The 67,426-nt window shown below is 51.0% G+C and overlaps 5 protein-coding genes and 1 long non-coding RNA gene across 11 annotated transcripts in view; 3 read left to right on the top strand and 3 right to left on the bottom strand.

Annotated features, from left to right (window-relative positions):
• LOC115898674 overlaps window positions 1-9,154 on the top strand; it is a 32,358-nt gene extending 23,204 nt beyond the window's left edge. Inside the window, exons 3-4 of one of the 2 annotated variants that reach the window (XR_004058353.1) lie at window positions 7,536-7,678; window positions 7,868-9,154. This is a non-coding gene — a long non-coding RNA (uncharacterized LOC115898674). Of the gene's footprint in view, window positions 1-7,535 lie in introns of both variants that reach the window. The other variant, XR_004058352.1, reaches the window with a different exon arrangement.
• NLGN3 (neuroligin 3) overlaps window positions 1-16,863 on the bottom strand; it is a 27,307-nt gene extending 10,444 nt beyond the window's left edge. The window contains exons 1-5 of one of the 4 annotated variants that reach the window (XM_010368605.2): window positions 16,602-16,863; window positions 13,410-14,066; window positions 12,712-12,771; window positions 8,056-8,115; window positions 6,226-6,375 (exon numbers count right to left, since the gene is read on the bottom strand). In XM_010368605.2, coding sequence (XP_010366907.1) covers window positions 6,226-6,375; window positions 8,056-8,115; window positions 12,712-12,771; window positions 13,410-13,866 — 727 coding nt within the window. In that variant the 5' untranslated portion in view covers window positions 13,867-14,066; window positions 16,602-16,863. Of the gene's footprint in view, window positions 1-6,225; window positions 6,376-8,055; window positions 8,116-12,711; window positions 12,772-13,409; window positions 14,175-16,601 lie in introns of those variants that run through there. The other 3 variants (XM_010368606.2, XM_030933921.1, XM_010368607.1) reach the window with 3 other exon arrangements.
• Window positions 16,864-19,120: 2,257 nt separating this feature from the next.
• On the bottom strand, window positions 19,121-43,262 carry MED12 (mediator complex subunit 12). The gene is made up of 45 exons (XM_030933548.1): window positions 42,737-43,262; window positions 42,113-42,217; window positions 41,714-41,905; window positions 41,421-41,577; window positions 40,423-40,604; window positions 40,138-40,248; window positions 39,759-40,013; window positions 39,229-39,375; window positions 38,968-39,067; window positions 38,700-38,836; window positions 38,351-38,482; window positions 37,857-37,983; window positions 37,214-37,443; window positions 36,761-36,841; window positions 36,459-36,629; window positions 36,109-36,253; window positions 35,891-35,941; window positions 35,442-35,560; window positions 35,112-35,255; window positions 34,503-34,666; window positions 34,168-34,299; window positions 33,512-33,739; window positions 33,192-33,336; window positions 32,914-33,034; window positions 32,417-32,518; window positions 32,203-32,316; window positions 31,776-31,951; window positions 31,417-31,596; window positions 30,015-30,086; window positions 29,430-29,563; window positions 29,102-29,263; window positions 28,653-28,764; window positions 28,397-28,486; window positions 27,443-27,552; window positions 27,061-27,196; window positions 26,663-26,824; window positions 24,902-25,276; window positions 24,528-24,678; window positions 24,174-24,370; window positions 23,926-24,003; window positions 23,618-23,835; window positions 20,743-20,974; window positions 20,217-20,357; window positions 19,607-19,688; window positions 19,121-19,396 (listed from the first exon to the last, which is right to left on the bottom strand). Exons 1-45 carry the CDS (start codon window positions 42,833-42,835, stop codon window positions 19,353-19,355), a joined length of 6,543 nt encoding a protein of 2,180 aa, XP_030789408.1. The 5' UTR covers window positions 42,836-43,262; the 3' UTR covers window positions 19,121-19,352.
• Window positions 43,263-49,810: 6,548 nt separating this feature from the next.
• On the top strand, window positions 49,811-53,996 carry IL2RG (interleukin 2 receptor subunit gamma). The gene is made up of 8 exons (XM_010356472.2): window positions 49,811-50,012; window positions 50,382-50,535; window positions 50,744-50,928; window positions 51,140-51,279; window positions 52,009-52,171; window positions 52,705-52,801; window positions 53,054-53,123; window positions 53,479-53,996. Exons 1-8 carry the CDS (start codon window positions 49,898-49,900, stop codon window positions 53,662-53,664), a joined length of 1,110 nt encoding a protein of 369 aa, XP_010354774.1. The 5' UTR covers window positions 49,811-49,897; the 3' UTR covers window positions 53,665-53,996.
• Window positions 53,997-54,481: 485 nt separating this feature from the next.
• C7HXorf65 (chromosome 7 CXorf65 homolog) lies at window positions 54,482-57,528 on the top strand. The gene is made up of 6 exons (XM_010356471.2): window positions 54,482-54,863; window positions 54,969-55,055; window positions 55,258-55,395; window positions 56,569-56,637; window positions 57,002-57,108; window positions 57,293-57,528. The coding sequence occupies exons 1-6, from the start codon at window positions 54,839-54,841 to the stop codon at window positions 57,416-57,418; spliced, it is 552 nt and encodes a 183-aa protein (XP_010354773.1). The 5' UTR covers window positions 54,482-54,838; the 3' UTR covers window positions 57,419-57,528.
• A 343-nt stretch (window positions 57,529-57,871) lies between these two features.
• On the bottom strand, window positions 57,872-65,559 carry FOXO4 (forkhead box O4). Of its 2 annotated transcripts, XR_004058279.1 has the most exons (4): window positions 64,436-65,343; window positions 60,014-60,715; window positions 59,659-59,865; window positions 57,872-59,322 (listed from the first exon to the last, which is right to left on the bottom strand). XR_004058279.1 is itself a non-coding variant. In XM_030933547.1 (3 exons), exons 1-3 carry the CDS (start codon window positions 64,886-64,888, stop codon window positions 59,315-59,317), a joined length of 1,518 nt encoding a protein of 505 aa, XP_030789407.1. In that variant the 5' UTR covers window positions 64,889-65,559; the 3' UTR covers window positions 57,872-59,314. The 2 variants fall into 2 exon arrangements, 1 of the variants encoding a protein (XP_030789407.1); XM_030933547.1 differs by having other exon boundaries at window positions 59,659-60,715; window positions 64,436-65,559.
• Window positions 65,560-67,426: the final 1,867 nt, after the last annotated feature.

Raw genomic sequence — 67,426 nt, 5'->3', positions numbered from 1 at the left:
ACTAAAAATACAAAATTAGCCAGGCACGCCTGTGGCACATGACTGTAATCCCAGCTACTAGGGAGGCTGAGGCAGAAGAATCGCTTGAACCTGGGAGGCGGAGGTTGCAGGGAGCTGAGATCGTGCCATTGCATTCCAACCTGGGCAACAAGAATGAAACTCCATCTTAAAAAAAAAAAAAGGAGAAAGAAAAAGAAATACTATCTCCAACAGGCTCAGGAAGGTGACAGCAAACCTGACCAACCACAAGCACACAAAATCTGGCATTCTGGGAGAGGTCACTCACTGCTAGTTCCCAGTAACTCAACCATCCACAGAAACCGTGTGAGAATGAAGGGTGAAATACCCAACTCCATAAACTGTCAGAATAAATCGGAGCCAGTCTCCCTGGGCCCAGGTTTATACTGTAGTTCACAGTAAACTGCTCGTCAACAGAATATGGGGGAATCTGGCAGATTGTAACAAAACCAGATATTTGTGTCACTCAAGACTTGATGTTTACTGGGTTTCGGTTTGCCTGGAGGGTACCTGAGCAAGCACGTAGGATTCAATTCTGGAACCTGGAGTAAAAAACGTGGCAAGTTCCTGCTTGCTCAGCCTCAGGGATATCCACATCCTATATCCTGCTGGAGTCCCTTTCTTTGTTGGCCTCAAGCCCAGTGGGGCCTCCTCAAATAATAGCTACCCCTCTGCCTTGGAGAGGATTCATGGATTAGCCTGTGACATTCTCAACATGCACGAATCACCCAAGATATCTAGAAAAGCACCTTAGAGGCCGGGCATGATGGCTCATGCCTGTAATCCCAGCATTTTGGGAGGCTGAGGCAGATGGATCACCTGAGGTCAGGAGTTCAACACCAGCCTGGCCAACATGGTGAAACCCCGTCTCTACTAAAAATACAAAAATTAGCCGGGCGTGGTGGCAGGTGCCTGTAATCCCAGCTACTTGGGAGGCTAAGGCAGGAGAATTGCTTTAACCCGGGAGGCGGAGGTTGCAGTGAGCCAAGATCGCGCCATTGTACTCCAGCCTGAGCGACAGAGCGAGACTCTATCTCAAGAAGAAAAAAAAAAAGAAAGAAAGAAAGAAAGAAAAAGAAAAGAGAAGAAAAAAGAAAAGCACCTTAGAGTGATCCGCCTGATGAGTTCAGTGCTCAGGAAAGCTGATGAGAAGGAGAGTGAATGAATGCCTGTGACTGGGGTCCAAAACGAGCCACCTGTTCTGGGATGCTTTGGGCAACAAAACAACAAAGGCTGCACTACACAGGAAAATTCCCAAGCATCAGGGACAAACCCATGTTCTACATCTGGTGTCAAGAGACAAAAACATCTTATATGTACCCAGGATCCAATACGGGCTTATTGATTATATTTGTGTTCCAAAACAGGAACTGAAGGGTATGTAGGAAGTGGTGAGGAACTTCTGAGCAAATCTCAGTGTAGGACGACTCCTTCTGAGTTTTCAGTAATATTTGATCATCAACTGCTTAAGCCCAAAGAAGAATGTTCCTGCCCCCCAGATGTGCTGTTCTGGTTATCCAAATGACAGGGGGCTGTCAAGTGCGAGTTCTTAACCTGATTTTTGTGGATGAACTTAAGAGGGATCTGTAAAATTGTTTTTTCTTTATTTCTTTCTTTTTCTTTTGAGATGGAGTCTCACTCTGTTGCCCAGGCTGGAGTGCAGTGGCATGATCTTGGCTCATTGCAACTTCCGCCTCCCAGGTTCAAGCGATTCTCCTGCCTCAGCCTCTTGAGTAGCTGGGACTACAGGCGCATGCCACCATGCCCAGCTCATTTTTGTATTTTTAGTAAAGACAGGGTTTCACCATGTTGACCAGGCTGGTCTTGAACTCCTGACCGCAGGTGATCCACCCACCTCATCCTTCCAAAGTGTTGGGATTACAGGCATGAGCCACCGCCCCCGGCCCTGTAAAATTGTTTTCTTAAGCATGTGCGTGTCTGTGTGTGTGTGTGCACGCATGTGTGCATCGTTCCAGGGAAGAGTCCAGAGCTTTCATCAGAATCTCAAAAGGGTCCAAGATCCCCTAAAAGGTTAAGAACTTCTGGTGTAGAAGCTTAAGGATTAGAGCAGCTGAAGGACTCTGAAGTAATCAGCAAATCAGGATATCATACAGAATGCTCACCAGCGACAGCCTTCTGTGCGGCACACAGTTCCCAACTGACGCTGGAGAGTTCACATCCTACGTGAAATGCCGAGCCTCTCTCCAAATCCTAAGTCTCTCCTTCTGTCTCCTCTCTGCTTCCTTTCCCTGACTCTCTCTTGTCCTCTCCTTTTCTTCCTTGCTTTCTCCTGTCTCTCGCCCTCTTTTCCGTGCTCTCTTTCTTCATTCCTAGCTGCTCTGAAGCATATTTTTAATATTCTTTGTATTTTCCAGTAAACCTTATAGAATGGAGCATTGTGTTTATACTTTTTTAAGCAGCTGAGTTGAGTATTTCCTGTCACTCTAAGAAAAGAAAGTAGCAAAATTACTTTTGGCTTTGAACTACCGTGTACATGTGTCTGTATATCTGTTTGTGATTACATTTGCACGTTCATTCCTCTCTAGAAACTGTGGAGCCCAGCTGGGCGCGGTGGCTCACGCCTGTAATCCCAGCACTTTGGGAGGCCAAGGCAAGTGGATCACTTGAGGTCAGGAGTTCCAGACCAGCCTGGCCAACATAGTGAGACCTTGTCTCAACTAAAAATACAAAAATTAGGCCGGGCACGGTGGCTCAAGCCTGTAATCCCAGCACTTTGGGAGGCCGAGACGGGCGGATCACGAGGTCAGGAGATCGAGACCATCCTGGCTAACACGGTGAAACCCCGTCTCTACTAAAAAATACAAAAAAAACTAGCCAGGTGAGGTGGCGGGCGCCTGTAGTCCCAGCTACTCGGGAGGCTGAGGCAGAAGAATGGCATAAACCCGGGAGGCAGAGCTTGCAGTGAGCTGAGATCCGGCCACTGTACTCCAGCCTGGGCAACAGAGCGAGACTCTGTCTCAAAAAAAAAAAAAATACAAAAATTAGCTGGGTGTGTTGGTGCACACCTGTAATCCATAATCCCAAATTGCTCAGGAGGCTGAGGTGGGAGGATCTCTTGAGCCTGGGAGGTCAAGGCTTCAGTGAGCCATGATTGCACCACTGCACTCCAGCCTGGGTGACAGAGTGAGACTCTGTCTCAAAAAAAATAATTAATTAATTAATTAATTAAAAAAAGAAAGTGTGCGGCCCTAGTGTGCGGGTTTCCAGCCACCTTCATGGTACCATGAGATCCAACAGGACAGAACAGCTTACAAGAGCCTCACCATGGTGTCTGAGGTAATGCAGAAAGACAGAGGGGCAGGGGCAGAACCATGACATCCCAACATCCCAAGCCTACCAGACCCTGAGGAGACCAGCGTGAATGGCCTGCATGCTCCCTATTCAGTGTCCCAGGTGCCAATGAAGGGGACACAGACTTTGCTTTTTTCAAGGAATACCATTTCTGCAGTTTGAACCCCAAAAAGGTACCTTCCTATCTCACATAGTATTAATTGTAAGCCAAGAGAAGATTGCCATTCTGTGCATACAACTGCACCCAGAAGTGAAATGCAGCCCCGGGGCCTCTGGGATTGGAACTGACAAAGCATTATAGTCAAGAGAAAATTAAAAGCCAGGCGTGGTGGCTCACGCCTGTAATCCCAGCACTTTGGGAGGCTGAGGCGGGCAGATCACCTAAGGTCAGGAGTTTGAGACCAGCCTGACCAACATGGTGAAACCCTGTCTCTACTAAAAATACAAAAATTAGCCGGGCATGGTGGTAGGTGCCTGTAATCCCAGGTACTCAGAAGGCTGAGGTAGGAGAATCACTCGAACCCAGGAGGTGGAGGTTGCAGTGAGCCAAGATAGTGCCATTGAACTCCAGCCTGGGTGACAGAGCAAGACTCTGTCTCAAAAAAAAAAAAAAAAAAAAAAAGAAAAAGCAAATTAAAATAAGGCTGGCCGGGCTCGGTGGCTCAAGCCTGTAATCCCAGCACTTTGGGAGGCCGAGACGGGTGGATCATGAGGTCAGGAGATCGAAACCATCCTGGCTAACACGGTGAAACCCCGTCTCTACTAAAAAATACAAAAAACTATCCGAGCGAGGTGGCGGGCGCCTGTAGTCCCAGCTACTCGGGAGGCTGAGGCAGGAGAATGGTGTAAACCCGGGAGGCGGAGCTTGCAGTGAGCTGAGATCCGGCCACTGCACTCCAGCCTGGGTGACAGAGCGAGACTCTCAAAAAAAAAAAAAAAAAAAAAAATTAAAATAAGGCCCTTGAGGTGGGAGGATGATCACTTGAGCTCAGGAGTTCAAAACTGGCCTGGGCAAGAGTGAGACCCTGTCTCAAAAATTAAATAAAAATGAAATGAAATAAAATAAAATACAGTCATGTCCCCTAACTAGCCATGGAATAAGCCATGCCTAACTGCTGGTTTAGCACCCATATGCCTACAGACCTGACCAAGAGCCTATACTCCCGCTGAAACTCTTCCTCCAGGAAGAAGTTGGCTTCTTCATGCCACTACAGGGATGCGGGGCTTGGGGAAGCATGAGCAGGGCCCTGTGTGCTTAGTCACCCTCTCTGAGGCACTCATTTACCTCAAGACCTTCACCATAGATAGGCATGGGTGGTCACCAAGGAAGGTACAGGGTCCAGGGGCAGCCTAAATGACTGACACAAGCTTGTGCACAGCAGAGAATGCGGGGGTGGGGAAGTGTATGGGTGCATATGAGGAGGCATTTGGGCAATGAGCGCGTATGAATGGGAGTATGTGTGTGATGGGTGGGATTGTGCAGGGGACATGCACAGAGAGAGTACAAGGAGTGTGTATGTGTGCATATACGGGGTAAGGAAGTGTGGGGGGACTTGGGGGGATGCGGTTGGGCGTGGGTAGAGGTGTGTGTGCATGTATGGATACAGGTGCAGCCCCATGTACACGGATGTGTATGTATTTGTGGGGTGGGGTGAGGGGAGAAGTGCATGGGTGTGTGCTGGGTGTACATATGCAGGCTGTGTATGGAAGAGTGTGCGCATTTATATGCATGCATGTGCGATGTGTGTGTGGGGGGGAGTGTGTGTGTAGGGGAGTGTATGTGTAGGGGAATGACATAAGGGCAGTATGTGGGATGTATGTAGATGTGGATATGGTGTGTCTGTAGTATCTGTGTATGTGTAGGGTGGGACAGTGTGGACAAACGGGTAAGAGTATATGTATGTAGGGAAGGGGAATGTTGGTTTGTGTTTCTGAGGAGATAGGGACAGGTGTGTGTGGTAGTAGGTGGGTGTGTAAAGTGGATGTGGAAGTGGGGTGTGCAGGGGGATACGGGTGTGTACAGGTATGTGTGCGGGGTGGGTGAAAGGAATATTTATATACGTTTAAGGTGTATATGTGTGGAGTTTGGGTGTGGACGTGGATGTGCAGGGTGTAGGTTTTTGTGTGGGCTGTAAATATGGGGGTAAAGTGTGAGTGTGGGTGTGTATGCGTCATGGGTATGGGTGTAGATGTGGCTACAGAGACATGGGGAGAAGTACATGAGCATGTGTGTGTGCATATGCAGAGGGTGAGAGCCATCTGCGGGGTGCAGATGTGGAGTACACAGACCGTGTGGGTATGTGGATATGTGTTCTGGAGAGACTATGTGAATGGAGTTACCTGGAGTGCTGGGAGAATGTGTTTATATGTGAGGGGCCTGGAGATGTGAATGTGGGGCTAGGTGTGTGTACTTTGTGGGGGTGAGTGAGAAATCACCGTCTACCTGCAGGTGCATGGCGGGGTGGATGTGTAAACACGTGAAGGTAAATAGGTGTGTGGCCATGGAGTGGACTGGAAGGAATATCTGTGCATGTGTGGGGTGTTTAGGGATGTGGGGCGGGTGGGTAGAGGTGAAGACAGGACAGTGGAAAATTGAAGCATCCTACAAAACCCAGCCAAGTGAAAGTCTGGAAGCAGAGACCTGGCTTGGGACCTGAAAGAAGGTATGAAGTTTGAATTGAATTTCCAGTGGCATCTAAACCTTCCAAGAAAGGGCCTGGGGATATGGGGAAGCCCCTAGCATTTGGGTAGGGGCCAGAGGATAACACCATTTTGACTGTGGTTATTAGCACCAGCTAGAGAAGCAAGGCTATCTGTTTTTAAATTCTCTAGCACTCTTTCCTCCCCTCCTTGAGAAGCCAGTCTTCCTTCCAGGCAGCAGACAGGGAACCATACCTAGCACTCCAACCCGATAGTTGAGGGTGATGACGATGACATTGCCATAACTGGCGAGGACGCTGCCATCAATCATGTTGCCTGTCCCTTCCATGTAAGAGCCTCCATGGATGTAGACCATGACGGGTTTAGCACCACTGTCCCGGATGTCTGCAAGGAGAAGGGGTGAGACACAGGCTGGGTGGGATGCCCTTCTTCCCCAACCCCCGCCAGCCCGGGGGGTGGGTGCGGGCAGCAAAGCTATCCCAGGTGCCAGGACACCACTGCCATCCCTGAGGGCAGGACTCATGAGGCTGCTCAACCTGGAGCTCAAGCATCAGCCTGAGATGGTGGGACTTCAGTGATGTTTTTGAAGGCTCTGGTTTCAAGTGTCTCCCAGCTGAAGGCAGCCAGGCATGTGATATAGCCAGGCCTCAGTGGGCCATGGCTGGGCCCTTGGGGGCGGGGGGCCGCAGAAAGGGGAAGGGCTGGTCCTTTAGCCACATCAGGTGAGTCGCTGCCCTGGGCACCCAGGAGTCCTGGGACCTGACATGGCTTTAGAGAGCAGGAGCTGGGGAGCCCTGAAGCCCCCAAGACTAGACCAGTTACATGGAAAAACGGCCATTGGCAGCAGCTGGCCCCCCAGTGCAGACAGAGACAAGAGGTGTGGGAATAAGGGGTGGCACAGGGAGAGAACAAGGAAGGATGTGGGGAAAGGGGAGTGAATGGCAGAGATAGGGTGGGGGGAACCTTGTTGACATGGTTTCTTAGCCATGTGCCCATTTCCCCATTCTCCCCGGGCAGACTTAACCAGAAGCATTGGGGATGGGGCAGAACTAAGAATGACAGAGCCTGCTCCCAGTCAGCACCAAGATGAAGATGGAGCCTCCCCAGAGGCCATTCAACAAGGGACCATCAAGCAGCTGCTCCCAAGCCCAGGCAGCACGGCATCAGGGCTGGGGCAGTCAAGAGAAGGCTCCAGGCCTGATCACCTCTGCTGTAGCCTGTCAGTCTGTGAACTGGACCAATACTTTCTGCCATGCCAGCACAGCCCTACCCATCACCACTGGGCCCCCCTGAGATGCCTGGCCCCTTTGGGGCAGAGGGGCGGGGCCAGGGCATGGAGGAGGAAGGGATGCTCTCTGCTGCAGAGCAAACAGAACTTGTTTCTCCAAGGAGGAAGGCTGGTCCGATCATTGCCCAAGGATCTTATGCCATTTATTGATGGCTGTGGTGTCCTGGCCTTAGCCTGGCATTTTAGCCCACTCTTTCTGGCCTTGTCTTGTACCTACTGCAGCCCCTGGCCCTGAGACCATCTCTCTCTTTTCTAGGATAAGGCTGGGGAGGTTCTGGTGCTGCTTTTCCAGCCCCTTTGGTTGTCACTGCCTCACTCCCCAGTTCGCCGTCCTGCGGGGTCCCTTTCCCAGAAGCCAGGCTCCCTGTGAGACACAGGGGTCTCTTCACTGAAACACAGGTAATCTCCTTGATGTTCCGTTGCCTTTGTCCTCTCCCCACCCTCAGTGGTCCTGCTTTCTCTCCACTCTCCCTGCTGCTCAGTAGGGGCAGGTGCCTCTGAACCACAGAAGATGGGGAAGGGGCGGGAGACCCAGGCAAGGAGGATGTCCTCCCCATGGCTCTGCTTGTGGTCCCCTGCTCCTGCCAGCCATGTCCATCACCCCGGAACTCCCAGTGGCCAACGGGGCCAAAGACAGATGAACAGCCCAACGGCCTTGTACAGGAACAGAAACACACCAATGGACAGACAGACAGACAGACGGGGCTTCTCCCCATTGAGAAGGGGAGGGGCTCTGTGCCATGCACCAGCCGCCGCGCCCTGCAGCCCCCAAATACCTTCATCTTCATCCCCGTCATTATCCGCTAAGTCCTCGCCCTGTTTCTTAGCGCCGGATCCTGGGGACCAGACACGGGGAGACACAACAGCACAGAACAGAGAACAAAACAGAGAGAGAATTCAAAAACAGCATGACTGCAGTGTGGCCCAGCAAGCCAGCTCCGGGCCTGGGCCCAGGACAGGCAGGAGGGATGGCAAGAACTGAGGGAATGGGTGGGCTGAGGCCCAGACCTTCACCAGGATGATGGTGTTGCAGGTCCCTGCTGTGCTGGCCTCTCTGCACTGCCCTGCCCCGCCTCCCTGTCCCCAACAGCCCATCTCAACCAACTACCTTTCCAGTGAGGAAGGAGGTAGCAGCAAGTGGGCCAGGGCACAGAGCCAGAGACCCACTCAGGAGAAGGATTCATTCTGGGTGGAAGGGGCTGCTCGTGTGTACACAGGCAGGTTGAGCTGGAGAGCAGGGTCAGGTACCAAGGGTGAGGGGCGACATTGCCAGCAAGGGTGGAGGTTGTGGATATGAGGTACTTAGGGCAGAGATGTGTACAGGGACCCCAGGCCTGAGCTCCTGGGGCCCAGTGGGCAGGTTCAAGCTGGGCCTCAGCTGACCCTGATCCCCACAGGAGAAAATGGGAGATGAAGCTTTCCCTCTGGTCTTCCTTGTTGGAGCCCCTGCTCTGGTTAATGGCAAATGGGGTTCCTGCCCACAGGAACCAGTGTTGAGAGCAGCAAGCATTGCTCTGAGATGTAGAGAGAGCCAGAGAGGGAGAGAGGGAGAGAAGAAAGGGGAAGAGGAGAAAGGGATGGTGAGAGAGAGAGAAAAAAAAATAGAAGAGAAACAAAGAGATAGGAATAATGGTCACAGCTCCAACCATGTACTGAATATTTACCATGTGCCAGACACTCTACTTCTGCCATATTGTTTGATCCTTACACCCCAATGAGATAGGTCCTATCCTTATTCCTGTTTCACTGATGGGGAAACTGAGGTTCAGAGGGGTAAAGTGACTTGCTCAAGATCACACAGCTAGGAAGTGCTAGAGGTGCGATTCGCACCCAGGTCTGCTTGACTCCAAAGCCCATGGTCTTTCCACTGCATCATGCCACCTTTCTGGGGTGGGGGAAAGGGGAGGGGAGGGAAGAAATAGATGAGAAAAGCAGTGGGGCATGGAGGGGAGGGGAGAGAAGGGGAAAGGAGGGTAGAGAAAAAAGAAGAGACTAGAGGTGAGAAGGGAAACATTTAGGATCTGGGGCTAAGCTGGCACAAATTCTCCTTCCTGTTCTAAGGAGGCTAGAAGTGCATCCTGGTGATGGCCAAGGAGGGAGAGGACCGGCTGTCTGGATGCTGGTCAGTGTGTGGAAACAGAGGGGGCTGTGCTGCCACCCCAGGGCTTGCTCTCTTGCATCTATGACATCAGATACCCTCAGCCTGGAAGGAGCAAAGAGCCCTCTTTCCCAGCCGGTCTGGACTCTGATGACTAGATTTCCTTACAGCCATTCATCAAAACAGGAACTGCCCTCATCCTACAAAATGGCTTTTCAACTAGGACAAGAGTACAGCTCTAGGGGAGAAATTGCCTCTGGCTCCCTGAACTTCCGGTGGCACCTACCGTCTTAATACATTAGCTCAACACCTGCCAGTGCTGTCCTCAGAAACCTAATGGGACATGGGTATCATCCCTCACACTGTGGACAGCCTACCAAACAGAAAGAAGTCACTTATCCCCAGACACGAATTCCTTCCAACTTGATGGGGTGGGGTGTTGGGGAGATGGGGCAGGTCTTCCCCAGGAAACACTTCATTTCCCATCATCCCTGACTTAGAAGATATATCCCTTGTGAACCCCTCTGAGAGTGTCCCTGGGTTGCTGCATTGTCCCAGCCTTCTTCACACAGATGCCTCTGCTCCTTCAGCCTGGCACTTGCTGGGCAGCTCCTAGCTGCCATGCCTCTTACCCAGGCCAGCCTGACTGCCGACCCCCATTCCCAGACCCTGTGCCGCTGAGGGATCCCAGCCAGGCCGGCCCCCAGACCTCTGCACACCACAACCCTAAGGACCTCTGGGGATGGGTCTCCCTCAAGAGGCGGGATTTGTCACTCTTCCAAATGGCCACCAGGTCCTGGGTAGGGAACTAATTTGAACAGCGAAATGACCAAATGCCTTCCCTTGCACTGTCTGGAACCCACTTCCTGATTGGCCCATGGGACTTAGGGAAACCAGCTGAGTTTTTTTTTTTTTTTTTTTTTTTTTTTTTTGTAGATAGAGTTTCACCCTTGTTGCCCAGGCTGGAGTTCAATGGCACCACCTCAGCTCACTGCAACCTCCACCTCCCGGGTTCAAGTGATTCTCCTGCCCCAGCCTCCCGAGGAGCTGGGACTACAGGTGCGTGCCACCATGCACCTGTATTTTTAGTAGGGATGGGGTTTCACCATATTGGCCAGGCTGGTCTTGAATTCCTGAACTCAAGTGATCCACCCACCTTGGCCTCCCAAAGTGCTAGAATTATAGGCATAAGCCACTGTGCCCGGCCAAACCAGCTGAGTTTTAATACAAGGCTAAGAGCTTCTTCAGAGCAGTGATTAGGCCTTTAGTCATTTCTAGATCTTTCCTCTACCTCACATCCCTCCACATCCCAACAATACCTAGCACATGGCCTTGCCCACAGTCAACAATCACAATCGGTAAATGTGCATGTTTGAGCTGGGGCTTCCAGTCTGCTCTCTGGCCACACTCTCAGGGCTGGACTGGACAGCCCAAGGCTCTTACTGGGAGATCACTCTTCCTAAGAAATGGTTAATGTGAATGCCATCTTCTCTCCTGCGGGTTTCTTTTCTTTTCTTTTTCTTTTTTTTTTTTTTTTTGAGACGGAGTTTTGCTCTGTCGCCCAGGCTGGAGTGCAGTGGCACGATCTTGGCTCACTGCAAGCTCCGCCTCCTGGGTTCACACCATTCTCCTGCCTCAACTTCCCAAGTAGCTGGGACTACAGGTGCCCACCACCACGCCTGGCTAATTTTTTGTATTTTTAGTAGAGATGGGGTTTCGCCGTATTAGCCAGGATGGTCTTGATCTCCTGACCCCGTGATCCGCCCACCTCAGCCTCCCAAAGTGCTGAGATTACAGGCGTGAGCCACCGTGCCCAGCCACTCCTGCAGGTTTAAGAGACCTTCTTCCTGAATTCATTTATAGGCTAATGGAATGCTAAGGCCAGAACTGTCCCCTACCAACCTCAGATGTGGAAACAGAGGTTCTTGAAGGAAAAGACTTGCCTAAGGTCTCGCTGTGAGTTGGCAGCAGAGCTGGGACTCAGGCCTTGTGCTTCCCAGACCTGTACTCTTTCTGCAGCACCATGATGCTTCTGAATTACACGAAAAACATCAATTGCCTATAGTGTGTGAGGTCCTGGGTGGGATATGGGGCTGTGGTGAAATACTATCCCTAGAGCAGCGGGTCTTACTCCATGCTCAGGTGTGCATTAGAAGCACTCAGGGCTCATGTTCAACATATAGATTCCCAGGCTCTGCCCCCAGAAATTCTTATTCAGTAAGGAGCACCCCATCCCAGGAATCCTGACAACCCCATTCTGAGAAACTCTGCCCTAGGACATCAAAGGAAAACAAACTCCCAGCTTGTCAGAGGGTTGTAGGGATCAAGCTGTGATTTTTCCACCTGTTCCTTAGGCTGTTACTGTTCCAATTCTCCCCAGCCCAGCCACATCTCACCATTTTTTTGAGTTGGGGAGATGGGAATGAGCAGATGGGAGTTGCTTCCGTGTGCTACAGTGGAAAGAACATGTCCTGAGGGTCAAGAGACCCAGGTTTTGGTCCCAGCTCTGCCACAGACCAGCGACGGGGGCCTTGAGCAGCAACAAGTCACTCCCCTGGGCCTGTTTCCTCATCTGTAAAATTGGGATACTGATTCCTGCCTTAGATGTTTCCAGAGATATAGGGAGGATTCTACAAGGTAAATGCCAAGGCACTTTACAGAAAACATAAAGTGATATTCCAACAGGAAGAATTATTATACAGGGGGAGAAACTCCTCTCAGCATGAGGGTAAATTTAAAATTCAGGATCTTGTGCCTCCTTTCAAGTCCATAGTTCCCAGAGACCCCCAAGTTCTGCCACCAGAGCAGCGTGGGTCTATCAGCTACACTCTGGCCAGAGGTGGTGGGGTGGGAGGCAGAGGTGTGTATGGCAGGAGTTATTAAACCTGTGTACACGTGTTTGGTCTAAGCTTCAGGGTGGGACAATTGAGTCTAGACTTTCAATCCAGGAGAAAGAACACAGAAGGGATGGTCTTCTGGCTCCACTCACTAGGAAAAGGGTGGAGCCTCTGGCTCCATCTTGGCTTCCTAGAGTTTCTCCTGAGGTGTCACCAAGAGAGCCACTGGCTCTGCCTTTGGCACACACTTTAGGGTGGAATTTGGGGCTGGGAATATTGGAAGAAATAGGGTTGCTGCTTCTGCTCTGAGGCTGCCTTAGGCCACCAAATCCTCCCTGCAAGGCAGCCAGGGCCCTCGGATGAGGTGGCGCTTATGCCTGCTCACCGCCCCCTGAGCCTGGACTACTTGGAGGAAGGCTGGGTCCTGGGGGCAAGGGCAGGTGGGCAGGCAGCCCTCCCTCTCTCTCTCTCTCCCTCCCCGCCGGCTCGCTACCTACCTCCTTTCCTACAAATTTTCTTGTTGGGCTTTCGGGCGCATTCCTTGGAAATCCGCTTTACTGTAAAATGAATAAAAAACTAAAAAATAACAGGAGGCCTCTGCCCAGGGGCATGCACCCCCCACCCCCCAGGCCCCAAGAGCTGAGCTGCTCTGCAGGCGGCACATGGCAGAGAGCCTGTCCCACCATCTCCTTGTTTCTGTCACTTACCTTAGTGTGACCCCCGCGGGAGGAGGCATCAGCTAGTGAAAGAGGAGGCACCTAAGCATTGCCCACCAGGCTTGCCCCCCGCCCCCCACACACCCAGCGTCCTTGGCCACACACACCTACCACCTTTCGAAGCAGGTGGAATGGCAACAGGGGGGCCTGGTGGAGCCAGCATCCTCCCGCGGGCAGCTGCCAGTCGTGACCCATACTCCCCCAGGGGACCCCCATCCAGCACTGGACCTAGACCCATCAGAGCTCTCAGGCCGGGCCAGGCCTCTCCTGGCAACAGTGTCACTCACACATGGGAGCTCGGACAATGCTGGGAGAGGGAAGAACAGGGAGGGGGGTGGGAGGCCAAGCAGAGTGATGGTTAGAAGCATTTTCACAGACAGACAGACGCATGCTGCAGGGCACACAACCACATGCAAGCCACAAACACAACAGGGCAGGCGGGAGGCAGGGAGGGCACAGTGCCTGGCCGCAGCACTCACCATCCTCCGTCGGCACATAGACGTTCAGGTAGAGACAGTCTTCGTTGGGCTCCTGGATGTAAGTAGCGACGATATCCAAGTTGGCAGTGAACCAGACTGGCAGCATGACTTCGGGCACAGCTGTGTGGATGTTCTGGGGGCACACTGGGGGAAAGTGTGTGGCGTTCCGGATGCCCGACCAGGATGGGGGTGGTTCAGGGGGCAGGAAACGTTTCTCGCCGATCGGGGGAGCTGCGTAGGGCACCCCCAGGTATTGGTCCACAGGCCCCAGGATCTCACTGGGCAGTGGTACCCGGGCACCCCTTAGCTTCCCAAAGTGAGTGTTGACTGTGGGTGCTGGGGCCTGGGTACTGGCCCTCAGCGCCAAACTGAGGAACCACAGGGTGAGGCACAGGCTCCTGCCAACCGTGGGCTTGGGGCTCAGGGACAGCGAGGGCGGGCCAAGCCGCAGCCACATGTTCCGGGCAGGGGGACTGGCAGGAGAGGCAGACTCCAGGGTCACAGCATCAGCCCAATAGGCAGCCCCTTCATGGCCACACTGACTTGAACCTCAAAACTGAGCTCTCGAGGGACACCTACAGGTGCCCAGCAACGTAGAGAGCAGGTCGTCCAAGCACCACAGCTTCAGAAAGGGGACTCCCTCAGGGCCAGACAGGCCTGTGGAAAGAGGGAAGTATGTGTCATCCAAGATGGTCTGGGAGGGTGACAGAGTTGGTCTTTGGGGGCCCCACTGGGCTTGGGCTATTCTCTTATAGGCAGGAGAGGTTTCACATGGCCAGGGGCCCAGATGATCCACTGCCAATCAGAACCATTCTATGTGCCTGACCATGGCTAGAAAATCCAAGGGGTTTGACAGTGACAGTTGTTGCCACTGCAAGTTCCCGGTGCCCAACTTCAACCCCACAGTCAAAGGGGTTCATCAGGGTCGGTTGGAGCCAGAGTAGCATGTGACAGCCAGGGGGTGGGGAGAAACAAAGATGGAGCTCAGGTCCCCGGGCATGCTGCTTGAGCAGAGCTGTGTAGCCCTTGGGACCTGGTAAGCCCACACAGGGACCTCCACTTCAGGACAGGGTGGGATTGTCAACCTCACTCTGGGACACTAAGACACAAGAACAGAAAGCAGCGAATCGGCAGAGTCCCACAGAGAGACTCCCTTACCCTCAGGCAGGGCAGAGGGCAGGACAGCCATTCACCGGAGTCCCTGGACCCTCCTGCGCCCCTTCTGTACATTTCTCCTCAGCCCTCACTGCTCCCAAATCCTTAAGCCTTGGTCCTTTCAGTTGGCTCTCTCTTAATTCACACCGAATTCCAGAAGTGAGGTAGAAAGAGTTCTGCCTAGCACCCTAGGCATTGTGGATGCTCTTCCGGTGTATTATAAAATAAACAACGGAGCGTGGGGAACACATATTCAGAGACTCATAGAAATAAACTCACAAAGACTCAAAGAGGGAATGAGAGAGACCAAGCCAGGATCACAGACACTGCGATATTCACTCACAGAGACATACATTCCAAACCCACAGAGATCCCCTCATATAGTCCCACATTCTGAGACAGAGCGCCTCACATAGCCAGAGCCTCACAGAGTGATACATTCAGAGACACACAGAGACTTACTGAAATATAATCACACATACCCGCATAGGTAAATATCCAGACACATGCAGCATAATGGTGACACATAGGTGGAGACAGAAACAGAAATAGCAACACACTCAGACACACAGGCCTTCTGACACAGTTACACAGTCAACACATAGACACAGGCACACACAGATACTCCCGCATGCTCCCGCACACACACGCACACACATGCACATGCACGCCACATGCACATTTAGTTTTCCTCCATTTCTCCCGCCTTCCCAGATTGCAGGCCTGCTCCTTTAAGAACTGGCTGAAGGGGTGGGGGAGGGAGATTGGGAACGCCCGGCAATCAGCCACCACGAGAGGGGAATGAGAATGTGTGTGTGTGTGTGTGTGTGTGTGTGTGTGTGTGTGTGTGTGTGTATGTGTGACAGAGAGAGAAAAAGAAGAAAAAGGAAGAGGAGGGAGGGGGGGTAAAGTGGCTTAAGGGGTGGGGGCTCAGAGGAAATGAGGAAATGGGGAGCAAAGTATTGGGGGGGAAGATCCCAGACACTGCCCAGAATGCACCCGGGTCGGGGGAGGAGGGGAAGGGGAAGGAAGGGGTAGGAGTAGGGAGGTGGGGCAGGAGGGAGTGGGTGGGTGTGTGTATGGGGGGGGATAGTCCGCAGCTGAGTTCACACAATCCCCCCATTCACCGTCTCCATGGCAACTCCAGGGCACAGACCGCTCATTCACACAGCTTCCCCGCCAGCAACCCCCCCACATTAACCCCCTCGGTGCTGCCCCCACCCCACAAATTCCATTAACCCTTTCCGGATGACCCCCTCTCCAGTAACCCTTCGGCGCCAAATGCCAAATTCTCCTTTGAGTCAATTCCCTGCAGCCCCTCCCCCGTGAACACCTAGACAATCGGACCGACCCCCAAACGCCCTCTGTACCCTAGGACCCACTGTGAATCCCCAAGGCCAAGATCTCCATCCTTGCCCAACTTGCAATTTGGGAGAAGACAAGGGGAGGCAGCAATGCCAGGGATGAGAATGGCATCTGGGGGTACTTTTGGGGCTGCAGAGGTGTTGGGCGCGGGGCATTGTGCAGGAATGGACCAATATTGAGAACTGCAGTATTGGGGGCTATGAGGGCTTGGAATGGATTGGGGGATGGAGTTGCACTGGAATGGGGGATGATAGGATAAAGGCCTCCATTGGGTGGGGGGGCTGCAGAGAGTGGGGGAGGGAGCCTGGCTATGAGATGCTATGATGGAAGGGGGATGGAGCTGCACTGCAGGGGAGGGGGGACTGGCAATGTGCAATCCCGGGATGGGGCTGGGGGCCCTCAATAGGGGTATTTTGATGAGCGTGCGGGATGGGCTGTGGAAATAGAGGAACCATGGGCGGGAGGATGATAGGGATGCGGGATTTAGGGAGGAGGTAGAGGAGAGAACAGAAGCGGGGGAGGATGGGGGTCAGGGGTGCCGATGGAGAACATGGGGTTGAGAGGGATGGGGGCCACTGGCTGGGGAGTGGAGGAGCCTGGGATAGGGAGGGGTTAGGATGGGGGCAAGGTATGGGCAGCTAGAGGATGAGAGACCGGGGCAGGCGGCCTCACCTGTTCCCCGGGCTGCTGCAAGCGACTGAACCGGGCCACGGACCACCCATATCGCCTCCAGGCCAAGGGCTCCGCACCCGAATCCCCGAGATCAGCTCTCCGGCAGCCTGGCTGCTGTGCCCGCGCACCGAGGGGGCGCGCTGCGCGTGCCCGGACACGGGGGGGCGCGGTCCCTGCCATTAACTCCTTTTGTGCCAGAGATGGCTCAAGTCCTGGGGCATGGCCCAATTCCCCCCATGCTCAAGCACGTTCCGCTCCCTCTCACCCGCGCGCACACACACACCTCAGATTGCAAGCTATCAGACAGGTGATCTTCCAGGGCAGCTAGCCCAAACTTTACCTGCAAAGCTTGAGACCTTGACCCAAAGAGAGAAACTGAGTCACTGCCTGCAGGAACCCTCAGTCATACAACACAAAAACACACCTCCACCTCAGTCAGCATCCCTTCTCAGCGCCAGCACTACCCAAGCAGCAACCAGTGGGGCCACTCTGCTCTCATCCTGTCACTCTCCCAAAGGTCAGTGCTGTTCCCTTCTGCTGCTTCTGCTGGGGCATGTCAGACTCAGACTGTCAGCATGCCAGTTGTCTGACCATTTCAGTCTCTCCCCTCCAGGTTCAGTGTCTTCGTGTCTTGTGTTTTTGTATGTGGCACACCTGCCGTTTGTTTAGTAGCCCCCAAGTCCCGCTGAATGTCCCTCATCCCAGCCAAGCCTGTACTCCTGTGACTCCTCAGAATGTTTGTCAGGATAGAGTAAGGGAGAAGAAAGTTTCGGTCATGTTTGCCTTTACGCTGTCAAGGAGTTCCATTCCTTGTGCACGCAACTCTTAAACTTGGTAAGTCCCATACAAGCAAGGGCTTCGTGGGCCTCAAAGAGGGCTATTTTATTTTGTATAACTTGGGTATTGATTGGCGCTCCTGGTTTTGCCAGCACACTAGACACTTCCCAGTAATAGGGTGCAACTATGGCTTGCATGTTATCCTTAAGTTGTCAAACCATCCTGTACCACCCACTCACAAGGCTGAGGCTGATCCTCTTCCAGCCCTAGCTAGGCAGGGCAGAAGACTCCAAGACTCCACTGTAGTAAACAAGTTGGCTCTCCTGGACAGCCTTGGATCTAGAACTCAAACTGGAAAGCAAGAGGGTGAGAATGGCCCTGCCACAGCTCCAAATGTGACTCTGGGGTAACAGTTTTGCGTTTTCTCTACTGTAAAATGGGAGAGAGCAACAGTCATCCTGGGTAACTGCCAAGGTGGGTCATGTGAGAACAGGCAGTTCTGGCAGCAGGGCAGAGAGAGAAAGGGTGCTTATTTTTACTGGTCTTTCTTCCTCCTAGAACCAACCAGTCCTTCCACAACCTATTCTATGATGGCACATGCCAATGGAGGGCAATTTTTCATCCAGGCATGTGACTCTCAGAGAAGTTCTCTGTCCTATGAAAGGTATGCCACTTGGTACATGATGACACAAGATGACAAGAAGCGTAGGCAGTGTCTGTCATCTCCACCTTCCCCAGCTTGTTTGAGGCCCAACATCTGGGGTGTTGTGGAAGAATCAGGTTCCATTGATGTTTCCCCTGGCCTAATGGCCTCTCCTCAATCCCAGTGGTATATCCCCCATGGAGGAAAGCTTACGTTGCAACATTTAGTTGAGAAGGTTCACTGCCACTTCTTAAAAGACTAAGGGGCCAGGTGTGGTGGCTCATGCCTGTAATCCCAGCACTTTGGGAGGCCGAGGTGGGCGGATCACCTGTGGTCAGGAGTTCAAGACCAGCCTGGCCAACACGGTGAAACCCTGTCTCTACTAAAAATACAAAAATTAGCCAGGCGTGGTGGCATATGCCTGTAATCCCAGCTACTCGGGAGGCTGAGGCAGGATAATCACTTGAACCTGGGAGGCAGAGGTTGCAGTGAGCCGAGATTGCGCCACTGAACTCTAGTCTGGGCGACAAGAACAAAACTCCGTCTCAAAAATAAATAAAGAGAGACTAAGGGCCTGTACTTTAACGTGTTGCCATGTTGAAGAGGAAGAGAGGGTAGCAATCCAATTAGAATTAAGAAATTTAGGCCAGGCGCGGTGACTCACGCCTGTAGTCCCAGCACTTTGGGAGGCTGAGGCAGGCAGATCACGAGGTCAGGAGTTCGAGACCAGCCTGGCCAATATGGTGGAACTCTGTCTCTACTAAAAAAAATACAAAAATTAGCCAGGCGTGATGGCACACACCTGTAATCCCAGCTACTCAGGAGGCTGAGGGAGGAGAATCGCTGGAACTTGGGAGGCGGAGGTTGCAGTGAACTGATATTGCCACTGCACTCTAGCCTGCGTGACAGAGTGAGACTCCGTCTCAAAAAAAAAAAAAAAAAAAAAAGAAAGAAAGAAAGAAAGAAAAAAAGAAATTTAGAGTGTAAGGTAAACAGGGGAGATGATTGGAATAGAATGAAGACTCTGACTTGTTGATCCAGCCCCCAGCATTCTCCCAAGAGACCACCCTTCCCAGACATGCAGAACTCACACATTCCCTTTGCAAAGAAGCTCTGTGTATTGGGTGCAACAGCTCTGGGGTCTCTATATAAATAATATACAAAACCCAACAGCTCAATGCCTCACATTAACAAAAATACTAAAAACTTATTAAAAACGGAGCCTGAGGGAAGGGCCCCAATCACTACTGGTGCTAGCCCAGGAACGGGATTGGGAATTAAGAGGAAAGGGTGGGGCCACATCCAGTGCACAAGCAGTTCCTCCAGGTGGCTCAGTAGCGTCCAAATATGTTGGTACTGGGCTGTGGCTGGGTATCTGTGAAAAACCAGAGATTATCAGGGATGGAAGACCAGGCAGGGGTGTGGGTATGCATGAGGAAAGCTGTTCAGGTATCAAGGGAAGGGGATGGAATGGAATGCCTCCTCTCATAACCTGGGCCTGAAGCCATCTTTTCAGCTACTTTGGCCCACCCCGCCCCCTAAATTTATTCCATGGGGTTCTCCTTGGGAAGGCAGGCAGGCTTACTGGAGAGCTGTTGTTGAAGTTGCCGGACCAAAGCTGCTGTCTGTTGCTGCTGCTGGGTCTGCTGAAGCCCCTGGCGCTGGAACTGGGTGGAAATAGGAAGTGGAAGACTGAAGTCCAACTTTTCTCCTTCTTCAACCTCCTTTCCCAATCCGTTTGTTTTTGTTTTTGTTTTTGTGATGGAGTCACGCTCCATCCCCCAGGCTGGAGTGCAGTGGTGCGATCTCAGCTCACTGCAACTTCTGCCTCCCAAGTTCAAGCAATTCTCTGCCTCAGCCTCCCAAGTAGCTAGGATTACAGGTGCCCACCACCATGCCTGGCTTTTTTTTTTTTTTTTTTTTGTATTTTTGTATTTTTAGTAGAGACAGGGTTTCACCATCTTTGCCAGGCTGGTCTCAAACTCCTGACCTCAAGTGATCCACCCGCCTCGGCCTCCCAAAGTGCTGGGATTATGGGTGTGAGCCATCGCGCCTGGCCTCCCAATCCCTCTTTAGGGTGCCATGCCCTGCCTCCCACCTCTACCCTATTCCATACTGTCCCCAACCCAGTTCACTGGCTGCATGCACAACCTGGGCAGTTGTCCCTGAGCCTGGGGCTCTAGTCCAGTAGCTACCTGGGGCTGGGACTGGGGCTGGGGTTGGGGAGGAGCCGCCTGTTGCTGCTGTTGCTGCTGGTGTTGCTGCTGTTGCTGTTGCTGCTGCTGCTGTTGCTGTTGCTGCTGCTGCTGCTGCTGTTGCTGTTGCTGCTGCTGCTGCTGCTGCTATAGGAACATAAAAGATACTTCAGAAGGAGCAGAGGGAGGAAGCTAAGACTCAGAACTGGAGGGCTGAGGGCAGGGGATGAGGAAGCAGGGTGGGAGCTCGGGGTCTACTGCCTTCCCTTTTTAGACAGCTGCCCAGAAAGAAACCAAATCTAGGGTACCCAGTGGACAATGTCCAACTCTCTCCTACTATGATTCCCAGAAAACAAAAAGGGGGAGGGTAGGAAACTAACTTCTCCAGCACCACTAGAGACCAGCTGCTCTGCTAGGTGTTTTGATACACTGCCTTGTTTAGTCTTGGTAACTGTGTGGGAAGAACTTGTGCCTCTCCTCCTCCCCGGGCTCCCAGGTCCCAGACGCAATTTCCCTAGTGCCTTACCCGCAGGATTTGCTGCTGCTGCTGCTGCCGGATGTGGTACTGCTGCTGCTGCTGTTGCTGTTGCTGTTGCTGCTGCTGCTGCTGCTGCTGCTGCTGCTGTTGCTGCTGTTGCTGCTGCTGTTGCTGCTCAGGTAGGATGGCTGTTGAGCGGACGCCTGCCTGGACGCCCTGGGCACTCATTGGAGTCATGGTACTTATCATGGGTGTCTGCTGCAGTGTCTGGTGTGAAAACCTCCAAAGACAAGAGGACCAGAGGTCAAGGTGTGAGGGAGGTGGGGAGAGGGGGTCAGTATAAACTTTGGGTCCCTGACCTGAAAGAAACGTTAGCAGGTTATTTCATTCATTCCTCTTGTCACTAACCAGACTTCCAGTCTGGGGAATAAGTTGCATAAGATGATACTCTATTTTAGTGTCTCATAACCTTAATGGTTAGGAATTTTTCAATTCTGCATTAGCTATTTTTTCTCTTACAAAAATGAAAAATAGGGCTGGGTACAGTGGCTCACACCTGTAATCCTAGCACTTTGGGAGGCTGAGGAGGGCGGATCACTTGAGGTCAGGAGTTCCAGACCAGCCTGGCCAACATGGTGAAACCCCGTCTCTAGCAAAAATACAAAAAAAATTAGCTGAGTGTGGTAGTGGGCGCCTGTAATCCCAGCTACTCGGGCGGCTGAGGCAGGAGAATTGCTTGAACTCCAGCCTGGATGACAGAGCGAGACTCTATCTCAAAAAAAAAAAAAAAAAAAAAAAAAAAAGATAGGCATTCTATAAACACTCATTGAGGTTTTTTGCTGTTGCTGTTGTTGTTCCCCAATAACATTTCAAGTTGTTCTGCTACACCTGTATATCACTGCAAGAGTCTACTGGCCAGGCTCCCTGTCTCAAGTCTTCTTTTTTCTTTTTGAGACGGAGTCTCACTCTGTCGCCCAGGCGGGAGTGCAATGATGCAATCTTGGCTCACTGCAACCTCCACCTCTCAGGTTCAAGCGATTCTCCTGCCTCAGCCTCCCGAGTAGCTGGAATTACAGGCGCCCGCCACCACACCCAGATAATTTTTGTATTTTTAGTAGAGACGGGATTTCACCATGTTGACCAGGCTGGTCTCAAACTCCTGACCTTAGGTCATCTGCCCACCTGGGCCTCCCAAAGTCCTGGGATTACAGGCATGAGCCACCGCGCCCAGCCTGAAGTCTTCTTCTTGCACCTTCCAGTACACATGCTATCCATTCATTCTAAGGAGTCTTGCAACATACCCAACTCCTCCTATCACTCTTCTGATCAAAAGAACCCTTTCTGGGACTGTGTCTCAATTCTTCAGCTGAGCATTCAAGGCCATCTCGCAGCCTGCCCCCTCCTAGCCTAGCCCCAGTGACTTCCCCAGCACAGATTTTACACTCCATCCAGCCCCTTCTCTCCAGACACCATCCTCATTCTTGTCCCCATGTCTTTGGTCATGTTACATCCTCTACCTGGAATGCCCTTTCCTCTTCTCCACAAATCCCAATCACAGCTATTCTTCAAAGGCCAACTCAAGTCTGACCTCCTTCATGAAACATTCTCTGATGAGTCAGGCCCACAGATATTAGCCCGTACTTTTTCTCAATCCGCATTTTACCTCATAGCGTACAACTGCATACCTGATTATATCTTTGCTCAGAGTGTTCTCTCAATGTTCTTCTGTAAGTCTCATCTCCCCAGCTATAGTAAAGATTCTTTGTAGTGAGGAACTATATATTTTGGGGTTTTTTTGCTATCTTTCTTCACCTCACCCAGTCCTGGTATAGTGCTGGCCACACAATGGGCAGTTAGTCCACTCCCCAGTGTTCTTAATCCCAAGCTTCGGAGTCTCTAAACATAGTTAAAAGGCCTGAACTAAGGCTTGACTAACATTAACCATGGTGGGAGGATTCATTCATTAGTCCATCCTAGTATTCAACCTGGTATTTAAAGCCGGTACCGGCTTTATGACTCCTTATCATGTAGTTCATCTATGAACTCCAGATATTTTTTTTTTCTTTTTCTTTTTTTTTTTTTTTTTTTGAGACAGGGTCTCACTCTGTCACCACTGCAGTGCAGTGGCGCAATCTTGGCTCATTGTGTGATTACAGCTCACTGCAGCCTCAAACTTCCAGGCTCAAGCAATCCTCCCACCTCAGCCTCCTGAGTAGCTGGGACTACAGGCAAGCACCACCATGCCCGGCTAATTAAAAAAAAATTTTTTTTTGGCCAGGTGTGGTGGCTCAGTTCAAGACCAGCCTGGGCAACATGGCGAAACCCCATTTCAACTAAAAATCCAAAAAATTAGCTGGGCGTGGTGGTGTGTACCTGTAGTTCCAGCTACTTGGGAGGCTGAGGCAGGAGGATCACCTGAGCCTGGGAGGTCGAGACTGTAGTGAGCCATGATCGTGCCATGACACTCCAGCCTGGGCAACTGGAGTGAGACTCTGTTTCAAAAAAAAAAAAAAAAAATATATATATATATATATATATATTTTTTTTTAGAGATGGGATCTCCCTATGTTGCCCAGGCTGGCCTCGAATTCCTGGACCCAACTGATTCTCCCACCTTGGGCCCCCAAGTGCTGGGACTACCAGTGTGAGCTACCACACAGCCCAGATTTTTCCATAAGTCAGATAAACAATTTCCCCTCTCTGGACCTCAAAGAACTGTTAAGGAAGTACACATGAAACTATTGGTCTCCAGGGTCCCTACCAGCTCGAGACTTCTGTGGTTATGGGCTATGTGGCCAGATAAGTATTCTTGATGTCTCTAAAAGTTCTGACCAGTCCCATCACCTTCAGGCACGGGCTTTTCCAAGTCAAATGCTCCCTTATACCTCTGCATCTCTTCCTAGCTCACCACTACTTTGGGTACCTTTGAGTGGAGGTCAGTCCATGTCCATAGGTGGGGGCCTGCTGGTGCACATAGCCACTGGGCCGCTGTTGCAGGTGGCGGGTAGGATCTACAAGAGTAGGATTGGTAGAAGGGTGGGTGCTCTGGTAAGGCTGGCTGGAGTAGCTGGGGGGCACCATGGTACCTGCAGGGCCTGTGTGTTGCTGCAATCCCACATGAGAAACATAAGGAGTATAGCCCTGGAGGGAAAGAGGAGAGAGGGAATCAGGGCTGAGAGTATGCAAAGCAGCTTGCCTCATCCCCCGAGTCTCACAATCCCAGGCTCTTACCTGGGAAGTCTGCAAACCGTAGGAAGAGCTGGGAGTCATCTGATGGACAGATGACTGTCCCAACATGCCCTGACTCTGCTAAAGGGAGAGAAGAGAACAACTCAAACTCAGGAAATGCTTGCTGCCATCTCATCTCGTGTCTCCTGCTCTGAGTGTCCTTGTGAAGATCCCGTGTCTCCTCAGTCCTGTGACCCTCAAAAGCCCCTCTCCCTGACAGCCCTCCCTACTGCCCCTCTCACTATCTTTGCCTGGAGCTGTTGGCGAAGGCGCTGTCCTTGGGGCACCGCAGGTTGCTGCTGCCGGTACACAGAGGTCTTATAAGAGGAGGGTTCTAGGCCCATGACGCCAGTCATGGTTGTGGGGAGCACTCCAGGGTAAGTCGGTCGGGTGGGCAGCTTCTGCATTGGTAAGCGCACAGGGCGGTATGGGTCCACACGAGGGCCACCTGGAAAGGAGAGTGGGCTGACCTCTAGGCTCCTCATCCCTCTGTCTCTTGCTCAGTGTCCTTGACATCCATAGCTCCTCAGGGGAATGGCATCATCCTTTGGGCAGGGGGAGTATACACCTAGGTCCCTCCAGCATTCCTAGTGGCTGGCACTCACCTGCAGGTAGTGGCTGGTTCTGGGTGTACAGGCCTATGGAGCCTTGCCTGTAATTAAGGTGGGTTATGGAACCAGGGTTTGGGTGGTGCAGGAGGTCTGGAGGCACTGTCACACCATAAGGGCCGCTCCGACCCGGGCCCATTCCATAGTCCTGTGTGAGTGACAGAAGAAGAGGGTGAGTGGGTTGTAGCTGAGTGGGGTTGGGGAGCTGGGGGAGAATGAGGTAAAGAGGAGCTGGATTCGTACATGGTTAATTTTTATTATGATTCTAATGGCACCCCTTCCTTATGCGCCCCCACCCCTCCCACAAACCAGAAACTGGAGCGTCATGAAGTAAGAGGCTGTGGGAGAACTGTCATGGGGGAGACGCTCACCTCTGTCTTGGCAGCTGGCTGGCTGCGTTTCTTGCCCTTGGTGGACTTCTTCTTGCGTTCCTCAGTACTGGGTGGAGCAGCCCCTGGTTTGTCAGTTTTAGGGGGCTCTGGAGCCTTTTTCTCAGGCTCTAGCAGGGTAGGAGCAGGGGGCTCCTCATCTTCTGGGGGCAGTGGCAGTGGCTCCAGGTAATAGGCGCGGGGCCGGGGCCTCAGGTGTGTGTGGTAGAGCAGCAACCGCTGCTGCTCCTCTCCTCGAGCCACTCGCCGGTCCACCCGGACTGTTCCAAACCAGCCCCAAGAGAGCGGTGCTGACGGCTTCAACCCCTCAAAAAGATCCCAGGGCGAGATCTTCTGTTTGGTGGAAACCTGTAGACCCTGCTCCAGAAAATGAAAAACAGTAAGCTGTTGGGACTTAGAAAACACAAGAGAGACCGCAAGCACTTGTCGGAGTGGGTAGAAAGTCATAGGTAGAATAGGCCGGGCTCGGTGGCTCAAGCCTGTAATCCCAGCACTTTGGGAGGCCGAGACGGGCGGATCACGAGGTCAGGAGATCGAGACCATCCTGGCTAACACGGTGAAACCCCGTCTCTACTAAAAAATACAAAAAACTAGCCGGGCGAGGTGGCGGGCGCCTGTAGTCCCAGCTACTCGGGAGGCTGAGGCAGGAGAATGGCGTAAACCCGGGAGGCGGAGCTTGCAGTGAGCTGAGATCTGGCCACTGCACTCCAGCCTGGGCGACAGAGCGAGACTCCGTCTCAAAAAAAAAAAAAAAAAAAAAAAAAAAAAAAAAAAAAAAAAAAAAAGAAAGTCATAGGTAGATTCAGGAGAGATGGTAAGAAGCAGACAGACATGGATACACACATACATGCAGAAGAGAGTTATGCGGGGAGAGAGTGAAGGGTAGGGGACAGGGAGAGGTGTGGAGGCGCAAGATGAAGCCAGCCGGGACCAGGAGAGGAGACGAATGAACGGGGCGGGCGGCGGGCATGTGGGGAGAGAAGCGGAGACCGGGAGAGAAAGGGGTTGGGGAGAAAGCCAGAGAGGAAGTGGGGAGGGAGAGGGATTGACATTCAGAGGGAGACAGAAAAAGGAAGGCAGAGAAAGAGAGAGAGGAAGGCAGGGAGAGATTCTGCCTTTAGGCAGGCAGAGAAAGACAGAGTCAGAGAGAGACAGAAACAGGAAGAGAGACAAAAAGGTGGAGGGACAAAGAAAGGCAAACGAGTCAGACATGGAGAGAGACAGAGACAGAGGAAAAGAGACAGATGGACTAGGAAGACAGATGAAGAGAATGTATATATGAAGGAGTTAGACTTTGGGTTTTAAACTATACACAATAATTATGGTTACTCAACAAATACTGCAACTGACAGAGAGGGAAAAGATAAAACTGTGCCGAGATGGGTGGGTGTAGGGAGAGAAACACAGAAATAAAAGAGATACAGGCTGTCGGCCAGATAGATGGGTGGGGTAGGACATGAGGCAGGTGGAGCAGAGGAAAGAGGAGGGTAGGGTATTGAGAAATGGGTGGTATGTTAAAAGGTGAGGGCAGGGTGAAGGAAAGAGGCTGGGACTCCAGAGATGGAGATGAAATGTAAGGAAAGTTAAGTGATTTGCTGAAAACCCCAGAGATGGTGTTCACTGGCAGAGACTGGATGGGCTCCTGAATCTGATGAGTCTGTTGGAGCTACAAAGCTGATGCAGGGAAAGTTCTTGCCCAAAGGAGAAAAAAGGCAAGGGACATGGGCAGACAATGGAACATGCCTCCTTCTTGAAGATGGAATCGAAGCCAGCAATCTTGTTGCCCTTGGTATCAATAAGGGAGCCCTGTGGCTCACACGTGATGACGTCTCGGGTCTGCTTGGGCAGTGGCAGCAGCTGGCGAACCTTTTCCAGACTGTCTGACTGGCGTTCCCCCAACTCCTTCTGCAGGCACAGGAAGATGGGACAAGAGATACAGAAAACAGGGATGGGAAGTCTCAGGGGACAGCACAGAACTTGGCACAGAGAAGACCCCCACTCAGTAAATGCTCATGGCATGAGTAACCAAGAAAAGATAGACGTGAGAAAGAAAGGTAGAGGGCTCAAGCCAGAAGCAAGTTCCTGAGGCTGGACAGCAGATTCCGGTACCCGCAAACCTTGTCCCTGCCTCCTCTGCTCACCTGTAGCTTCTTTGCCAGGTTCATGTATGCACGCTTGTTTTCCTCCATGCTACCTTGGGAGATGCTAGACATGTCTGCAGCCAATGTCCCATTGATGAGCACGCTCAGCATGTCCAACACAGTAGTGAAGAGCTCACTGAGACAGAAAGCCAGAGAGAAAACCAGAGAAGAAAGAGGTGAAGATAGGAAAAGGCCTCAGCAGAGGACACAAACAGGGAGAGGTGCTTAATATGTCATCCCGAGGGCACCAAAACCATATGGGGAGCCCAGGGCCACGGAGTCCACAGTAACAGCCACACCAATCTCAGTGGGTGCAACTGACGTGGGAGTAGGGGGAACCTCTTGGGTATGAAACTGCAGGGAGCAGGTGGGGATGCTTTACTTGTTGGACTGCATGTCGACAGTGCCGCTGATGATGATCTCCAGGAGGAGCATGGCCCACTCCGTGGTCTGCTGGGTGCTGCGCTGCACTGTGTCAAACATGCCCCCAACCTGCCAGGGCCACAACAAGTCAGTCAGATGGCTCAGGGACAAGGCCAGAGTTTAAGGAAACCTTAGTTCAAATCTGAGTTGGGACGCCTGAGTTCATGCTTGAGTTGAACCTATGATTTGCTACATGATCTCAAGACAATGAGGAAATTCTTGACATCTCTGGGCCTCTGTTTCCATACTTAGAAAGTGATGGGAGTTGGACTGAATGATTTCCAGGATTCCATTCAACATTCCACAATGGGTTTCCAGTACTGCTAGGGCCCAGTCAGAATCTAGAATACTGAGGCAGAGTCCCTGCAAGGATCCAGGGTACATAATCTATTGGACCATGACCACAGTGATACAGCCCCCTTAACCACTTTCAGTCCCTGCATCCTTTCAGAGAACAGGGTTAATACTTCAAGACTCAGGCCGGGCACGGTGGCTCATGCCTATAATCTCAGCACTTTGGGAGGCCAAGACGGACGGATCATTTGAGGTCAGGAGTTCAAGACCAGCCTGGCCAGCATGGTGAAACCCTATCTGCATGAAAAATACAAAAATTAGCCAGGTGTGGTGGCGCACGCCTGTAATCCCAGCTACTCAGGAAGTTGAGGCTTGAGAATCACTTGAACTCAGGAGGTGGAGGTTGCAGTGAGCTGAGATGGTGCCACTGCACTCCAGCTTGGGTGACAGAGCGAGACTCTGACTCCAAAAAAAAAAAAAAAAGAAAAAAAACAACAACTTCAAGACTCAGAATAACCTGGGGCCTCTATCCTTACCCCCATTCTCCCAACCTGAGGCTTTTGCACTCTGCATTTCCAGCCCTACCGTCTTCCTTCTTTTCCCCAGCTGGCCTTCTCACCAGGTTGAGCCGCAGTTTGAGTGCCTCATGCATAAGCTGCTTTGGTTTGCAATCATCTAAGTACTGGTCATCTCGCCAATTATTCACAATCTAGAAGAGAAACAAATAAAATATGCAGTTCAGGGATCTTCGTGTTTCCATCTCACAGTAGCCAATATGTTTATCAGAAAGTACTGAAGTTTCCAAGTACGGAGTAACCCCTTAGGTGCATCCTTCCCTGCCCTCCTGCCCACCTCCATGGCCCAGAGATCTGTACCTGGTGCACCTGGCTGTAGAGGGAGGTAAGGAGTCCCTCGCGTTGTTCATCCTGCCCTTTCAGACATGTTAGCACCAGTGATAAGAAGGGCTGCTGGCTCAACAGGGACATGCTAGAGACAAGAGAAAGAAGAGATGAGAGGGGAGGGGAGGGGAGGGGAGGAGACGGGAGGGGAGGGGAGGGGAGGGGAGGGAACAGGAGAGGAGAGGAGAGGAGAGGAGAGGAGAGGAGGAGAAAAGGGAGACTGTGGGTTGGGGGTCAATTTCCAACCTCATTCTCCAGACTCTATGCTCTTAAGACCTAGCCTCTTGCTCAGCCATGCCCACTCTTATCCTCTGATTTTCCACTTTCCTATGATGCTTCTCCTTAGCCCCAGTTTTATTCTTCCCCAGGCCTGCCTCTTCTCCTTTCTACCCCTCAATCTTGGTCCACTCCCTAAGCCCCTTTACCTCTTCTGCTTTTGTCGATCACGTTCTTTGCGTGAAGAGGAACCCAGGTGCTGACCCTTCTCCAATTCCTCCCCAGCAGCCTTTAACACATGTCCCTGGACTGAGGTGGGCAGTTTAGCAATGAGGGGGGCCACCAGCCATACACCAGAGCGCTCTAGAGAGCTGGAGAACAGAGGACACAGGGTCACAGGGGAGCCAGGCAAGGTTGGAACAATCCATCCTCTCCTTTCCCTGATGGACATGCTGGCATCTCCACGCATCTGACATCGCTCATGCTACCAGCAGAGAAATTCCTAAGGGGATGGGTCCTAACATGTTTCTATCCGACCTGAGCACAGGCTTGGTCTTGCTGCTGCTGGGCATGTTGCTTGCAGTACTTCCAGAAGATGACCCTGTCTCTGCTGACTGTTGGAAAACCTCGATTGTGGCCTTGGCAATGTTCTCCAAGAGGGAGTTCATCTCCTGGGGAGGATGAAAGGCACAGAAGTGCTAAAATAGGTAGCTAAGGGTGAAGGAAAGCAGATGGTAGGAGAGATGGGAGATGAGGGAGAAGGACAGCACTGGCGGAGGTTGATGGGGAGATAGGAACCCAACTCTTTTGGGAATCATGTCCTCTAGTACCTCCGTATTTCTCCAATTCCTCATTGTCTTCTCCTTTACATACCTCCTTACATCTGTGGCCAGATAAACAGGCTCCACTACCACCACCAATCTTCCCCACAGCTCAGAGCTCCAACACTCTCAACCCATTTCCCTTATCAGCAGCTCCACTTGTTCACCATTTTTCCATCCCCTCTTATCTCTCAGCTCAAGAGCCCAAGGGTAGGATCTAGGTTCTTCTGTGGTGGACCGCCTCCCTGACACATGGAGCTGAACGTGAACACAGGAAAGGGAGGGTCCAGGCACTACTCACATTATTAGGGGTCTGCTTGATCATGAGCTGCAACTCCAAGGAAGACTGGCGCATGGTCCACTGGTCCAAGTTCTGTGATAGAGGCCCCACACCCAGGCTAGTCATCATCATGTTACCCCCAGCTACCCACCAATCTGAGGCCAATTCCTGTTCTACAACATTGAATCACAGACTCCTGGAGGTCTGAAAGGGACCTCTATGTCCCCATCTTTAAGAAAGACTACATTTAGGGAGGCTGAGGCAGGCGGATCACCTGAGGTTAGGAGTTCGAGATCAGCCTGGCCAACATGGCAAAACTCCGTCTCTACTAAAAATACAAAAATTAGCCGGGCATGGTGGTGGGCGCCTGTAATCCCAGTTACTCAGGAGGCTGAGGCAGGAGAATCACTTGACCTTGGGAGGCAGAGGTTGCAGTGAGCTGAGATCGCGCCACTGCACTCCAGCCTGGGTGACAAGAGCAAGACTCCGTCTCAAAAAAAAAAAAAAAAAAAAAAAAGACTACATTTAAATAGTCCAAACTAGTTGAAAATCTTTCCAATTTTTAAAAATGTTCAGGAAAGATTTCACATCTTTCCCATCCCTTCGTATCAGAAAGTTCTGCTTCATGCTTAACCTTGAAACCCTTGATGTTAAAGTTGAAGCCTGCTTCTCTCGTTTTAGACCAACTGCTCAAAGTCCCTGACAGGACCTTTATAAAACAATCTCTCAAAGTCCTGTAGAGACCAGAAGGCTACTGTTAGCTAATCTCTCTTCGACACTATCTCTTCTGGGCTGAAGAGACTTTATTCCTTTAGCTTTTCCTCAACGGCTTTATTTTTCCACTCTCTGGTCATCTGAAGGTGTGAAGCAATGTCAAGTGGAAAGTGCACAGACATGTCTGCGTTCACATATTGACTCTAAACTTATCAGCTATGTGACCTTAGACAAGTTACTTAACCTCTTCAAGCCTCAGTTTCCTCATCGGTCAAACAGGGAGGCTCATCTACTTCATAGGGTCATAAAGATTAAATGAGGAAATGTGTGCGGAGTACCTAGCACAGTACCTGGCACAAAACACATGCTCAGCAAGTAGTAGCTACTACTATTCAGTTCTGAGCCATGGCCAAAATGCCAAATATACAAGGCCCACGCCTAGGCCTCCCAGATGCTATGCTTCCCATTGATAAGCTAGATTCATTCCAGATAGCTATGCCCTCACCTAATACTCTTACACTGGAGTCTAGACCATATTGGACTTACTCCTCAGCCCATGCTGGAGCTGTTTCTCTCGCTACCTCTCTCCTCCACTATATCCTTGTCTTCCTCTCTATTTAACTCCCCCTCTCCTTTTCTCAAGGTTCCTATTGTTTCTCCCCAGATTGGGCCCACTGCTTCCTCTGCGGCCCCCACAGCCTTGGCCTACCTGAAGAATGCGCTTTATGCGCTGCCGCTGGGGGTTTTCCCCATCCTCATTGTCCAGCAGTCGATGTGGGTAGCAGATGAGCTGCATGAGGCGCTGCGCCTGGGCACTACTCAACACTGGGTCTTGCAGGTCATTGCTGTCCTCACACAGCGACTTAAGGCAACGTTCTCCTACCCATTCCTGAGGAAGCTGACAATCAGGGACTGGGAGCAACCAGTGAGGGGGTTAGGAATATGGAGGACGGGTTGGAGTTGGTAAGGAACACAATGTATAGTAGGGAGGTGGTGTGATCATGGGCTGGAAACGGGACTATATTACACAGAGGCATTTAGGAGGTGTGGGAGGAAGGTGAGACTGACCTGTTGGCAGATGCTGCGCAGCACGTACTTGGCATAGACATCCAGACTGGCTGTCTCCACAGAGATGTTGCGGCCACCCTGCCTCCGACCACCACTGCCACCTCCTCCCTCCTCCTCTGGAAGTTCTTCTGTTCCTCCTGTCACAGTGAAGCCTGAACCTTTCAGTTCCGCATCCCCTGTGGTTCACGGGTGGGAGATAGGGAGGGCAGAGTGAGATTGGAACACTGTGTGGAGACCCACCCTGGGCCCACAGAGGCAGAAACACCCCAAATCCTGCCCTATGGGACAGAAATATACTTCTCTCCCTCCCCTCCTCCCCAAAGGTCAGAGAGACCACCTTCAGAAGGGAGAAAGACTGTCCCTTGTAGTTTAGCTGGCACTCCACCCTACACACACTTCTGGCACCACTCCCTTCCTACCCCCGTACCAAGTACAAACACAGCCTTGAGAACAGCAAACACAGCTCCATCCACGATGCGGTTCTGGGAGGCAGCCAGCAGGTGGCGGTCACAGGAGGAGCGGATTCCTACTGTAGGCTTGTCTGGGGAAGGCGATGAAGTCAGGGGAAGCAAAAGTAGAATCCACGGAGGCAGGGGAACCACACTTTCTACTGTTGGCTGGTTCAGATCAGGGTCACTTACTTCCATCAGACTGGCAAGGATTGAGCTGCGGTGTCTTGAAAAGGTGAAGGAGGATGCGGCAGGTAAGCCGGGCCCCTGGCTCAGAGTCCTGTTCACTACAAGCTAAAAGGAAGACAAAACAGATCTGGGAAGGATGAAGCTGAACTGCATGTGGGTTTATACGTGTGCGTGCCTGCATGCATGCAAGTGTACGGCAGGGGCACGGGAGAGAAGATGAGGTAAAGTGAAAGGAGAAAAAGCAAGATAATATTGAAAGCGAGGTAGAGCAGAGAACTGTTATGCAGTTGAAGGGTCAGAAATTGCAAAGGTCAGGGCCGCAAATCCAGGGCTAAAAAACAGGTTCCTTCTAGCCTTCAGCATACCAAAGGACTGGCCTTCTGGGGAAGGCCAGGGAGCCGCAGCAAGGTCTCCCACAGTGAACAATGAGAGGATGGCCGTCCAGTGTGTATTGAAATTTGAGGTCTAGAAATGCTAGGGGTTACAGATTGGTAGTTCACCAGCATTAAGGAGTGAAGGGATGGCAGCACAGCGAATCAGATCTTCCAGGAGCAAACACTGCCGAGCGATGAGGATGGCAACAAAAGTAGCTAACGAGTCATGAAAAGACAGGTCACTGACCTGGAGGAAAAAACAGACAGACACGATGACTCAGAGTGGAGGCCCACTCAAAGCAGTGTGCCTCCACTCTATGGAACTCTGTCCCTGATCAGAGGATCACGACCAGCCCCCTGCCCTGGTCACTGCTCCACTAGCAAGACCCCACCCCAGGTCTCACATCTACATTGCAGAGGAGGTCGTTGAAACCACAAGTGCCATTGTTAGAGGAGCAGCACAAGGCCTTAAGCACTCCTAGCCATTCTGCACTCAGTGACTTGCAATAGCCGGTCAGCTCTGCACACAGGATTGCGATGTCATTCACCCTAGGGAAAAGTACAAATGCCCTCAGGAAAAACCTTGCTCCACAAAACCTCAGACCCATTAACTTCTCATCTCTGCCCCAGTACATAATGAAGGTTGTAGTACCTCCCAGATACCTCAGCCCTCCCTATCTCAGGTGGGAGCATAGTGCCCTTCCTCACTCAGTACACCCCATACCTATCGGGATCATGGTGCCCCACACAGACGTGCATAAGGGCATTGCAGACAAAGCTGTAGCGGTTAGCAGGGTTCTCACTAAGACTCTTGCCTAGCCCTGTGTAGGTGAAGGTGTGAGCTGCAGGGTTCTCTAGAGTGTCAATCATGAACTCAGGTGCCCAGCGCATATTTGATTCCGATGGCTCCACGTTGCAGTAGATGGTGTTCTTCACCTTTGAGCAAAAGTCGCTGCAGGGATGGAGGAAAGGAGATAGTAGTGTTGAAGAAGGTCTGCTGAGGTCGAGGGATGGTCAGGAAAGGGGAGAAAAGAAAAAAAGGAGAAAGTGAGGGATGAAGGATCTTGGGACAAGAAAAGGGAGATGGGACAAAACGGACTGGGCAGGAAAGGAACCACATGGGAATAAGGAACTGGGGCCTCTGAAGGCAGCGAGGAAGAGGGGGAAGAGTTTGGGCCCCACAGATACAGGCGGGGGGCAAGCCTGCTGAGGAAGAGGGCCCACTCTTGGTAATACAACAGTATGTGGAGGACACAGTCCACAAATGACCCTAGACAGGCAGCAGGGTCCCAGGCCATGCTCCTCTCCTCCTGAGTTGGGTGGTTATGGGAAGAAGGGAGTAGGTCCCACTTGCTACCCCTTACCTTCCACCTCTCTTACCTGAAGAGCTCCCCAAATTTGTTCTTTAAATGGCTACAGGAGGTGTACAGATCATAGAGATAAGCAAGGATACAGCGCTCTGCAGAGGAGCCATCGGACCGGTTCATCCCATGCTTCACAACGCCACACAGCCTGCATGAAGAAGCAAGGTTGGGAGGGTCAGCAGATGGTATGCGGGCTCCTCCAAAGGGATTCAAGCCTCTGGGAAATACCATTCCTTTCCCATCTGAGTGGCAGGCACTTCCCCAGAGTGTGAGGAAGTGCATGCTCTTCCCAGGCCACTTCCACCAGCATTCGCCAGAGCTTTGTTTCAGTTATTCCAACGTCCTGCTTACCCCTCAAAGACCTGTGCCATCTGGTCCTGGTTGAGGATGAGGCAGGCATGATAGTGCCGCAGGACAGCCACGATGCACAGGCACAGGCTAGTAGTGTAGCTGCCCACCAGATCCGAGGATTTGAGAAGCAGCTCAGCCTCAACTACACTCAGTTCATTCAGCAGCTAGCAGAGTGAACGGGGGTGAGAAATGCAAAGAGGCCCCTCATGTTACATAGAACCCACCTTCCTGTGGGGACGCTGGCAAGGCTGGGCCTGAGCCCCTTCCTGCTGGAGCCACCTCAGGATAGAAGGGCTCGTTACCCTATGCCACGGTCCTTTAGTCTATCAACAACACCTCTAACCAGTGTCCAGGATACAGTTCTATGAACTCCACAGTGGGAGGATGGTCTGTGCCCAATGCTCTAATCTGCCTCTTGGCCTCCCCAGGGAGCACTTGTCTCTATTCCTGCAGTCTCAGCTCATGTTCCACTCCCCCCGTGCTAGTCTTTCTGCCCCTTCAAATAGCCTGGGAAACTGGCTGGAGCATTTACCCCTGTCCTTATGACCCTCCATAGCCCCTATATGGCACGAACTCCTTCCTCCACCCTCATCTCCCCAACTTCCCCACCTGAATGGCAAAGTCGATGAGGCCACTGATGCTGAGTGAATATTCCATGAGGTCGAAGATGAACTGCACATGCTGCACCAGAGGCAAGTGGTATGACATGCCAAGGGCAAAGCTCGTGATCTGCTCCAGAACATTCCGGGAGACCTGATAAGGGCAGTGGGAGTGAGACGGGAGTGGAGAGAGGAAAGAACCAGGGAAGCAGGAAAGGATGACAGTGGAAGGGGATGAGACCAGGAGGCTTAGCCTGCCTAGCAGGGAGAAGATAGGGAAGAAAAGGAAAACAGGAGAGGAGGCCAGAATGTGGGAAAGGGGCTGGGCTTAGGCCCACACCTGAGCCGTGACCTGGTGTTGGTCATAATGTGAAAGGTGCTGGAACTTAGCAAAGATATCTTCAGCAGTGGGGAAGGCTTCAGGCCGGTTGCGTCGCCGCTTCTGCCCATCCTCCCCACCTGAGGGGACAGTTGAAAGGGACCAGTCAAGATAGGGAAGATAACTAGTTGACTAGGGATGGGGAGTGGGGTATGGAGAGAAGGCTATGGGAGGGAGGGAGGGAGGGAGGGAGAGAGGGAAGGAGGGAGGGAGGGAAGGAAGGAAGAGGGAAACAGGGAAGGGAGGGTCAAGGAAGGGATGGGGGAGGAATGAAGGGAAGGGGACAGTGAAGCAAAGGTTTAGAGGACCACAGACTATGTGGACCTTAAAGGAATATGTACAGGGAGGTGCTAGGTTGAGGGAGGGAAGGGAGAGGGAGGGAGGGCAGTATGGGGCTTACTGTGAGGTACCTAAGAATGTCAGGTCTCCAGGATTCAGAGGCACAATAGGAGCAAGCTGGTCTGTAGAGGGGGGGAATGAGGGGGGAAGTTTCAAAAGGACTAGAGCTCTCAGGAGACTCCAAGAGACAGGACATTGGGACATGACTGGGGAGTTCCCTATGCTGGGGAAGGGAAGACTGACTAGGGCACTCTTTGGGGGAGATCTGTTTAAGGAGCCTCAAACCCACCAGTTTCTGCTGTCCCCTTGCGGTTCAGAACCTTCAGGATATCCTTGGTGATTTTCTTGATGGCATGGCGGGCATCATCTCGCTGCTTTCCCACCCCAAACAGTACGACCAACCGCTGGTTGCACTCATGGCTGCATGACTCCTCCTGCATCCCAGCAGCACCATCAGACTCCAGCACCGATCTCCTTCCCTCCTCTTGAAATCATGCTCCACACCCCTCAGCATCCACATGCTAAAGCCCTTCCCTTTCCCAACCCACATCCTCAGGAACAGCTCCAACCCCTCAGCAAATTCCTTGGACAGCAATCTAGGTTCAAAACAGATCATCACAAGGTGCTGGGGAACAGTACCTGGGGGATGGGAAAGTGGGTGGCATACTGCACGTGTCGTGGCTGGTCGTAAAGAACCCCAAGGGTCCCTTCGATCTTCTCCTTGGGTGGGGGCTTCACCTCCTTCTCGACATCTGGCTTCTCAGGGGATGGACTGCCCTTCCCCTCACAGGGCATAGTAGGGGAGAACAACTGAGAGAAAGGTGAGAAGGCAGAACATGAGAAGATGGAAAGGGGATGAGGGGGGATAAAGAAATGCCAAAAGCAGGAATAATGGGAAGATCAAAGGAGCCAGATTCTGCCACGCTCAGGATTGAACTTACTGAGAAATCAGGCTTCTCCATGTCCTCAAAGAGCACACTGGAACTAGGGTCAATATCCATAGATTCTGAAAGCCCTGGATCCTGAGGGCATAGAACATAAGCAAAGTTGTTTTAGCCCTAGGGAGCAGCTCCCACCATCTAGAAAACTTCACGGGGGAATTGGAGAGAGAAGACCAGATTGTGGAAAGCACAGGATCTGGAGTCAAGTCATCCAATCACTTAACCAGTATAGGCCTCTGTTTCCTTCAGCTTGAAAATGGGGATAAGAGTACCTCGCAAGGCTGATGGGAGGAACCAATGAAACAATCGATGTGATAGTGCTTAGTCAATCACCAAGTGCTAAGAAAATACTACCCCCCTGCCCCAGGCAAAAGAGGCTCTTAGAGGCCTCTGGGAGCCATGAAGATAGAAATGTCAGAAGAAACGATCTAGGGCAAGGAAAAGCCCACTCACCTCCAGCTTGCTGCTGCTGCTGCCTTCAGCCTCCTTGTGCTCTGGGTCATCGGCAGGATCATCAAAGGGAGAGGGAGGCCGGGGACCAGGGGCTCCAAAGGCAAGGTCCCCTCGGGAGATGAGAGTGCAAGTATACATGTTGTGGGAGAAAACATCATGTCGAATCAGTTCACAGAACAGCAGTACTAAGTTAAAGAATTCCACCCGCTCACTCTCACTTCGGGGGTCCGCTGGAGGAAGGGAACAAGGAAACATGAGTTAGGAGAACACAAAAAGGTGGGCCAAAAGAGAGAGGGACACACCTAAGGCAATAATAAGAGTGATAAAATAAAAATCCCAGAAACTGTCGAGGGACAAAGTGTGGTTGGTTACCCCACATGCTGCCCCACACACCATCTCAGAAAGGAATGTAACATCTTTGTGGCGATTTACGCAGTGAAAATGCTTCAATCACAAGCTCTTGTTTTAATCCTTCTCTGTATTTCTCTACTTTGACTGTAAGATGATCAGTTAAAAGAGGATCACTAGAACTACATCTAAAAGTCATTCTGCATAGAGCCCAAGAGAGAAATATACTTTTTGATGACAGTGGCGGGTAACTGAGTCTAGGCAGACGCAACTAGAGAGTGGTAGGGGTCCGTACTCAGCATGGGAGCCTGTGTATCCAGAAACTGCAGGAGGACATCCTGGAAAATGGGAGCACTAGGAGCAGAAAGGGAGCCAGAGGCGATGGAACCCTTCTCATCTGCGGCTTCTGATTCTCCACAACGCTGCAAGATGACAGAACAAATTGTAGAACTGACTTTTACCTGCTTCTTCAATCCTCAATGTGTAGGCCTTAAACTACTACCTGCTTGACCTCTACCCCATGCTTTTCACTTTCATTCCCCTGCTGACCTCCATTTTCTTTACCACCTCCCAACTGAAGCCTTGATGTTATCTCTAACTCTGATAACAATCCACTCTTCTCTACTTTCACCTCATGTCCGTTACTTTGCCTTTAGGTTCTCTTCCACTTCTTTACTCTGTTCTCATACCTTCAACTCTGGTCCCTCCACCACCTCCATCTCTTGGTCTCCAACCCCAGTAAATTCCTTCCCATTGGCCAATCTCGTTCTCTTATCTCTGCCCTCTAACCTCAGCCTCAATCTCCGCCTGTCTCTTCTCCAGGAGCTTGGCTACCACCATAGCACGATGCCGACCAGAACGCTTGCAGCTGACAGCCCATTCACATAGCAATGACACCACAGCATCATCATCTGAGGAGATCTGGAGACCAAAGGAAGAGAGGGAGGAGTAAGGTAGGGGTGGGGACAAAGAAATGAGTTCCAATTTCCTAAAGACTGTGCTCCATCATAAAACATTCTGGGCCCAGTAAGATCATTTCTGCAGATATGCTCTGCTTTCAATGCCTCACCATGACTTCCCCTCAGATATATTACTGCTCTTGCAGTTTTTTGCTCCTTCTATTCCCCTTTTCGCTTACCTCATGCCCATCCTTGCTAGGCCCCAATCCAAAGATTCGGTTACAAAGTGAGTCAAGAGAGTTGCTGAAGTCAGAGCGCTCAAAACTATGGCTGTCCAGCACTTCCAAAGTATGAAGCACCCGTCCAATGGTGAAGCCTAAGGAGGAAAAGTGGTAAAGGGGACTGAACCAGAGGCCCAGTGTATTCTGGCTCTCAGATCTACATGTCCTTACTATCTTCATCCTTTCCTCAAACATACTTCCTATTATCTGTTCTCTTGACACATACCTGCAGTAGCTTCCTGGCATTTATCGAAAGACCAGCGAACTTCAACTGCCTGTCCCCGCTCCTTGATCTGCTGCTCGATCTCCCGCAACTTTGCACGGACCTGCAATATTAAAAAGGAAGGCTATAAGGATGTACCAAGGCATACAAAAGGCCAGAGCCCCAGGCTAGAAGAATAGTACCAGACTCCAAATCACTATTTCTGAGAGAGTACTTTAGCCTCATAGCCCAATCTGAGAGTACCAGGCTAGTGGTCAGACATACCTGCTGAGTGAAGGCACTGTTACCCTCTGGCATGGGCAGGTTGGAGGGGGCAATAGGCAAGTGGTCAAGTGGTGAGCCGGTCTTAATTCTGCTATCAGTCAGTGAGTAGTGCCAAACCAAGGCACTAGGACAACACAGGAGGATGGTCTGCCAGATAGAAACAGCTAAGTCCAACTCGTTCACGTGGCTACCCCTCTGGAATCCCATTCTAAGACCAAACCCATAGATTTCAGATCCAAAGTTATTCTGACTGGGCCCCCAAGACAGGCATCACTCCACCCCTGATTCCCTCCCTTCACTCACTTTCCTAAAAGGCTCTGGGCCTACTATTTAGCCCTGGAAGGGAGAGAGAGGCTGGTCAAAACCCCCAAAGGGGACTAACACCCCATTACCAAGAAACAACAACCTCCAAGCAAGTACTCAGCACCTACTCCCACATCCAATTTGGAATTACCCCTATTCTCTGGGATGGGCACCCGATTCTTCTCAGGTTATCTCTCAATGCTTCCTTGGGCCCGCCTAGTACCTACCTGTAGGATACAGCTGAGGCCAAAAACCAGGGGCCGGTGCTGAGGGCACATAAGCAGGTCACTAAAGGGAGTCGAGGGGGTGCTGCTAGTTGGGGGCTGAGGAGCAGGGGTGGTGGGTAGCGAGCTTGTTGACTGAGCAGATATAACATGAGATGAGTGACTGCTCACACCATCTAGCTGCAGGGCCAGTCTCCGTGTACAAAAGTAGGCAAGGCGGCGAGACAGGTACGCAGACTGAACAAATTCGCCAGAGTACTGTGAAGACATGACCATCAGAGCCCCTAGTTCTCTCCAGGGGACCCTGCTCTGACGTTTTATTCTTCCTTAAATCCTTCTTAGACTCCCCCTGCCCCACTACCACCAAAATTCCAAGCCTTACTCGGAGAAGCAGGGGCAGGAGCAGTTTAAGCAATTCATCCTCTCCAGGGCGGATCTTCTCAAAACACTCAAGCACCCAAGTCAGGAACTCATGTCTGTCCAGCATTCCATCCTATGGGTACCAGGGGAGGGAAGGGGGGACTATTAGAGATGAAGCAGATAAAGTAAATGAAAAGATGAAGAGAACCACAACTGGGGCAAGGTGGCAAGCAGATTCTGTTCTCTACTGGCAGAGTACAAGTTCAGGCTCAACCCAATGCCCCACACAGCATGCCCTACTCCCTACCTGAAACATGAACATGGCCAGCTTCTCGGTGTAATCCCACTGCCGGATTGCCACCTCTACATCATGGGGCAAGGGCCCTATCGTGGAACCACAGCCCCCACTTCCTGCAGGCCCTGGCCGGTAGTATTCAGCCATCTTCTGTAACTGCTCCCATAAGTACTTGGTGATGATCTGAGTCCATTCTGGAGGAAACGGGGAAAAAGGGCTATTTGATACTATCTTTCTGCTTAGAATTTCCTTCTACTGGCCGGGTGCAGTGGCTCACGCCTGTAATCCCAGCACTTTGGGAGGCTGAGGCGGGTAGATCACGAGGTCAGGAGCTCGAGACCAGCCTGGCCAAGATGGTGAAACCCCGTTTCTATTAAAAATACAAAAATTAGCCAGGCGCAGTGGTGGGTACCTGTAATCCCAGCTACTCAGGAGGCTGAGACAGGATAATCACTTGAACCCGGGAGGTGGAGGTTGCAGTGAGCCAAGATCCTGCCACTGCACTCTATCTAGCCTGGGTGACAGAGCAAGACTCTGTCTCACAAAAAAAAAAAAAAAGACTATCCTTCTACTTAGAATACCTTACTCCCATCCCCAATCACCCACCATATTTGTAAATTCAGTTCATCCTTTGTCTCTAGTCAAATCCCACCTTCCTAAAGCCTTTCCGGGTATCCCCATAAGAAAGTAATCTTTTGTCCACTCAAAGAATCTTCTGCTCCTAGCTTGCCATTCACCACTTTCTATATTTAATTATGTTATTTGTACATATACCTTAGCAGCCCTGTTAGACTACTAGCATCCTAGGGGCAGAGATTATGCACTGGACGTCTTTGTAGCCCAGTATATGCCCACAGTAGACACTCAAATTTCTCAGTGTTTACTGATCAAGCAAATGCAAGAAACAAGCAGAAACAAGGAATTTAGATTAAGAAGGAGGATGGTTGCAAGGGTGTCTCTATCCCTCCTTGAAGCCATCAGCAGTACACCTGGTGTTAGGAGTTACTCACCCATGAAAGGGTCAACATGTCTCTTCTTAACCTTGGTCTCAGAGATTGCTGCATAGTAGGCACAGGTCATCTTAATGAGCCAGGCAGCCCGCATCACAGGCACTGTGTATTTGGCTAAGTACCCAAACACTTCTTCCTTCTTACTGAAAATGGGGACCTGGATGGACATTGCAAATAGTGAGGTCTCTATTATCCCCATGAGCTGACACCCATGTAGCTTAATATGGGAATAGGAGGGTACTTGGTACCCCATGCTCCCTCCTTGGCCTGAAGGACAGGAAACAGTACCTTACCTTTTTGGCTAGTTGCGTGAGTGGCTTGGTGCCAGCCAAGTCAGTGAACCAAGTATTAATGGCACTCTGGGATCGTGCAGTCACCAGCCAGAAGTTGTCCTTCTGGTTCACTTGGGGCTTCCTGCGACCAGTGTCAGGGAGGGTATTACAACGTAACTTCTCTGCAATAATGCTGCTGAAGTTGGAACTGATCTGAGGGAAGAAAACTGTACCTCAGGGTGGGAAGAAGGGGCAGACAGGTGGCCTGCCTTTTGCTGGGCAAATGCCAATGAGATAGCATTAGGTCATGAAGGCAAACTCAGCCACTTAGGTTGTCCCTATAAGTCTTCCCTACCCAGGGCCTTTGCTCCTTCTCAGATTCTTCCAGCCTTTTCCTTCAGCCTGGCAGAGTTGTCTCACCTTGGCAGGATTGAAGCTGACGTTCTTGGCACTGCCATGTTCATCCCCAGAGACAGCAGGCTGGTTATTGAAACCTTGTTTTACATTCAAGGCCGTCAGTTCATCCTGAGGCAGGAAAGCAGCCTTTAGTTGTTTTTTCCTTAGGGGGAGGGGGAGGGGGTGGGAGAGTAGGGCAGGAGAAGCGAAGGAACAAGGTGAAAGGGCAGGAGGAGGGTTCCGTGTAGAACAGATCGTTACTTAAAGCTAGGCCCTTACATTCACTTGGACCCCACCCTCACCCCCATGGTCACTAGGATTCCCAGTCACCCAGGGCGCCCTCAAACATCACTCTTCTCTTGCGAACATCCGAGCAGCCGTACCCCACCAAGCTGTCTCAGACAACTTTCTCAGACGTGTGTGGAGGAGGGCGCTTCTGGTGCGGCCCCTACACCACCCCCTATTCATACCTTGGAACCCCCCACCGCGCCTCGTCCTGCCCTCCCACGCCAACCCACTTTACTCTTCCCCCTTTCGGGACTTTCGCTCTCACCCAACCGCCCCGCTCCCCATTCCCAGCCGTCAATGCCTCCTCCTAGGCTGACCGCGTGCCCCCAGCCCCTCCAGAGCCCCGATTTTCGAACGCACCTCCTTCTGTTTGGGGTCCTGAGGGTAAACATCGGGAGGCCCCAGCCGCGGCCGCTTCAGGGGCCGGTGTTCGTAGCTCAAGATCCCGAAGGCCGCCATCTTGCCCAGCCCGTAGCGCCGGAGGCGCCAGCAGGGCCAGGCTGACTGGGGGAACGGGAAGGGGAGAGGGAGCCGAAAAGGGGGGCGGTGGTTGAGAGGACGGCGGCCGAGAGACAACAAGGGGGCACGTTAGAAACTCTCGACCATTGCCGGAAACTACCGAGGGAAGCCGAGGGACGCCGGGAACCATCGGACAATACCGACCGCAGAGGGGGTGGGGCCTGGCCCGATGGGGGCGGAGCTCTGTGCCCCGGGAGTTTTTCGGCGGCGGCGGTGGTAAGTTGATTTCACTCAGCAAAAATCTATGAAACGTTCCGGAGGCGCAGAGTGAGCTGGGGATGCAAACCAGGGAAGAGGGAGGCCTCTGTGGTGCTGAGTTCTGACTGGAATTCGGTTCCCACAGCCTAGCTCGGTTTTGGCCTAGAAAAGTCTTCAATAATATTTGCATTGGTTAGGAACTCCGTCTATTACAAATCAGTTCGTTTCTTAGTTCCGGCATCTGCAAAATAGGTGCGCTAACACCTCCTTCAAGGGGCTATTGTGAACATTAGAAACTACGTATGCATGAGAAAGAACCTATTAAACCCTGAAAGGCTGGCTCTAATCCCTCAAGGTCTACCATCGAGTTGTCTAACCTTTTTTTGTTTGTTTTTTCTGCCCAAGGGTACCGCAGACTCACTTTTTTGATTCACAAACTCTTAAAGGTGCTGATGAAAGCTATGGACCTTCTTCCCAGAAATAATAATAATATGCATATATTGACATGCAAAATGTTACTTTAGATTCTTAGATCCCCTGAAGCTCATCCATGTATCCCCTAAGGGTCCATGAACTCCAGGTTAAGAACCCTCGGTCTAGCGAAAGAGGCACCTACTGTGTCAGATGCTTTTCAGACACTATCTCCTTTAATCTGCTCACAGCCTCATGACTTAGGGATTATTATTGGCTCGATTTTGCAGATGAGGAAGCTGGTTTTCAAAGTGTGAAAATTCACTTACCCAGTATTATACAGCTACTGAGTAACTGAGCTGGCACTAAGATTCTCAATTCCAGAGCCAATGTCCTATTGTCGTATTGCTATTTGTTTATTTATTTTGAGGCAGGTTCTCCCTCTGTCGCCCAGGCTGGAGTGCAGTGGCACGATCACGGCTCACTGCAGCCTCAACCTCCTGGACTCCAGCGATCCTCCTGCCTCAGCCTCCCTGTAGGCGGGACTACAGGCGTGCGCCACTGTGCCGGCCTTGTATTGCCTTTTAGAGAAAAGACAGCCATTGTGCTATAACAAAAGTAGCAAATAACAATAAACAAAAATAACACCAGTAACAAAAATAAAATGCTATTGAATCACAATGGAAAGAAAAAGTAATTCAAGGCGGGAGCGATGGCTAACGTCTGTAATTCTAGCACTTTGGGAGGCCAAGCTGGGCGGATCACTTGAGGTCAGGAGTTCAAGACCAGCCTGGCCAACGTCGTGAAACCCCATCTCTACTAAAAATACAAAAATTAGCTGGTGTGGTAGTGGGCACCTGCAATGCCAGCTGCTCGGGAGGCTGAGGTAACATTTGAACTAACTCTGAAGGATATTTTTATTTTTGTTTATTTTGTTTTATTTCTTTATTTCTTTATTATTTTATTTATTGCTTTTATTTATTTATTGTTTCGCTCTTGTTGCCCAGGCTGGAGTGCAGTGGCATGATCTTGGCTCACTGCAACCTCCGCCTCCCAGGTTCAAGTGATTCTCCTGCCTCAGCCTCCCCAGTAACTGGGATTACAGGCTCACGCCATCACGCCTGGCCAATTTTTGTATTTTTAGTAGAGACGGGGTTTCTCCATGTTGGCAAGGCTGGCCTCGAACACGTGACCTCAAGTGATCCGCCCACCTCGGTCTCCCAAAGTGCTGGGATTACAGGCGTGAGCCACCACGCTCAGCCTGAAAGATATTTTATTTATTTATTTATTTGTTTATTTATTTATTTATTTTGAGACGGAGTTTCATTCCTGTTGACCAGACTGGAGTACAATGGCACGATCTCAGCTTACCGCAACCTCTGCCTCCCTGGTTCAAGCGATTCTCCTGCCTCAGCCTCCTGAGTAGCTGGGATTATAGGCATGCGCTGCCATGCCTGGCTAACTTTTTGTGTGTGTGTGTGTGTGTGTTTTTAGTAGAGACGGGGTTTCTCCATGTTGGTCAGGCTGGTCTCGAACTCCTGACCTCAGGCGATCCATCTGCCTCGGCCTCTCGAAGTGTTGGGATTACAGGCATGAGCCACCGACCTGAAGGATATTTTTAAAAGATAATTTTTCTTTTCTTTTCTTTTCTCCTTCCCTCCCTCCCTCCTTCCCTCCTTCCCTCCCTCCCTCCCTCCCTCCCTCCCTCCCTCCCTCCTTCCTTCCTTCCTTCCTTCCTTCCTTCCTTCCTTCCTTCCTTCCTTCCTTCCTTCCTTCCTTCCTTCCTTCCTTCTTCAGGGTCTCACTCAGTGGCCCAGGCTAGAGTGCACCACCTTCCTTCCTTCCTTCCTTCCTTCCTTCCTTCCTTCCTTCCTTCCTTCCTTCCTTCCTCCCTCCCTCCCTCCCTCCCTCCCTCCCTCCCTCCCTCCCTTCCTTCTTCAGGGTCTCACTCAGTGGCCCAGGCTAGAGTGCAGTGGTGCAATCTCACTTCACTGCAACCTCCACCTCCCGGGCTCAAGCAAATCTCCCACCTCAACCTCCCAAGTACCTAGGATCACAGGCGCCAGCCACCACACTTGGTTGATTTTTGCTTTTTTTTTTTTTTTTTTTTTTTTTGGTGGTGACAGGGTTTTGCTGTGTTGCTCAGGCTGGTCTCAAACTCCTGGTTTCCAGCGATCCACCCACTTGGCCTCCTAAAGTGCTGGGATTACAGGCGTGAGCCACAGCACCCGGACTAAAAGAATTTTTTTTTTTGAGACGGAGTCTCGCTCCGTTGCCCAGGCTGGAGTGCAGTGGCGTGATCTCCGCTCACTGCAAGCTCCGCCGCCTCCCAGGTTCATGCCATTCTCCTGCCTCAGCCTCCCGAGAAGCTGGGACTACAGGCGCCCGCCACCACGCCCGGCTAATTTTTTTGCATTTTTTAGTAGAGACGGCGTTTCACCGTGTTTGCCAGGATGGTCTTGATCTCCTGACCTCGTGATCCGCCTGCCTTGGCCTCCCAAAGTGCTGGGATTACAGGCGTGAGCCACTGCGCCCGACCCTAAAAGAATTTTTTAGAGCAGTTTTAGGTTCACAGCAAAATTGAGAGGAAGGTACGGAGAATTCCCATATACTGTCTGCCCTCACACATAGATGGTATATTTGTTACAGTTGATGGACCTACCTTGAACATCATTACCCAAAGTTCATGGTTTACATTAGAGTTCACTCTTGATGTTATCTTATACAGTCTGTGAGTTTGGATAAAAGAGTAACATGTGTCCACCATCGTAGTATCTTACAGAATATTTTCACTGACCTAAAATCTTTTTCTGCTCCACCTATTCATCCTTCCCTCTCCGACAACCCCTGGCAACCACTGATCTTTTTACTGTCTCCATAGTTTCGCCCTTTTCCAGAATGTCTTATAGTTGGAATCCTATAGTATGTGGCCTTTTCTGAATGGCTTCTTTCACTTAGTCATATGCATTGAAGTTTTCTCCCATGTCTCTTCATGGCCTTAATAGCTCATTTCTTTTTGCACTGAATAATATTTCACTTTCAGGATGTACCACAGTTTATGCACTCACCTACTGAAAGACAACTTGGTTGCTTCCAAGTTTGGGCAATTATGAATAAAACTGCTATAAACATCCGTCTGCAGGTTTTTATGTGAACACAAGTCTTCTACTCCTTTGTTAATACCAAGGAACATGATTGCTGAAAGAGTATGTTTAGTTTTATAAGAAACTACCAAACTGTCTTCCAAAGTGGCTGTATCATTTTTGCATTTCCACCAGCAACAAATGAGAGTTTTTCCTGTTGCTCCACATCCTTGCCAGTATTTGGTGTTGTCAGTGTTCTGGATCTGGGCTTGCTTTTTTTTTTTTGATACAGGGTCTCACTCTGTCACCCAGACTGGAGTGCAGTGGTGCAATCTCGGCTCACTGCAACCTTCACCTCCCAGGCTCAAGCAATTCTCCTGTCTCAGCCTCTGAAGTAGCTGGGATTACAGGAATGCGCCATTACTGCCTGGCTAATTTTTGTATTTTTAGTAGATGGGGTTTCACCATGTAGGCCAGGCTGGTCTTGAACTCCTGACCTCAAATAATCCACTCACCTTGGCCTTCCAAAGTGCTGGGATTACAGGTGTGAGCCACCATGCCTGGCCTCTTTTTTTTTTTCAAGCAAGAGATGGGATCTTGCTGTGTTGCCACGGCTGGTCTCCAGCTCCTGGGCTCAAGCAATCCACTCGCCTCAGCCTCCCAAAGTGCTGGGATTTCAGGCAAGGTGTGAGCCACCTTGCCCAGCTGATTTTGGCTATTCTAATAGGCATGTAACCCTGAAGGATTTATTTTTTATTTTTTAGGCAGAGTCTTGCTCTGTCACTCTGGCTGGAGTGCAGTGTGCAATCTCAGTTCACTGCAACCTCTGCCTCCTGGGTTCAAGTGATTCTTGTGCCTCAGCCACCTGAGTAACTGGAACTACAGGTGAGTGCTACCAAACGTGGCTAATTTTTGTATTTTTGGTAGAGACGGAGTTTTGCCCTCTGAAGGATTTTAGCCTACGGAAAGGAAGAGACTAATTCCAGAGAGAGTAAATGCGTATGGCATATCCTATGTGGCTGGAATTGATCACTGGAGCTTGGACTTTATTCTGAAGGCCATGAGTAGCTTTTGAAGACTTTTAAGTTGGAGAATGCCCTCTGTAGTGGGTTGAATGTGGCCTCCAAAAAGATATGTTCACTTGGAACCTGTGGATGTCACCTTCTTTGACAAAAGGCTTTTAGCAGCTGTAATTAAGGCAAAGCTCCTAGGAGACAACACCCTTGATTAGGGTGGGCCATAAATCCAGTGACAGGTGTCCCTGTAAGAGAAGAGAAGGATAAAGAAGATGTAGAGAAGAAGAAGAGGTAATGCAAAGATGGAGGCAGAGATTGGAATGATGTGTCTGCAAGCCAAGGAGCACCAAGGATTGATGGCAGCCACCAGAAACTAGAAGAGAGGCATGGAACAACTTCTTCCTCAGTGCCTCCAGAAGGAACCAACCCTGGCCACACTGATTTCAGACTTCTGGGCTCCAGAACTGTGAGAGAATAAATGTCTTTTTTTTTCCCTTTTTAAAAAATATTTATTATTTATTTATTTAAGACAGAGTCTCACTCTGTTGCCCAGGCTGGAGTGCAGTAGCACAATTTTGGCTCACTGCAACCTCTGCCTCCCAGATTCAAGTGATTCTTGTGTTTCAGCCTCCCGAGTAACTGGTATTACAGGTGTGCGCCACCATGTCTGGCTGATTTTTGTATTTTCAGTAGAGACGGGGTTTCACCAGGTTGGCCAGGCTGGTCTCAAACTGCTCAAGCAGTCCACCTGCCTTGGCCTCCCAAAGTGCTGGGATTACAGGCATGAGCCACTGCACCCGGCTGAGAGAATAAATTTCTGTTGGTTTAAGCCACTCAATTTGGGGATAACCTATGGCAGCCCTGGCAAACTAATACATACTAAAGATACATACTAAATACTAAACTGGGCCATATAGTCCAGTTTTCCTGAGACTCCCAGGCAAGTGCTCTTTTTCTTTGCTTGGTATCCTACCTCACTTTCTGTCTGGTAAAATTACACTCATTCTTTTAGATGCCACTGAAATAGCACCTCTTCAGCACAGCCTTCACTAAACTACCCCTCTCTCCATCTTGGTAAATTTAGTTACTTCCTCTTCTGTGCTCACATACTTTGTAGTATCTCTACATTTATGCTATAGGACTTGTTACACTATATTGTATTACTTGTTTATGTCTTCCCCACTTTTTTGTGAGCATCTGGAAATATGAGGATGTCTTATTGGTCTATTTCCAGAACATAAGCACAGTGCCTGGCACATATTAAAGACTTAATAAATGTTTGCTGAATAAATAGTTTCTGTAAGCGGCTTCTCCAATCAGCTCTGTGTTTTGCGGGAAGGTAAAACTGGCAACAGCTTGAAGAATGGATTAGAGAGCAGAGGACCTTTTGAAAGGGAGGCCAGTTGGTGGAGTCTAGAAAGAATCATGACTAGAGCTAATGAAAGACTGATTTAGCAGAGTGGCTGTGGTAATGGAAAGGAGGAAACTGTTGGGAGAAACACCACAGAAGCAGAGTGGGTTATATTCTCCGGGCGAGAGAGGAGGAGAAATTGAAGCTGATTCTGAGGTTTCAAGTCTGGGTGACTGAGAGGGTGACGATACCATCGACTGAAATGGGGAAGGCAGGAAGAGAAGCAGAGTTGGGGGAAGATGGGAAGCTTGAAACTAGGATTGTTGTTCCTCCATTTCTAGAATCTTTTTCTATTATAAGTCACACTTCCTCACCAGTCTCAACAGGGACCCAGCTCAGGCAGCAGCTAAGGGTGGATATTCTGGTTTGGATTAGATCAGAGGAAAGACAGCTGTATATGTGCCCACAGGAGCCAAGACGGTATTTTCCATCCTTCCCAAACAGTAGAGCTTTGACAGAGATTTAAGGGTGACCGAGTCAAGGAAGAGGCATGGCATAGGATGGAGATGTCGGGGTTGGGGTTCAGAACTTCCATTATAGAAGGTAGTGATTTAGAGGAGAAGGTGGTTGAGAATGGTGCTAGTGGTAGTGAACAGATCCTTCCCAGGATCTAGGTGGACTGAGGATTTTTGAGTCTGTGACACTATTGTATATCCAGCCTTAGTTTATGTTTACCACCTTACAGCAGCACCTAATCTCTGAGAGGACTTGGCCTTTGTCACACAGCACACATTTGCCACACCCTCTGTAAAGCCCTGGTTTATAAGGTTCTTTCCACCGGAAGCTATGACAGAGGAAATGTGTGGGTGGGGAGGGGTGGTGGGTGAGGGACCCAGGTTCCTGACACAGACAAACTACACCCAGGGAATGAAGAGCAAGCGCCATGTTGAAGCCATCATTACCATTCAGATCCCTCTTAGTCCTGCAGCTGCCCCTGCTGGGAGTGGCGCTGAACACAACAATTCTGACATCCAGTGGGAATGAAGACGCCACAACTGGTGGGAAATCTGGGACTGGAGGGGGCTGGTGAGAAGGGTGGCTGTGGGAAGGGGCTGTACAGAAATCTGGAACCTGCCACTGGCCATTACAATCATGTGGGCAGAATTGAAAAGTAGAGTGGGAAGGGGAAGGGGGAGGGTTCCCTGCCTCATGCTACTTCTTCTTTCTTTTTTGTTTGTTTCTTTCTTTTGAGGCAGGGTCTCGCTATGTTGCCCAGGATGGTCTCAAACTCCTGGCCTCTAGTGATCCTCCTGCCTCAGCCTTTCAAAGCACCAGGATTACAGACATTAGCCACCATGCTCAGCCTCTTCCTTCTGACCATCATTTCTTCTCTTTCCCTCCCTGCCTTCATTTTCTTCCCAATCTAGATTTCTTCCTGACCTCTGTGCCCACTGACTCCCTCAGTGTTTCCACTCTGCCCCTCCCAGAGGTTCAGTGTTTTGTGTTCAATGTTGAGTACATGAATTGCACTTGGAACAGCAGCTCTGAGCCCCAGCCTACCAACCTCACTCTGCATTATTGGTATGAGAAGGGAAGACGGGGAGGGGAAGAACAAGAGGTGGGTTAGATCAGAGACCAAGAAAGAGGGTAGCAAGTCTCCCAGGTGCCCCACTGTTTTCTCCTGGGGTAAGTCATAAGTTGGTTGAGGGGAGATGAGGCTAGGCTCTGGATAGCTGCAGTACCCAGATTGGCCCCACTGTTCCTCTTCCTTCCAACCTTTCTCCTCTAGGTACAAGAATTCGGATAATGATAAAGTCCAGAAGTGCGGCCACTATCTATTCTCTGAAGAAATCACTTCTGGCTGTCAGTTGCAAAAAAAGGAGATCCACCTCTACCAAACATTTGTTGTTCAGCTCCAGGACCCACGGGAACCCAGGAGACAGGCCACACAGATGCTAAAACTGCAGAATCTGGGTAATTTGGAAAGAAAGGGTCAAGAGACCAGGGATACTGTAGGACATTGGAGTCTACGGAGTAGTGTTATTTTATCATAAGGGTAGATGGGCAGAAAAAAGGAGGTAGGGGATCAGGATGGGAAGGGAGGAGGAGGTATTAGGGGTACTACCTTCAGGATCCTGACTTGTCTAGGCCAGGGGAATGACCACATACACACACATATCTCCAGTGATCCCCTGGGCTCCAGAGAACCTAACACTTCGCAAACTGAGTGAATCCCAGCTAGAACTGAACTGGAACAACAGATTCTTGAACCACTGTTTGGAGCACTTGGTGCAGTACCGGACTGACTGGGACCACAGCTGGACTGTGAGTGAGTAGGGACGTGAATGTAGCAGCTAAGGCCAAGCAAGTGGGGCTAAAGGATTCAACCAGACAGATAGGAGGACCTAATATCAAGCTCCTGTTCTCTGCCTCCCAGCTTCTCTGCTCACCCCCTACCCTCCCTCCTCCAACTCCTTTCCCTGTAATCCCCAGTGAGTTTTCTTTTTTTCTTTTTTTTTTTTGAGACGGCCTCACTCTGTTGCCCAGGCTTGAGTGTAGTGGGGCGATCTTGGGCCCACTGCAACCTCTGTCTCCTGGGTTCAAGTGATTCTCCTGCTTCAGCCTCCCGAGTAGCTGGGAGCATGCACAACCATGCCTAACTAATTTTTGTACTTTTACTAAAGACAGTGTTTTGCCATGTTGGCCAGGCTGGTCTTGAACTCCTGACCTCAGGTGATCTGCCCACCTTGGCCTCCCAAAGTGCTGGGATTACAGGCGTGAGCCACCATGCCTGACACCAGTGAGTTTTCACTAGGGATTCCCTACCCATACTCTTCCTGATACCAGATAAACAAATAAATAAAAGGAGGCCATTAAGGGGATCCAGAGGGGAGGCATTAGATTCAAGTCAGTGAAGGGAGCAATGTGGCTTGAGTACTCAGGAGAGAGAAACTGGGAAGTAGCAGAGATGACACTGGTGGGTGTTCAGGTGTATGTTTTAATTCTCTCTTCTCTCATAGACACCTACTTTCCCTCATCCTCTTTTTCCTCAAGGAACAATCAGTGGATTATAGACATAAGTTCTCCCTGCCTAGTGTGGATGGGCAGAAACGCTACACGTTTCGTGTTCGGAGCCGGTTTAACCCACTCTGTGGAAGTGCTCAGCATTGGAGTGAATGGAGCCACCCAATCCACTGGGGGAGCAATACTTCAAAAGGTAAAATGGGCCCACAAGACCCCAATCCATAAGCCCAACACCCCAGCCTTTCTAACACCACTGTGTTTTGCTCCACTCCCCTATCACTAAAGCCCCCAAACTTGGTGCCCCATCTCCCCACAATGTCCAACCCCAACCTCTAGAAATCAAGGTTTTTCTGTGTAGGGTTGGGTTAGTGTGTTGTTAGAGGGTGTGGATTGAGAAGGAGGCTTAGGGGTGCTCAAGGGGGCTATAGAGTGTATAGGATTTCCCTGAAGCATTCCTAGAGAGCCTGCAAAGTGAAGATGGCTTTGGAACCAGCTGGATCTAGGCTCTGCCACATACTACTACCTCTTTGGCCTTGGGTACATCACTAAACTCTTGGATTCTGTTTCCTGAGATATAAGATGGAGATAATTGTTCCTGCCTCACAGGAGCTGTTGTGAGGATTAAACAGAGAGTATGTCTTCAGCGCAGTGCCTGGCACCAGTGCCTGGCATGTAGTAGGCGCACAACAAATATAAGGTCCACTTTGCTTTTCTTTTTTTCTGTAGAGAATCCTTTCCTGTTTGCATTGGAAGCCGTGGTTATCTCCGTTGGCTCCATGGGATTGATTATCAGCCTTCTCTGTGTGTATTTCTGGCTGGAACGGTGAGATTTGGAGAAGCCCATAAAAATAAGGGGAACAGTAGCTGAGAATAGCAGAGAAGGGTTTTGCAGGGTCTTTAGGAGTAAAGGATGAGACAGTAAGAAATGAGAGATTACCCAAGAGAGTTTGGTGATGGAAGGAAGCCACAGGCACAGAGAACACAGAATCACTTTATTTCATATGGGACAACTGGGAGAAGGGTGATAAAAAAGCTTTAACCTATGTGCTCCTGCTCCCTCTTTCTCCTCTGTCAGGACGATGCCCCGAATTCCCACCCTGAAGAACCTAGAGGATCTTGTTACTGAATACCACGGGAACTTTTCGGTGAGAACGCTGTCATAAGCATGCTGCAGTCTATCAACTGCCAACTGCCTGCCAGCAAGACAGACAGAGTGTGGGGGTGGGGGCAGAGAGGAGAGGGAAGGAGGCCCTGCACTAACTGTCAGGATGTGGCCGACCAAATGGGGGATGGACTATACAGAGAGAGACACACACAGAAGCGCAGATTACAGATTGAGTGAGGCAGATGGAAACTGGTATTGGGGGCCCAGGAGTCTGGGTATCCCTTCTGTAATCAATTACAGTGGTTGCGGACATCATGAGTACTCCTTTGGCACAGAGCTCGGTATTTTACTTCCTGCCCCTAATTGACCCCTGACCTGGACATATCTGTCTTTAGGCCTGGAGTGGTGTGTCTAAGGGACTGGCTGAGAGTCTGCAGCCAGACTACAGTGAACGACTCTGCCTCGTCAGTGAGATTCCCCCAAAAGGAGGGGCCCTCGGGGAGGGGCCTGGGCCCTCCCCATGTAACCAGCATAGCCCCTACTGGGCCCCCCCATGTTACACCCTGAAGCCTGAAACCTGAACCCCAATCCTCTGACAGAATAACCCCAGGGTCCTGTAGCCCTAAGCAGTACTAACTTTCCTTCATTCAACCCATCCGCGTCTCATACTCACCTCACCCCACTGTGGCTGATTTGGAATTTTGTGCCCCCATGTAAGCGCCTCTTCATTTGGCATTCCCCACTTGAGAATTACCCTTTTGCCCTGTACATGTTTTTCATCTCCCTCAGTCTGGCCCTTCCTTTTCACAGGATTCTTCCTCCCTCCCTCTTTCTCTCTCTTCCTCTTTCCATCTACCCTCCGATTGTTCCTGAACCGATGAGAAATAAAGTTTCTGTTGATAATCATCAAAAATGTCTGTCGTGGGGGTGAGGAGTAGGGGAAACACGGGATACAAGGAGGGTGGGAAGGGAAGAAAAAGGAGTAGTACATTTATGCTGTGGAGGCAGGAGTATTACCAATTCGCTAGAAAAAGAGTACTGTTCTGGAAACTGACTTTTCTCCAGGTGCCCTGCACTCATTCCAGGGTTTAGTTTAGAGTTAGACTTAGAATGGGCTGGGCGTGGTGGCTTACGCCTGTAATCCCAGCACTTTGGGAGGCTGAGGCGGGTGGATCACAAGGTCAGGAGATTGAGATCAGCCTGGCCAACATGGTGAAACCCTGTCTCTACTAAAAATACAAAAATTAGCCGGGCATGGTGGTGCGCTCCTGTAATCCCAGCTACTCGGGAGGCTGAGGCGGGAGAATTGCTTGAATCCAGGAGGCGGAGGTTGCAGTGAGCTAAGACTGTGCCACTGCACTCCAGCCTGGACAACAGAGGGAGAATCCGTCTAAAAAAAAAAAAAAAAGAGTTAGACTTACCATGTTGCCCCCCTTTCCAACTAATCTTTAACATACCCCACCCAAGTTTTTCTCTCCTTATCATTACTCCACTTTTTGGCCACACCTGCCACTTCTGACCTCATAATCCCTCAACTGCAGCCTCAGGCCCCACCCCTGGGGATACTGGTTATCCACAACTACCAACAGCTCTCTCCTGCCTGTCCAGCCTGGGCATCCTCAGCCTATGAAATCCATCTGCCTCTCCAGTCCACCAACCCTATAGGCCTATTTGCCCCACACAAGGCTTCTAGAACACCCTCCTTCTGCATGACTCATCAGGGCATTTTGTGAAGAGTGAGACGATCTTGAGGGCATGTTCATCTTCATCAAACATGGAGGTGAGGGGCAGCATAGAACTAGAGTCTGTGGATGGGGGTGGAGGGATCTGAGGGCAGTGGAGATCACAGAAACAGGCCCATGTGTCCCATCCTGTCTCTTCTCAGATAATCAGCAGTTTCTGGTCAATACCAACTGTGCTGTCGTCGTGTTGCTGCATTACATCCGCAGTAAAGTAAAGTTGCCTAAAACAAGTGAGGAGCTTGGGGAGGGGACTAATGGCCAAAGGTCAGAAGGAGTTGGGTCATCTCTAACCCCCAAGCCCTCCTCCTGGCAAGAAGGGAGTTCCTCATATCCTTACAGCTTCCTCCAACCCATTCTGTATAGGATCACTGGCCCCTTTTGCTCCCACTGTCTTTCCTTAACTGCCCCAATTACCCTGTGATCTCCCTCCAGGCACCATCGATTTGTGTGAACAAACGGGGAAAATGAAGATGCTTTTCCTGATGAAGCCCACCCATGCAGAGTATGCCAGCAAATACCTTACAGCTCGAAGCACCTACTACGTTTGTAAGGTGGAGCGTGGGCCACCAGGTAGAGGCTCAGGAATGTTCTCCAGAAATGGAACAATGCCTTCAAGATAGATTATGAACCTTATCTTTAAAACAAGGCATCCAAGGCTGGGCACAGTGGTTCATGCTTGTAATCTCAGCACTTTGAGAGGCCAAGGCGGGAGAATTGATAGAGGGCAGGAGTTTGAGACTAGCCTGGGCAACATAACAAGACCCTGCCTCCAAAACCAAAACCAAAACCAAAAACAACCAAAACCAAATTAAAACAAAAAACAGAACACCCTCAAAAAACAGAACGCCCTCAACTAGATCCAAATTGACCATCTCTAGTCAGCCTAAGGAAGGGCACTACCTCTATAATAATAGGTTATCTGACACATACTCTCCCCTAGGCCCATATCTAAGGGGAAGAAGTAAGATCCACTAGCTCAAGGTAGTTTGTTTGTTTGTTTTGTTTTGTTTTTTGGAGACGGAGTTTCACTCTTGTTGTCCAGTTGTTGAGGCTGGAGTGCAATGGGCGATCTCAACTCATTGCAACCTCCGCCTCCCGGGTTCAAGTGATTCTCCTATGAGCCTCCCTAGTAACTGGGACTACAGGCGCCCGCCACCAGATCCAACTAATTTTTTAGTAGAGACGGGGTTTCACCATGTTGGCCAAGCTGGTCTTGAACTCCTGACCTCAGCTGATCCACCCACCTCAGCCTCCCAAAGTGCTGGGATTACAGGCATGAGCCACTGTACCTGGCAAGGTAGTCTTTATATTTATTTATTTATTTATTTATTTATTTATTTATTTATTTATTGTGATGGAGTCTTGCTCTGTCACCCAGGCTGAAACAGTGGCATGATCTTGGCTCACTGCAACCTCCGCCTCCTGGGTTCAAGTGATTCTCCTGCCTCAGCCTCCGGAGTAGCTGGGATTACAGGCGCCCACCACCATGCCTGGCTTTTTTGTTTGTTTGTTTGTTTGTATTTTTAGTAGAGACTGGGTTTCACCAAATTGGCCAGGCTAGTCTCAAATTTCACCAAATTGGCCAGGCTAGTCTGGAACTCTTGGCCTCCCAAAATGTTGGGATTACAGGCATGAGCCACCGCGCCCAGTGGGTAGTCTTTAGTGTTGGGTCCTGGAATCTTGGGCTTCTGAAGGGTGGAGACTGGTTGACGGGGTGGAGATAGCACACGGCTATGTTCACAGGAACCAGGCTGGAGAATGGTTACAGAGCTTTTGTGCCTCTCCTCAAGAATCCGGAGCCTCGGCTGCTCGGTAAGAAGTGAAATGGGGGAGGGAAGAACATGAAGGGTACAGTATATAGCTGTGTGATGGAGAATGTAGGGTGGGACTAGCGAGATATCGTAGGTCAGATGATAGGAGCCTAGGAAAAAGGGGGCAGGGTCCAGGTCCACTTTAGGAGGGATGTTTAGCTCACACCAGGTGGAATGTGCACGCGTTACTCCCTGCTTCCCCTATTTCTTGGCCATCTTCTCCGTATATCTCCCTATCACCATTCCAGCATTTCCATCTTAGGCCAGGTGGGGTTCCAGCTGATGGTTTGAACAATGAATGGGAGCATCAGGAAGGGTAAGGTCTCTAGTTCTCAGAGGTGCAGGTGCCTTTTCCTTGTTCTTAGTTGCACTGCGCATACAATGTGACACCCTGGAGAGGAGACGAATTCAGATACTTAAAATGCAAGAAGCCAAGAAGGTCCTTATAATTGAACCTACTACGAGCGTCCCGGTAAGACTCGCCAAATGTGGTCTGCCCCAGCACCCACCTCTCCCACCAGCCGACTGAATGTTCCTCCATCCCAGCCCTCTGAGATGAATTTCCTGCCTCCAATTTCTTTTTTCCTTCCTTTGGCCCTGGGTTGTAGAAACCTTCCCTGCAGGGGCCTCTTTGTTTACTTACTTTCTTTTTCTAGTCCAAGCCATCAGGACGATCAGAGAAAAAGAAGTCCACTCGCAAGTCTCCGACCTTTAGGAACAGACCAGACTTCAGGAAGGATAAACGTCGTCCACTCAATAAAACCACCAAGCAAAAGAAGTAATACTAGGTGTGAAATTACTGGAATTTAACATGAGATTTCTTTTTCTAGAAAGACTCCTTCTCCCAGTATCTGCACTAAGGCTTGAGTATGTAAGCCCCAGGCACCGAAGAGGCTCTGAGGGTGGATGGGAACGGCAGGAGAGGGCTGGGGCAAGCACATGGGTGGGAGTGAGGAAGGCTGTGAAGTTTAGTACAAAGAGTCTTTGAGGGACGGAGTAGGGGGTGGGGTCTTCTCAAACCAGACTACCTCCCCTTGGGAGGCCTATCTCACAGCCCGCCTACTCCTGCAGGGGTTAGGTGTCCCTCCACCCCCACACTCCACCACCTCCCCGGGCTGAAATTCCCCCACCCTCCTCCATGTCTGTGCCTCTGGGCAGTTTCTTCCTCCCGCCCTTTGCCTTTCCCCCTCCCTCCCCCTTATCCAAGGGGAGAAGCAAGGCAGCAGAAACCAGAGCTGGTTATAGGCATTTATTGAATTCATTCATTTATTGATTTGACACACTTCCCCACTCCAATCTAGCACATGATACAATCTGGGTAGGCCAGGCGCTGACACAGGAAATGATGGGAACCCACAGCAGGGGTGGGGGAGGGGACAATGCAAAGGGCACTGGGGGAAGGGCTGCTTTGGGGGCTGGGGTGGAGAAGGAGCCCCAGATGGCCTCCCTGGCAGGTGCTAGTAAACCTGATCCACATTCCCCCCCATCCCTGCTCATTTCCCAGACCCTCAGCCAAGCTCCCCAGCTCCCCCTTCCCCGTTGCTCCCCTCCCTGCTGCCTGCTGCCACACACACTTCCACATAACCCCTGCAGTCAGGGAAGGGGAAGAAGGGCAGGGACAGCTGTCAGGGGCCTTGAACAGGGAGGTCTCTGTACCTAACTTTACCATCCTAAATCCTTCCCTCCTCTTCTCTCCCCTCCCAGTCCCTTCCCTGGCCCCAAGCTAATTCCAGGCCTTCAATTTACTCTCCCACTGTAGCACTAACCCATGCTGGGTCATAGAAGAGTGTGGCTGCGCCCCAACACCACACACTTCCAGGCACAAGTTGAAGGAATGAGGGGACCTGGGTTAGCTTTTTCCTTAGGGAAACTCCAACCTATTTCTGCATAGACCTTTCTCTACACCTGGTCCACAGGGGAGCTCTTCCCTGTGTTTACTATTACTCCCCACTTCTCCCCACTTCCCTGTGTCTCTCCTAGCATTTATTGTCTGTAGTGTTTGTATCATGTCACTATCACAAAGCCTTCAGAAAGAAAAAAAAAGCATTCTGCCCACCACTAGCACCCTGCCATGGTTAAAAAAAATCTCTATATTTGTGTTTGTATTTCTTTAAAAGTTTATAAAAAGCCTTTCTGTTATCTGCAGCCTTCTAAGGGTGATTTGGCCTGGCGAGCCACTCCGGTGCTCAGACCTTGGCCCTTCCAGATCCCCTAAACTGCCCACCCACCCCACATCACTGGCCTAAGGGGCCACTGCATAGAAATCCCAGGCTCCAGCTAGCCTGGCTCAGCTAAGACTCTCTACAAAAAATCCTGCTCCCAAAGGCAGGGGTAAGGCCACTGGTGACTTCGCATTTCCAACAGCGTTGCTCATCTCGCTACAAAGCCTAGAGGGTAGGAATAGGGAAAGCCGAGGATGGCTCCTGAGAGGGGGCCTTACCCCTTAATTGGCACAGTGAGAAAAACCCTCTCCCCTTTCCCCTCCCATCTCCCTCCCCATGTCGTCCCCAGATGGGGCAGCTGTATCTTTATAATTTCTTCAACACCTGTGTGTGACCAGACCCACCCTAGCTCTAAAGCAGGGTCCCAAATTCCTGGGGAGGGCTCAAGGGTAAAGAGTAGATATGGACACGCCTGGCTCCACCTTTGCAGCAGGGGACAAAGCTTCCAGCCATGACTCAGGGATCTGTGGGAAGAACGAACGGAGAACAAGGTAAGAGGCTTATCTGGGGCTTGCCAACATTCTATCATCCAGATTCCCACCAAAGAAGATGGTGGCACCTACCTCGCTTCCACACACTTACCTTTTCTGTGCTACCTTGCAGGGGTGGGCACAGCTGAGGGGCCTGGAGGTCCCATCCGGAAACTATGCTACTCTAATATGACATCTTCCCTCCAGTTCCCCAGGAGATCTGGCTACCACTTGTCCTAAATCTCCCCTTAGCCCAGATCATGGGACTAACTGGGCACCTAGGAGTGGTCACAGGCTATGAGGTGCTGTGGTGATTAGGGGATACTGTACCTGGCTCAAAGTTGAAGTCCAGTCCCTCGCCCCCATCCATGAGGTCACTGATGATGTTATCCATGTCACACTCCAGGTTCTCCATATACATATCAAGATCTAGATCCTGAGGCATTCTGTCTTGGCTTGCAGCTTCAGTAGGGGGTGTGAGCACAGGAGTCCCCAGAGCCTTGGGGATGGGGGCACTTGCCATGACTGGAGGTGGTGCTATCATAGAAAGGGTGGGAACCAGACTGCTGGGGCCTGGAGCCTCTAGGGGCTTGGGACACAGGCCGACACCCGTGGCCAGCTTACTGGGGGAAGGAAGCCCCCCCAGCAACAGAAGAGTAGGAGCCTGGGACAGAATGGGATCTACCTGGGTCATGAGGACGTCAGCAGGGGGTGGTGGCGTATCAGAGGTGAGCAGGGCCTCCAGAGCCTGGGAGCTGGAGAAGCACCCTTCTCCTGCTGACAGGGGCCCCTCTGCTGGGCTGAAAAGGGAGCTGTTGTAGGTGTGTAAGGGGCCGGTAACCCCAGGATGCTGCAAAGAGAAGCCAGAGAGACCACTCCGAGATAGCAGGGAATGGGAAGAGGTGAGATTGAGCCCATCTAACAGCTCTAGACCTTCACTGAGGGTGGGAGGGACACCCCCTGCATAGCTGCTGACTGAAGCTGGTATTTCCTCCGCCAGCACCTCAGACTCTGGCCTCAAGGGGGACAGCCGGGTGCTGACAGTGCTGGCATTTGAACTGCTTCGTGGACGGAAGGTGGTCCACATATCGGCTTCTTCACGGTTGCGAGAGCAAGGGCTGCCTGACCACTTGGCAAAGTGGCCGACAGGGCTCGTCGGAGTGGCACCTTCGGGTGGAGCTGGCAGCACAGGTGGTTTCTTCTTGGGGGCTTTACTGCGGCCCCGGAGCAGCTTGCTGCTGCTATCCATGGAGGCGGCCCGGCGGCGGGGGGCTTTGCCGCTCTTGCCTCCCTCGGGGTTCAGCATCCACCAAGAGCTTTTGCCAGTGGCCTCGTTGTGAACCTTGATGAACTTGCTGTGCAGGGACAGGTTGTGGCGGATCGAGTTCTGGAGGGGCAGAGACGGCAGGAAAGGGGCGTGAGGTGTGTGTAGGGGAGGCCAGTGGCCAGCGGTCAAGTCTAAGAGGATGCTGGTCCACAAAGATCTAGGGGTTAGGATTTGGTGCCACCACCACAGCGGGGTTCATTTCGGGGGTTCATTTCCCAGGTCATTAAAGTTTAAGAAAAACTTTAAATAATTTACAAAAAAAGAGAAAAAAGATAAAAGATAAAAGGATGCTGGAACACAGCAGGGATATTCCTGGAGACTCAAAGAAAGTTGAATCCAGGGGGGAAAACTGGTAGAAGTAGGGATGGGGGTGGGGTGTGAGGGGAGACCACACACATTTCCCGCTCCCAGACAAGCTGCTCAGCCTCTGTTCCAGACTTCTCTGTACAGCGGGTGGGAGATAACATGTAATAACCCACTGCAAAGGGCACGGAGTGCCCACCCTGGAAAAGCTCCTGGTACCGTGCTCCTCCCAGGGCTCTATGTGTGTTTTGCTGGGGGTGGGGGGTACCTGGGGCTGGTGGGCATTGGGGAGATGTGCTCCTCGCCCAGCAAGAACTAGGTTCAGGTGGGAAAGAGCATTCCACCCCTTTCCTTGAGTGCGGGTTTGGGTGGAGTTTACCGGACAGTGGTACAGCACCAGCCCAGGATGGACCCGCCCTGCCCAGAGCCAGTTCTCTGAATAGGCTGAAGGGCAGGAATCTCAGCACAGCAGGTGCTCCATTCCCCACAGAGCATTTGGGCCACCCAGCTCTCTATAGAATTTAAAGATTCCTTTTTCCTCCCTCCCTGAATCCCAGCCTTATTTCTTCCAATCCACAACACACACCCTCAACTACATTCAGTTCAGGTTCAGGCTTCTTGCTGTGCCTCAAATACATGAGGTGCAATCTTCCCCTCCCCTCTTTTCTGAAGAGGGATCTCCCCTCTCTAAGTTTTACTAGTTTCGTCAAGACCAAGCTTCAGTTCCACCTCTTTTATAAAGCGGCTGCTTGACTTTGGCTGCCAAATTTCTAGTATAGTATTTTTAAAATCTGCACCACACAATTTTACCCAATTTATATTGTGTGGTTTACGGTTTCATGTAATTTGTCTCATCGAGTATAAGTGCCAAGTGTAATGTCCTCCAGTCCCACATCCCCCAACAGAGCCCTCCCAGAGCACCAAGCTCACAGCACATACTCAATACCTACTCAAGCTCACAGTACATAATCAATATTTGTACCTGATTGGTGGGTTGCCCCTGGTTTGACAATGGTGAGGCTCCCCTTGAGGCTCTGCCAGCTCTTCAGTGTCTTGGGTATTGGAAGCTGTATGTTTTCCCTTCCTCCCTTACTGGTGACATTCTACTAGAGAGACGATGCTTTCCAGTGGCCAGGGAGCTGAGATTGGCAGCTTCTTCAGCCCCCAGCGCAGCTTATATTTACTGATTGCCGCGGGGCAGGCTAGTTACACAAGGGGTTTGGCCCTCCCCTGGCCACCCCCCCTTTCCCGAAACCTGCCTTCTTTTCCCTACCTCCTTCCCAATGCCTTTCCCCTATTTCTCAGGAATTTGTGCATAAACTCTTCAACCTTGGGGGCATTTGACCTCCCACATGGAGCTCTTTAGTTTAGAAATCCAGGAGGAGCCCAGAAGTGCTTGGAGCAACTAGGAGGCTGAGGCCATGGGACAGTCAGAAACTACTTGTTTCTCTGACTGGTGCTCTTAAGATAAGGGGACCCTTTGCCTGGGGAATGATGCTTCTTGTTCCAGGGCTCTTTAGCCAAAGAACGCCTTGTGTTCCTGGGACCCTGAGGTAATGGCATTTCAACTGTGCTGACGTTCCTTCAAGGAGTGGCACTTATCCATCCAACCTCACCTCATAGTAACTAAGGACCACAATGACCATGACCTGGCACTATGATTTCTCCTCTTTTTATCTTCTAATTCTGGATCTACTTGAGAAGGTCCATTCCTTTCTCTACTACTTAATAGCCACAAGGCCCATTTGTCTCCTCTTCTTTAGGCCTTGGAACTAGCAAGTGGTACACAGCCTCTTAACTGGAGAGGTCAGTTTCCCAAAAGCCCATAACTCTTACATGTTGGAGGGCAGGGTGGTGGGGGTGACTGCTAATTGTTCCCCAAACCACCTAATCTAAACTTTCTTGTTCTAAGTGAGTGCCGCCCCCTGGTGGGGTGGGAGTAACCTTGGCATATCATCAGGGAGGCCAGTTCAGGCATGAGACTTCCCTCAGAGAGGGGCGGGGGGGGGGGGGGGGGGGGGGGGGGGGGGGGCCTTGAAGTCCCAGGCTCAGCCTGATTTGATTTTGCCATCATTCCAATTAGAGCAAGCCAGGCTCTTCTTAGAGAATATGATTTATAGTTAGACCTGAGTTCAAGTCCTCACCCTGCTGTTATTAGGTGAGTTTCCTAACCTTTCGGTACGTAGTTTCCTAATGTGTAAAATGTGGAATCTCAGAATTGCTGTAAAGATTAATAAAATAAAAAATTTAAAAACTACTTTGTAAACTCTAAAGCCCCACATAAGTGTAGATCATAAGGACAGACTATACTCCCACAATATAACTAACAACTTGTTATTTCCTCTACACTGGAAAATGAACCTAAGGGAAAAGAAAAACAGCTGTGTAGGCTGGGTCCAAGGAGTTGAGCTTTTTATGAGCTGAGACTGTGGCGTGGCAGTCTACCCAGAAATAGTGCCAAGGGTCTCAGTCAGCTGTCCTGTCTTCTGTTCTGCCCAGCCCCTAGGGACAGCACAGATCTGATCCCTCAGCCTCCTATACCTAGGGGAAGTTCCTTTGCTCATCCAACCCTCTGTACTTGGTTATATGCTGACCTCACCACCTACAGAGGTACAAGCCAGCAATAGGGCTTGAGGCTCCCCAATTTTGTAATTAGAGCCCCATATTTCTCAGGACAAGTTTTTCAGAGTATTTTTTGAGATCTTCCCTCACAGTTTCTTCACGGAAGGCCAAGGGAACTCCCAACTTCGTGCTCTAAAGTCAGAGCCCTACCTCCTCTTTATGACTAATATTCCTTAACAGTAAAGGATGACTTCCCCCCAAAACTTGGATAGCCCCTTACAAGGGAGAGTTTCTTGGCAGCACAGGGTAAACTGAGACAGGTGGCAGCTCACAGCCCTTTTTCTTCTTAGTGCATAAGATCAGCTACCTTTTCCCATGAATATTATTGTTTTCACCCTTTGCCACTGCACTCCCTCCTCCCGGGTAGAGCAGTGCTAGAACAGTACCACTACACTGAGGTATTGGGAGGCAAGCAGGGAATCCAAGTAATCCCACAGGAATGGGAGAAAAGGTGTTGGGGTGGGAGGTGGGGGAGGAGGGAAGGGTAGGTTCATGTGGAGAATCCACACAGTTCCTGCTGTACATAGGATAAAGACTTCTCTGTGGGAATAAGTGTTTGGGGCAGCCCAAGCCAAAGTGCTGCGAGTGTTGAGCAGTGAGCAGAGAATTCGATTTTCTCCAGGGCAGGGACAGTGTCTTATTCATCTGTGATCCTTCAGCATCAAGCACCGAGTGTGGCATATACTATGTACTAAGTAAATGTTTGTCTAACTGGAGATTGAAGGTGGATCTCTGGGCTTCCCAAAGGGGGTGGGGGTGGGAGGTAGTAAAAGGGGCCCCAGAGTAGAAGTAAGGGAGGCTAGGGAATCCAGGGGCTAGATGGTGTTGGGAAGAAGGTAAGAGGGTCATAATTACCTTCCATCCTGCTGAGCTGTTGCTGTCACCCTTGTCCTTGAAGTAGGGTACAGTACGGACCATCCACTCGTAGATCTGGGCAAGTGTCAGTCGCTTCTCCGGGGCGCTTTCAATGGCCTGGCTGATGAGTTCTGCATATGACTGATTTCCCCAGGCATTCCGGCGGGAGCCTCCCTTCCGAGGACCTGTTACAGCCCCCAGGATTCCGGGCTGGGGGCCCCCGGCCGGCTCTGGGAGCCGGGAGGGCAACAGGATCGGCTCTGAGCGCCCCTCCGTGTGTACCTTTTCCCCCAGACCTGGCTCCACCTCGGGCGTCTCGGAGGGCTGGTTAGCGATCTCTGGTCGGGGAAGGGGCCAGGTGCAGGAGCGGGGACGGCTCTGGGGTTCGAAGTCGGGATCGAGGTCTATGATCGCGGCAGCCCCTGTGGCTGAATTCTCATTCCCCGGATCCATACGTGGAGTTGGACCTCCCCGGCTCAGCGTTCAGTGAAGCCTGCCACAGTCCCTCACGATGCCTCCCCTCAGGGGGGAAGCATTGAGGGCCAGGAGGCACATTCCTGCCAGTCCTCAGAAAGTCGCGAACTTCCCCCTAGTCCCAGGACGCTAGTCCCTAAGCTGTCCCTTCACACAGTTCTCCGATCCCCTTCGCGACTACAGCCTCAGAGCTCTTTCCAAGATGCCACCTGTAACCTCTGCCGAGCGAAGACACTTTTTCTGCAACCTCTCACTCAGCTTCCTGCTCTTTTAAACCTGAGGCACGGTATCCCCTCATACATTGCGCTCCCATCACCGAACGTCTCCTTAGCCGCAGTTCCCTCCCCCTTTTAAGTTGCTGCCCCCCGGACACTCCTCCCAAATTTCCTCCACCCGGATTGCTGCCCTCCCCCACGCCCCGCTCCCCCGCGTCACTTGCCCCTCCCCTGACTCCCCCTTCCCCCGCCTCTTCCCTTCTCGCCACTCTTAATCGGGTCCGGGTCCCCGCGGCTGCGGCCTCCCTAATTCCCGCACCGATTCCCCTATCAACCCCCCCCACCCCCCGCCCCCCGGGTTTCCCTTTTGTTTTGCTCCAAGCAGCAGCCCCCTCCTGACGTCTCTGTTTACCACTCGCCGGGGCAGCCATCTGCGCACGCGCCTCGAAAGCCAGTCGGGAAACCGAGTTCTTCAGTCGTGCCACCCTGGTCACTCTTGAGGACTACATCTCCCGTCCTGCTTCGCAGCCAGGAGCCCGATACGGCGGCAGGAGAGCGGCGTGGCAGGATATAACGAGGTGGAACTTTAATTATTGGAAGTCGTCGCGGACTCTTTCTTTTCTTAAGAATCGTTTTTCGCCCTTTCCCCCTTTCTATCGTCTCCCTTGTGATTCGGAGTCGCCTAGGTGACCAGATTGAGAGGTGCTAGCCCTTTCCCTCCTTCATTTAGGAGAGGGCAAAAGGGAAAAAAATCTTCTCTTCAAGAAGCAGGAGGCCAAGAAGCAAGAAGCAAGGAACTGACTAGAACATAGGATGTATGCACGTTGGAGAGTTGAGTGGAGGGGCTTGTGTAACATAAACAAGTGGTTAGCCCACGGTGGTGTTCCCCCTCACCCCCTTCCTTCTCCCTCCACCCGCCTTCATCCCCCGATATGCAGTTCCCACTGACAGTGAAGTCTCACTTACCAGTTTCCTCCACTGGCTCTTCTGGCCTTCCCTTCAACACTGATATTCTCCAGGTTCACATCTCCAACGGCTTCACTTTCATTCAACAGGTCCCAAACTCATTATCTATTCCTGCACCCATACCACTATCCTCTGGCTACCCTTATCTCTGAATTTGGCTTATGGTAGTCCTGATCTACCCAGTCTCCCAAGCTAGACTTACCCGTTACCTCTTCATCTCCGTAACTTTCTACATCCAAATCCCAGTTCAAGACCTATTTATAACTGCATTTAAATTGTAGGATCAGCTGGGTGCAGTGGCTCACTCCTGTAATACCAGCACTTTGGGAGGTCGAGGCAGGCGGATCACTTGAGGTCCGGAGTTCAAGACCAGCCTGTCCAACATGGTGAAGCCCATCTCTGCTAAGAATAGAAAAATTAGCCTGGTGTGGGGCATGCACCTGTAGTCCCAGCTACTTGGGAGGCTGAGGTGGGAGAGTTGCCTGAACCCAAGAGGTGGAGGTTACAGTGAGCCAAGATCATGCCACTGTGCTTCAGCCTGGGTGACAGAATAACACCCTGTCCAAAAAAAAAAAAAAGTGCAGTATTGGATCTCCTTCCATCAGTCTTTTCCTCACTACAGTTTATGTTCAGAGCTGCCAACAAGGTTACCGTTCTAAGAAACATGTCTGGTAATTATGGCTAAAATTTATGGAGCCCTTTTTATGTGCCAGTCTTTGTGCAAATTGCTTTACGAACATTAGTTCATTTACTCCTCACTTACTCCTCAATTCAACCCCATGAGGTAGGTACTACTATTATCCCCATTTTATAGATGAAGACACTAACGATGCTCAGAGATTGACTTGCCCAAGGAGGCAGAACTGGGATTATATAACTTATATGTGATCGTATAATCCCTTCCTTCTTTCCTTCCTTCCTTCCTTCCTTCCTTCCTTCCTTCCTTCCTTCCTTCCTTCCTTCCTTCCTTCCTTCCTTCTTTCCTTCTTTTTTGAGACAGGGTCTTGCTCTGTCACTCAGACTGGAATGCAGTGGCGTGATCTTGGCTCACTGCAGCCTTGACCTGCTGCACTCAAGCAATCCTCCCACTTCAGCCTCCAGAGTAGCTGGGACTACAGGCATGTGCCACCATGCCCAGCTAATTTTTTTTTCTGTAGAGACGGGATTTCACCATGTTGCTCAGGCTGGTCTAGAACTTCTGACTTCAAGTGATCCACCTGCCTTGGCCTCCCAAAGTGCTGGAATTACAGGAATGAGCCACCGCGCCCAGCTATAAATTTTGTTTTTTTGATCATGTAATTTCCCTGGTTAAATCTTCCTCTGATTTTCCCCATTG

This window comes from Rhinopithecus roxellana, chromosome 7, assembly GCF_007565055.1.
Source record: "Rhinopithecus roxellana isolate Shanxi Qingling chromosome 7, ASM756505v1, whole genome shotgun sequence".
In the NCBI taxonomy this organism is placed as follows: domain Eukaryota; kingdom Metazoa; phylum Chordata; class Mammalia; order Primates; family Cercopithecidae; genus Rhinopithecus; species Rhinopithecus roxellana.
Note: the sequence above shows the minus strand (reverse complement) of the source record. Positions and strands in the feature narration are given on the sequence as shown.

Excerpts from the sequence above, each read along its gene's own strand:
- MED12 (XM_030933548.1), bottom strand. The coding sequence starts at position 42,835 with ATGGCGGCCTTCGGGATCTTGAGCTACGAACACCGGCCCCTGAAGCGG. Across the intron at positions 35,256-35,441 it reads AACACCAGGTCACGGCTCAG|GTCTCCCGGAATGTTCTGGA; the intron begins GTGTGGGCCTAA and ends TGCCCTTATCAG. Across the intron at positions 29,264-29,429 it reads AAGACCAAGCCTGTGCTCAG|CTCTCTAGAGCGCTCTGGTG; the intron begins GTCGGATAGAAA and ends TCTGTTCTCCAG.
- IL2RG (XM_010356472.2), top strand. The coding sequence starts at position 49,898 with ATGTTGAAGCCATCATTACCATTCAGATCCCTCTTAGTCCTGCAGCTG. Across the intron at positions 50,013-50,381 it reads GAATGAAGACGCCACAACTG|ATTTCTTCCTGACCTCTGTG; the intron begins GTGGGAAATCTG and ends TTCCCAATCTAG. Across the intron at positions 50,929-51,139 it reads GCTAAAACTGCAGAATCTGG|TGATCCCCTGGGCTCCAGAG; the intron begins GTAATTTGGAAA and ends ACATATCTCCAG.
- C7HXorf65 (XM_010356471.2), top strand. The coding sequence starts at position 54,839 with ATGTTCATCTTCATCAAACATGGAG. Across the intron at positions 55,056-55,257 it reads AGTAAAGTTGCCTAAAACAA|GCACCATCGATTTGTGTGAA; the intron begins GTGAGGAGCTTG and ends ATCTCCCTCCAG. Across the intron at positions 57,109-57,292 it reads AACCTACTACGAGCGTCCCG|TCCAAGCCATCAGGACGATC; the intron begins GTAAGACTCGCC and ends TTCTTTTTCTAG.
- FOXO4 (XM_030933547.1), bottom strand. The coding sequence starts at position 64,888 with ATGGATCCGGGGAATGAGAATTCAGCCACAGGGGCTGCCGCGATCATA. Across the intron at positions 60,716-64,435 it reads ACAGCTCAGCAGGATGGAAG|AACTCGATCCGCCACAACCT; the intron begins GTAATTATGACC and ends CTGCCCCTCCAG.